This window comes from Schistocerca serialis, chromosome 9, assembly GCF_023864345.2.
Source record: "Schistocerca serialis cubense isolate TAMUIC-IGC-003099 chromosome 9, iqSchSeri2.2, whole genome shotgun sequence".
In the NCBI taxonomy this organism is placed as follows: Eukaryota; Metazoa; Arthropoda; class Insecta; order Orthoptera; family Acrididae; genus Schistocerca; species Schistocerca serialis.
In genome coordinates, this window is record NC_064646.1 from 445,978,836 (window position 1) to 446,050,924 (window position 72,089).

Sequence of the window (72,089 nt, forward strand, 5' to 3'; positions counted from 1 at the left end):
TAAAGGGTTCTAACTAAACTACGATGAATGGAGGACGAGAGCGTAATTGAGGCCGCGAGATCTCAGTATAATAGTTCACTACGCATATTAGACAAAAAGGACCGTGGAATTCGACTGGTGTTAGACTGACGGCAAATAAATACCATTATTGTGCAGGAGACGGATCGCCCTGAAAGGCTTGGGGAGCTGCTTCAAAGATTTCACGGGGTTTCGGTGTTTTCCTCACTTGATGTGCGCTCGAGCTTTTGGCAGATAGAGCTAGATCCTGAATGCCGAAAATACACGGCCTTCATTGCCTTCGGAAGGTGTTTTCAATTCAAAAGGCTCCCTATTGCATTGAATATATCTTCAGATGCATTTATCAGGGGTTTCAGCAAAATATTGATTGAAGAGTTAAAAGAGAAGCTCGCGTGTTATGTAGACGATATATTCATAGCAAAAAAGACCTGGGAGAGACACAACAAACTCTTCGAGGAAGTGTTAAGCAGTGTGAAAAGATATGGGGCGACCGCCGACATTGAGAAGTCTTGTTTTGGGAGCAATAGGGTCAGCTTTCTGCGACACGTGATGACAAGAGAAGGGATTAGTCCCGACCCAGAGAGGATGGTAGCAATTTCAAAGTTTACCACTCCTACAACCAAAAAACAGCTGAATATTAGGAATAATAAATTTGTATAAGACGTTTGTCTATATGGAAACATTAGCAAGTCCTCGACTCTGCCAATTAAAGGGAAAAGGTCCTGGGTGTGGGATGAGTTTGCAGCCCGAGAATTCAATAATTAGAAGGCGGCACTTGTCATTGCTCCTATTTTATCACATCCTGACTTGCCACAGGATTTTCGTATGGCCATTGACGTGGCGAAGACCCGTCTGGGAGTCATGGTGTTTCAGGAATTTGAACAAGATGGCAAATTAGTACACAGAACAATCGTCTTTGGTAGTAGGGTACTATCCAAAAGAGAAAGAAGTTACTATGTTACCGAACTTGAATCCCTTGCAATAGTATGGGGATTTAAGAAGGTCAAATACTTTCTGTTTGGTAGAAAAACAAAAGTCTATACAGACCATAGGGCCCTAGAGTTTCTCCTAACCGCCAAACTTCCGCATGGAAGATTAGCGAGATGGCTAGCGGTGTTTCGGGAGTACCAATTTTCAACGGTCTTTGTACCTGGCCCGACAAACGTCATCGCTGACGCCCTGTCCCGCTCACAGAAGAGACGGCTGAAGCATTAGAGCAAGAGCACTTCTCGTTGCTTTACCTCAAAGGCGTGGCATTTGAAACTTCCGTTAGTGGAATGATGAGGAATATCCAGGGTGGAAGGATCGGACGCAGGCCAGCATAAGACAGCACTACCTCTCGAGAAAAGGATTCTGTTTCATAGGGCAAACGTTAGTGATTCTTTGTGGGTGGTGTGCATACCAAATGAGTTAATAAATAAGCTTATATGGTACACACACCTAAGTTACGCACATTTATGTCCACTAAAATGTTACATGAAAATGAGGAGTGTCTGATACTTTCAAAACATCTAGAAACACATACGTTAAGTACTAGCCATCTGTAAAAACTGCCAAAAGGCGAAATCCATAACTGTAGGAACCCAGGCTGCTGTATACCCAATTATTCCTGAGAAGCTATGACATATGGCAGCGACGGATTTAATGGGACCATTACCCACGACAACGAAAGGACATCAATAAATATCGGTAGTATTGGGGCCGATCCAAATTTGCGACGTTGCCACCACTAAAAAGTGCGACTGGTGCAACTGTAAATAGAGCCTTGTGCAGAGACTTCATAAACCAAGTGGGACCTGTAGACTGTATCATCTCAGACAATGGACATCAATATAGATCTGGCGTATGGAAAAGAACAGTAAGGAGGTATACGATAAAGCCCACGTTTATCAGTAGGTTTCACCCAAGTTTGAACTCCCGCAGCGAGAACGATAAAAGATTTGGTTAATTTATGTAGATTGTACTGTGGAAAGAATCATGCTAGCTGGGATGTATTTCTTACAGATTTTCAGGATGTGATAAACGAGCTTCCTCACAGTACTACACTAATGCTACCTAAGATGGTTCTGAAGAATAGGGACCCTCGAGATAAAATTGGAAAACTGATCGATTTTCCACTAAGGACACGCCGACAACATAAAGTCATAGTGGAGGAGGCTTTGCGCAATATTCGGGTAGCTGTAGAGAGGCACAAGGTACGCGCAGACCAAATGGCGCACGTAAGGGAATTTGTAGTTGAACAAAAGTGTTATAAGTTGTCCAACAAACAAATGAAGCTGTATCAAAAGTTCTTCAAGAGATACAGAGGCCCTGTACATGTAAGAAGACCAGCGCATGCAAATGCGGTTGAAATTGAGTCTGAGAAAACAGGAAAATCCTTGGCACTCCATGATGTGAGCCATCTCAAGCCATTTATAGAATAAGTAGGGAGAATTGAAGGGAGCACACCAGAAGCATGAAATGAAGAAGAGGCCCACCTAATCATTCATTTGCGTATGTTTGTGAGTGCAGACGTGCACTTTATTTTGCACAGATATTCACGACGACATCCAAAATGTAAACCAAAAACTATGAGATCGGACGATCTTGTGATACCCAGAACAGTGTAGTAGTTAGACTAGTACAAACATTCTACTGGCCGGTAGTTAACATAAACAAGTAGTTAACAATACTTTAACAAATAGTTTACCAAGTGGTATTTGCAACTAATAACATTGGGATTTGGTGAGGATTAATTATATTATTGTATGAACAGCTAATGAACAGGTATTTTTATATTTATACAGGTGCCGAAAGATATTTAATAATTCATTCACATAGGTAGAGGCGTATTCCTTTATAAGTAACATTAACTTCGTACATAAAAAATTATCAAAGTGATAATAGTAAATACGTGAGTGTCTTTTCTAATAATACAAATTGAACAATAATAGATGTAAAGGTAAATGACCTCACTAGTGAGTGCATCTTAAAATTATATATTTCATAAATGTCAATAAATTGTGTTATGTGTTGTATAGTATTTGTTGTAAAGCAGAAACTAATTGAGCGCATTTGTGAGCACAGAATGCGCAAAAAACTTTGCGAGACACACTGGAAGCAACAACATGGTGTGCGGGCAGAACAGTGGAGAAGCAAAAAAAATGGTTCAAATGGCTCTGAGCACTGTGGGACTTAACATCTGAGGTCATCAGTCCCCTAGAACTTAGAACTACTTAAACCTAACTAACCTAAGGACATCACACACATCCATGCCCGAAGCAAGATTCGAAACTGCGACCGTAGCGGACGCGCAGTTCCAGACTGTAGCGCCTAGAACCGCTCGGCCACCCCGGCCGGCTGCAGAAGCAAGCAGCGCGGTCAGTCATGTCACGGCAGATATGACGACGTGGGCTATTCATCGGCTGCCTGAAAACCTCACCCGGGCGGCAGACAAAAGGCACCAGGTAACGTGGCCAGCACAGCAGAGGTGATATTTAAACGGCCACTAATGACTTGTCGCCACTGGTGTACTGCACGATGGAGACGAGATAAACCATTTACACACATAATGCAGTCTGTTAAGCCTACAGCGGAACTGCTTATAGCGGTACAGAACTGTGAACTACACTCCTGGAAATTGAAATAAGAACACCGTGAATTCATTGTCCCAGGAAGGGGAAACTTTATTGACACATTCCTGGGGTCAGATACATCACATGATCACACTGACAGAACCACAGGCACATAGACACAGGCAACAGAGCATGCACAATGTTGGCACTAGTACAGTGCATATCCACCTTTCGCAGCAATGCAGGCTGCTATTCTCCCATGGAGACGATCGTAGAGATGCTGGATGTAGTCCTGTGGAACGGCTTGCCATGCCATTTCCACCTGGCGCCTCAGTTGGACCAGCGTTCGTGCTGGACGTGCAGACCGCGTGAAACGACGCTTCATCCAGTCCCAAACATGCTCAATGGGGGACAGATCCGGAGATCTTGCTGGCCAGGGTAGTTGACTTACACCTTCTAGAGCACGTTGGGTGGCACAGGATACATGCGGACGTGCATTGTCCTGTTGGAACAGCAAGATCCCTTGCCGGTCTAGGAATGGTAGAACGATGGGTTCGATGACGGTTTGGATGTACCGTGCACTATTCAGTGTCCCCTCGACAATCACCAGTGGTGTACGGCCAGTGTAGGAAATCGCTCCCCACACCATGATGCCGGGTATTGGCCCTGTGTGCCTCGGTCGTATGCAGTCCCGATTGTGGCGCTCACCTGCACGGCGCCAAACACGCATACGACCATCATTGGCACCAAGGCAGAAGCGACTCTCATCGCTGAAGACGACACGTCTCCATTCGTCCCTCCATTCACGCCTGTCGCGACACCACTGGAGGCGGGCTGCACGATGTTGGGGCGTGAGCGGAAGACGGCCTAACGGTGTGCGGGACCGTAGCCCAGCTTCATGGAGACGGTTGCGAATGGTCCTCGCCGATACCCCAGGAGCAACAGTGTCCCTAATTTGCTGGGAAGTGGCGGTGCGGTCCCCTACGGCACTGCGTAGGATCCTACGGTCTTGGCGTGCATCCGTGCGTCGCTGCGGTCCGGTCCCAGGTCGACGGGCACGTGCACCTTCCGCCGATCACTGGCGACAACATCGATGTACTGTGAAGACCTCACGCCCCACGTGTTGAGCAATTCGGCGGTACGTCCACCCGGCCTCCCGCATGCCCACTATACGCCCTCGCTCAAAGTCCGTCAACTGCACATACGGTTCACGTCCACGCTGTCGCGGCATGCTACCAGTGTTAAAGACTGCGATGGAGCTCCGTATGCCACGGCAAACTGGCTGACACTGACGGCGGCGGTGCACAAATGCTGCGCAGCCAGCGCCATTCTACATCTACATCTACATCTACATTGATACTCCGCAAGCCACCCAACGGTGTGTGGCGGAGGGCACTTTACGTGCCACTGTCATTACCTCCCTTTCCTGTTCCAGTCGCGTATGGTTCGCGGGAAGAACGACTGTCTGAAAGCCTCCGTGCGCGCTCTAATCTCTCTAATTTTACATTCGTGATCTACTCGGGAGGTATAAGTAGGGGGAAGCAATATATTCGATACCTCATCCAGAAACGCACCCTCTCGAAACCTGGCGAGCAAGCTACACCGCGATGCAGAGCGCCTCTCTTGCAGAGTCTGCCACTTGAGTTTATTAAACATCTCCGTAACGCTATCACGGTTACCAAATAACCCGGTGACGAAACGCGCCGCTCTTCTTTGGATCTTCTCTATCTCCTCCGTCAACCCGACCTGGTACGGATCCCACACTGATGAGCAATACTCAAGTATAGGTCGAACGAGTGTTTTTTAAGCCACCTCCTTTGTTGATGGACTACATTTTCTAAGCACTCTCCCAATGAATCTCAACCTGGTAGCCGCCTTACCAACAATTAATTTTATATGATCATTCCACTTCAAATCGTTCCGTACGCACACTCCCAGATATTTTACAGAAGTAACTGCTACCAGTGTTTGTCCCGCTATCATATAATCATACAATAAAGGACCCTTCTTTCTATGTATTCGCAATACATTACATTTGTCTATGTTAAGGGTCAGTTGCCACTCCCTGCACCAAGTGCCTATCCGCTGCAGATCTTCCTGTATTTCGCTACAATTTTCTAATGCAGCAACTTCTCTGTATACTACAGCATCATCCGCGAAAAGCCGCATGGAACTTCCGACACTATCTACTAGGTCATTTATATATACTGTGAAAAGCAATGGTCCCATAACACTCCCCTGTGGCACGCCAGAGGTTACTTTAACGTCTGTAGACGTCTCTCCATTGATAACAACATGCTGTGTTCTGTTTGCTAAAAACTCTTCAATCCAGCCACACAGCTGGTCTGATATTCCGTAGGCTCTTACTTTGTTTATCAGGCGACAGTGCGGAACTGTATCGAACGCCTTCCGGAAGTCAAGAGCAATAGCATCTACCTGGGAGCCTGTATCTAATATTTTCTGGGTCTCATGAACAAATAAGGCGAGTTGGGTCTCACACGATCGCTGTTTCCGGAATCCATGTTGATTCCTACATAGTAGATTCTGGGTTTCCAGAAATGACATGATACGCGAGCAAAAAACATGTTCTAAAATTCTACAAGAGATCGACGTAAGAGATATAGGTCTATAGTTTTGAGCATCTGCTCGACGACCCTTCTTGAAGACTGGGATTATCTGTGCTCTTTTCCAATCATTTGGAACCCTCCGTTCCTCTAGAGACTTGCGGTACACGGCTGTTAGAAGGGGGGCAAGTTCTTTCGCGTACTCTGTGTAGAATCGAATTGGTATCCCGTCAGGTCCAGTGGACTTTCCTCTATTGAGTGATTCCAGTTGCTTTTCTATTCCTTGGACACTTATTTCGATGTCAGCCATTTTTTCGTTTGTGCGAGGATTTAGAGAAGGAACTGCAGTGCGGTCTTCCTCTGTGAAACAGCTTTGGAAAAAGGTGTTTAGTATTTCAGCTTTACGCGTGTCATCCTCTGTTTCAATGCCATCATCATCCCGTAGTGTCTGGATATGCTGTTTCGAGCCACTTACTGATTTAACGTAAGACCAGAACTTCCTAGGATTTTCTGTCAAGTCGGTACATAGAATTTTACTTTCGAATTCAATGAACGCTTCACGCATAGCCCTCCTTACGCTAACTTTGACATCGTTTAGCTTCTGTTTGTCTGAGAGGTTTTGGCTGCGTTTAAACTTGGAGTGGAGCTCTCTTTGCTTTCGCAGTAGTTTCCTAACTTTGTTGTTGTACCACGGTGGATTTTTCCCGTCCCTCACAGTTTTACTCGGCACGTACCTGTCTAAAACGCATTTTACGATTGCCTTGAACTTTTTCCATAAACACTCAACATTGTCAGTGTCGGAACAGAAATTTTCGTTTTGATCTGTTAGGTAGTCTGAAATCTGCCTTCTATTACTCTTGCTAAACAGATAAACGGCCAACACCGCGGTTCCTGGTGTGTCCGCTGTGCCGTGCGTGTGATCATTGCTTGTACAGCCCTCTCGCAGTGTCCGGAGCAAGTATGATGGGTCTGACACACCGGTGTCAATGTGTTCTTTTTTCCATTTCCAGGAGTGTATATTTGCTTTTCTTCTGTGGTCCTCCGACAGACAGAGCCTGATAACATCATGATCTGTTGCAGTCAGCCAACTGGCATTGACTTCTGAGGAATCTAAGTCACACGCAATGACTCAAGTTCCATGTATAGTGTCACCAAAAAGATAACCTACCTGTCTAGAATTACTGATATCTTTATCCAAAATACAATAGTTATATGAAGAGTAAGAAGCGACATGAAGAACAGAAGAGGAGGAACACAGACATAGCAAAAGAAGAAACATGAAGAACTGAAGACTAGATACAATTGCACTTCTCTTAGCCAAAGCAGAAGAATTCTAGGTTACCTAAAGATCCTACTTGACTATACCTTCCCCATACTGTGTGCAAATTCGAGAAAAATCTTGGCTGTTTCAAAACATAAACCCTCTTACCTGGCTCTATATTCCAAGGACCCTTCCACATCATCAACTCTATGAGATGCCGGTAATCTAATGGAATCAAAATTGGGCTGAGGGTCCTAGGACTGACTTGCAAACGCAACATGTCCGATCTCGAACAATTTTCGTGTCCTAAGCTTCACAAAAAACTGTAGCTTCCAAATACAAATGAAGACGAAAGTATGTTGTGAAATCCGAATCAGTGTGTGACTCTTGATAAAAAAAGGTGAATAATGTAGTGAACACTGAACAGTTACACCGACAAACTAGCAGTTTCCGATATCTATCATTTCTGTAAACATTTTGTATTTTTTCAGGGTAGTCTTAAGAAAGTATTTGTGTATATATTCATGTAAAATATTGTTTGACATTGTCTTTAATAATGACACGATGTCCTGTACTGTTTTTATTTACTTGTGTATGTCCAGAATTGTATTTGTTTATGTAAATATGTAAAAACAATTGCTTTTCATTTTTTTGTTAATGATACTACGGGTTTTTAATGTTTTATGTATTGCCTTTTACACACTGTGAACGAACACGGTTAAAATTGGTGGTCAATCAGAACCCTTATTACAAATATTAATTGTCACAGTAAAGTAAAATGGGTTCTTGTAGTCATGTCCTAGTTCATGAACCACGGGCAACGTATGAGTGGCCAAGTAAGTGGTCCCGACAGTCGGGATACCAGTTACTTTGGAATAAGGCTGGGCATCTCGGACATATTCTGAGTCGTGGTCACCTTTGTGCTCATACGGCAAAGACTACCAAATCCACCGGTTAGTCCCTCAGCCGTTAGGGGTAAAACCCAATGGGACTCGGGGCAAGTAAGGCTAGCAACCTGCTTCCCTGGTACTTTAAATATGATGCTGGCAACAATCAGAGCAAAATGCCTCGGACCTTTGGAGGTGATGGAGTCCCACCTCTAACTGACAAACCAGGGACTCCTAAGATACGACTTGGCAAACAAATGGTAATGAGATGGGGAGCTATTAATATCAATGGGGGCTACTCTGGGAAGAAGGTAGAACTGGCTGAGGCTGCAAGTAAGATGGGGCTGGACGTTTTAGCTGTTAGTGACATTCGGGTAAGGGGTGAGAAAGAAGAGGTAGTGGGAGAATACAAGGTCTACCTGTCAGGAGTCAAAGCAGGAATAGCACAACGGGGTGTAGGGCTTTACATCAGGAAAGAAATGGAACCCAGCGTAGTTGCAATAAGGTATGTAAACGAACGACTGATGTGGATAGATTTGACAGTGTCTAGCAAGAAAATTAGGATTGTGTCAGTATATTCGCATTGGGAAGGGACAAATCAAGATAAGATGGATAGTTTTTATGAGGCATTCAGTGATGTAGTTGTTAGAGTAAAGGACAAGGACAGTGTTCTGCTCATGGGTGATTTTAACGCCAGGATTGGAAATCGAACAGAAGGGTATGAAAACGTTATGGGTACATTTGGAGAGGATATGGAGGCCAACAGGAACGGGAAACAACTTTTAGGTTTCTGTGCCAGTATGGGCTTAGTAATCACAAACTCCTTTTTTAAACATAAGAACATTCACCGGTATACTTGGGAAGGCAGGGGAACCAGATCTGTCATTGACTATATAATAACAGATCAGGAATTCAGGAAGGCTGTGAGGGACACACGTGTATTCAGGGGATTCTTTGATGACACTGATCATTATTTAATCTGCAGTGAAATTGGGATTGTGAGGCCGAAAGTGCAGGAGGTCAGGTCCATATGTAGGAGGATAAGAGTGGAGAAACTTCAGGATAAGGAAATCAGGCACAAGTACATAACAGCGATCTCAGAAAGGTACCAGTTAGTTGAATGTAGTCAATTACAGTCATTTGAAATGGAATGGACAAGGTACAGGGACACAGTACTAGAAGTGGCTAAAGAATGTCTTGGAACAGTAGTGTGTAAAAGTAGGATGAAGCAAACAGCTTGGTGGAATGATACAGTCAAGGCAACCTGTAAAAGGAAAAAGAAGGCGTATCAAAAATGGCTACATACCAGAACCCAGGTAGACAGAGAAAGTTTTGTTGAAGAAAGAAACAAAGCCAAACAGATAATTGCAGCATCCAAGAAGAAATCGTGGGAAGACTTTGGAAACAGGTTGGAGACTATGGGTCAAGCTGCTGGAAAACCATTCTGGAGTGTAATTAGCAGTCTTCGAAAGGGAGGTAAGAAGGAAATGACAAGTATTTTGGACAGGTCAGGAAAACTGCTGGTGAATCCTGTGGATGCCTTGGGCAGATGGAGGGAATATTTTGAAGAGTTGCTCAATGTAGGTGAAAATGCGATCAGTAATGTTTCAGATTTCGATGTAGAATGGGATAGGAATGATGATGGAAATAGGATCAAATTTGAGGAAGTGGAAAAATGGTCAATAGATTGCAGTGCAATAAAGCGGCTGGGGCGGATGAAATTAAGTCGGAACTCATCAAATACAGTGGAATGTCAGGTCTTAAATGGCTACAGAGGATAATTGAAATGGCCTGGGAGTCAGGACAGGTTCCATCAGACTGGACAAAAGCAGTAATCACACCAATCTTTAAACATGGAAACAGAAAAGATTGTAACAACTACAGAGGTATCTCTTTAATCAGTGTTGTGGGTAAAATCTTCTCAGGTATTGTTGAAAGGAAAGTGCGAGTATTAGCTGAGGACCAATTGGATGAAAATCAGTGTGGGTTTAGGCCTCTTAGAGGTTGTCAGGACCAGATCTTTAGCTTACGGCAAATAATGGAGAAGTGTTATGAGTGGAACAGGGAATTGTATCTATGCTTTATAGATCTAGAAAAGGCATATGACCGGGTTCCTAGGAGGAAGTTATTGTCTGTTCTACAAGATTATGGAATAGGAGGCAAACTTTTGCAAGCAATTAAAGGTCTTTACATGGATAGTCAGCAGCAGTTAGAGTTGACGGTAAATTGAGTTCATGGTTCAGAGTAGTTTCAGGGGTAAGACAAGGCTGCAACCTGTCTCCCCTCTTGTTCATATTATTTATGGATCATATGTTGAAAACAATAGACTGGCTGGGTGAGATTAAGATATGTGAACACAAAATAAGCAGTCTTGCATATGCAGATGACGTAGTTGTGATGGCAGATTCGATTGAAAGTTTGCAAAGTAATATTTCAGAGCTAGATCAGAAATGTAAGGACTATGGTATGAAGATTAGCATCTCCAAAACGAAAGTAATGTCAGTGAGAAATAAATATAAACGGATTGAGTGCCAAATAAGAGGAACAAAGTTAGAACAGGTGGACGGTTTCAAGTACTTAGGATGCATATTCTCACAGGATGGCAACATAGTGAAAGAACTGGAAGCGAGGTGTAGCAAAGCTAATGCAGTGAGCGCTCAGCTACGGTCTACTCTCTTCTGCAAGAAGGAAGTCAGTACCAAGACTAAGTTATCTGTGCACCGTTCAATCTTTCGACCAACTTTATTGTATGGGAGCGAAAGCTGGGTGGATTCAGGTTACCTTATCAACAAGGTTGAGGTTACGGATATGAAAGTAGCTAGGATGATTGCACGTACTAGTAGATGGGAACAATGGCAGGTGGGTGTCCACAATGAGGAAATCAAAGAAAAACTGGGAATGAACTCCATAGATGTAGCAGTCAGGGCGAACAGGCTTAGATGGTGGGGTCATGTTACTCGCATGGGAGAAGCAAGGTTACCCAAGAGACTCATGGATTCAGCAGTAGAGGGTAGGAGGAGTCGGGGCAGACCGAGGAGAAGGTACCTGGATTCGGTTAAGAATGATTTTGAAATAATAGGTTTAACATCAGAAGAGGCACCAATGTTAGCACTGAATAGAGGATCATGGAGGAACTGTATTAGGGGGGCTATGCTCCAGACTAAACGCTGAAAGGCATAATCAGTCTTAAATGATGATTATGAGTAAAATGTAGTTTGTCAAAGAACACTTCAGAACATAAGATTCTGGAAATGTTTAAAGGATATACACGTTGAGGAAAAAGCATAAATGTGACCAAGTGAAATTACTTAGGATGTTTCACAGAATTTTATATAATTGTATAATGGCGAATAGATAACCTCTTGAATAATTGACGTAATTGCTTGTTTTCTTATCAGTGGCGAAATGAAGAACATGTAATTTATTGGACGACCACTTTGGAAAGATTAGGATACTTTAATATTTCTTGCCTCAACCTATGTCTTAGGGGTGGATGAATGACAGATAGCCTGGGCCTTAAGTTTAAAGAAAGATGGAAACTGCTATTTTTCAAAGAGAATAAAATTTTGTAATGTTAGATAAATGATTTTGATATTGTTATTCCAATTGTCACGTTTCGGAACAATGTTCCTAAAATAAGGGGTTGACAGGATACAATAAACATGTTATAAGTAAATTTATGGCAGTAAACCCATGAATGAATGTAGAATGAATGTAGAAAAACGTATCATAATTCAAGTGTTCCTCTGCCCTCGTATTCTTATTAGTTCGCATCTACTGACAATTGATGGTTATATGATTTTGTACTGGATGAGACAGTACTATAAGAATTACCCCATCCTAGTACAAAATATTCCGTTAGGTGGGGGTATTGTAAGGTGGCTATAATTTCTCACCTTACAAGAACTCATCCGCATACTTTGTCGTGATCTACAAACACAATTAGGTATCATGTGATAGGTTGTACATCATATATGAAGGAGACTGACATTGTCACGTACATCTTGTAAATAATTGTTAACGCTTATTTCATGAAAGGTGACGGAGTGTCTTTGTTATAAACACAGTGCAATGAATGATTGCATATACTAGTAGAGGTCGGAACGCCAATGGAGATGAAAAGGAAGGCAGAACTCAAGCTCTGGGTGGAAGGCCTGCACATGTGTTGGTCCTTCTTGAACACAGGAAGTAGCTTGATGGATGTCGTGGCACCTGAACTCTGGTGCACAATAGGGTGACGGCTGCCCACTATTATAGTAGGGGCCCGAAGGATAACCGGAGAACACGTCCGAACGCTGAAAATCTTAGACACAGGTGAGAGGAACGAAGAAGCTGCACCTCAGAAGCCAAGCAGGCTGGGTTATTACTCAGAATCATACCATTGTACAGGTAGGTTTCTCCTCACAAACATTCCGTGCTGGACGACAAAAGACTAAAATATGGTTGGTGGCATTCGGAAGAATCTGTAGAGAGGGGGAATATTCGGTGATTTCGGGAATATGAGTCGTTTTCGGAATTACGATGGTTGGGTTCAAGATGGTTCAAATGGCTCTGAGCACTATGGGACTCAACATCTTAGGTCATAAGTCCCCTAGAATTTAGAACTACTTAAACCTAACTAACCTAAGGACATCACACACACCCATGCCTGAGGCAGGATTCGAACCTGCGACCGTAGCAGTCCCGCGGTTCCGGACTGCAGCGCCAGAACCGCACGGCCACCGCGGCCGGCACGATGGTTGGGAGGCAAGCCTTGCTGGGAAGCCAGAACTGGAGAGATTGGGTCTTTCCGTTGTGAGCGCCCGTGTGTGATGGTCGCTCGATAGCAGCTTTGTTGATATAGACGGACTTGCTGTCCTTGCTCTCAGTAGAGTTTATAGTAAGAACAGTTAGGCACTGTACTGTTGCGAACCTATACGATTCTGGACTTCACATCCGGGTTGGTAGTCGTCGTTGAGTACGCAGCGTTCAGTAATTGAGAGCACCTCGTCTGCCTATACTTACGTTGAGACGTTATCTGAAATCCGTCCTTGTGGCTGGGAGTTCGAGTTTCTCGTCTGTAGAACACAGAGAGGAGAAGACAGTACTAGAGTATATTAGAGGACAGCCTTCTGCCGTCCTAGTGTTTGAAAGAGTTTATCTGTTGAAAGGTCTCTGTTGGATTCCTTTCATGTTTAATTTCTTAAATCTGTTGTCATTTACGGCATAAATTCCTCTTCTAAATTTACTGTGGCGTTTCTGACTATCTGGGAGGAGACTGAGTAGTGGAACGTGTTACTTTTACACATAAACAAGAACGATCTGTCACACTACTACACTATAAAACACAGTTTATATGTAATTCATGTCACACAGTCTCATACGGAACCTACATCTGCTTTCTTGTATATACTGTATATGATAAGATACTGTCATCCCCCTTCCCTTCTGTGTGAGAGGATGAATGAGCAAATATGTTTCTAGTTGCATGCTTGAGGGTAGCAGACAAGCCTGTCTGCTAGAGAACGGTAGGACCAACGTCGGAACAGGTAGCTACGCTTTCTAAAAGCAGAGAGGTTTCCATTCTTAGCATGGTCCTGGCCGTCCCCTGTCATGTTGGTATAGGAAGCTGCCCCTCTGGCCACTTCCGTTGGTATTTGTGAGCCACCCTCAGGAAGCACGCTCGGTAGGAGTGCAGGTCAGTCGATCGGTGGCGAGCGTCTGAAGTGGTAAGATCTCCGGCTAAGCGCGTGTCTGCTAAGTCCGTAGGACAATGGATTTCTTAAGTTCAGCCTAACTGAAAATTTAATCACCTTTATTTCAGTTTTAGCTCTAAAATATCTAAAGTTATCTTAAATTGCAGTGCAGTGTAATTCTCGTGTGAAGTTCAGATTATTTTCTGGTAGTTGCTTTGTCACTACTTTATGAGTAAAGTGGAACCACGTGTTAATCAGTAACTCTAACTAAGATCAATCTTAAATGCGAATGCTTGTGTGATTATAACGTCTCGTCTTGAAAATATTTTTCAACATAGCAACTTTTCTTTATGTTCAACCCACGTGGGGTGTACTTTGCGAGACCAGTACCACGTGCTTATATAACTGTTTGACCCGTCAGGTTAACAGTAAGACGTTAGTAACCAATTCGAGGTTTTTCTTTTGTAAATTGCTTTTCGATCTAATTTATTTCAATTATCAAAATTATTGTGGAGTTACACTCTTTGTGTAAACCAAGTTGACCACGGGAAGCATGTGGTGTAATCATCAAAGTACCCCTCAGCTATTCTTTTTGCGAAGATTTCACAAAGAGTTAATATGAATTTAGTATACCAGTGTGTGGTAATTACATGACGGACAGGATTGTACTACGAACGTAATTTCTTTGGGTGAAAATTGGAATCTGTTGGTAGTGGTTAATTTTCTGTTGCATATGTTTCAATGTTCTTTGTGTGTTGTTTTATGAATGCAATGTTGTATGCAGTCTCCCGATCTTGCCACCATATTTGATGTGTTCCATATGATTGCAATCTCACATTTTCACAATCCTCAATAAGGCACCAGTTTATTTATGAATCAAATTTAATATGCTGAAATTTCAATGATCAATCTTAAAATAAATTTCCAAATATAAACTGATTTATTTCTTTTTATTTAAATTCTCTTTTATATATATATATATATATATATATATATATATATATATATATATATATATATATATATATATCACCGGTTGTTGTATGACTATTAAAAGATTATAATTAATGTTAGTCTGGTTGGGAATTCGGTAAGCTAGACTGGATCCCTGGTGAAACAGTTGCTCAGTAATGCAAGGTTAACTTCCCCAGACAGCTCACAGCTTTTAACCCGCTTTTATTGTCTAGCAGTACCGCTTACATAGCAAAAATTAAAGTAGCAAACTTACACATGGCGACCCTGTTCTGTGATTCCGCTAGACTCTGGAATCTCTGAAATGTTAGATTGCAAGCGTTGTATAATCTTCATTTTTTTCCCCTACAGCAGTCAAACAACTTCTGCGTTGCTTCTGTAGAGACTTTCAAAAGATTCACTGCGTTGTTGAACGGCGTTGTGTTGTTTGTCTTGTTGTTTTGTTTTCTATATTTGTGTGTTTTATGTGTGTGTGTTTTTTCTCTCGCTTGTAAATTCCACTGTTTCGATCAAGGATAAAAATTTGTTTTGCGTGTGAAAAAGTGCGTACTAGGTTGTGTATCTTTCGTGTGACTGTCGTAATTTTTGGGGGACACATTTATTTTGATTAGTGTGTCGCGTACCAGGTATAAATTGCACTAATGCAGGCACGTTACCAAGCTAAGAGTAAGCGGTCCGACAACTTAAGCAACATGGACCAAGGGGATAATTTGATTTCGAATGTTAATGCGTCGGACAGTTCCGAAAATACAATGGGAAATACTTCAGACGAAATGCAAAACAGGACGAACGGGCTCACAGCAGAGCCAGAAATAAATTTGCCTCCTACTAACCAAATTGATTTGGCAGAACTCATGAAAGCCTTATTGCAACTAAATAAAGAAAACGCACAGAAATCTGAAAAATCGATCCGCGAGCTAGGCGAACAAATGACGCATAAATCATAAAAATCGATCCGAGAGCTAGGCGAACAAATGACGCAGAAATCTGAAAAATCGATCCGCGAGCTAGGCGAACAAATGACGCAGAAATCTGAAAAATCGATCCGAGAGCTAGGCGATCAAATGGCGCAGAAATCAAAAAAATCGTTCTGAGAACAAAAAGAATCATCCGAAAAATTGATCCGAGAGCTAGGCGAAGAAATAGACAAAAAACTAATCCAGCAGACAAATAAAGTCGACAAGTCGATGCAGAGAGTGTCGGATGATATCTCACAAAGAATAAACCATCTGGCAAGGGAAATAAAAAGCGATATTATGAAAGAATTAGGCCGTACATTTGAAGAAATCGATGATCGTCTGCAAGCCTTAGAACAGAGCAAGCGGAGTCGCAATGCGGAATCGAAAGAGAGCGAAGAACAGCTACTTAGGAATTTCCAAGCGCTGAGAGAAGAATGCGAAAGAGAACACCAGCAGGTATTCTCGAGGGTCCAAGAGGCGGAAACGCATTGTCCCACGTCCGTTAGCAACACAATAGCGGACAACAGTTTAGCGATCCACGCGCTGGAACAGCAAGTAGAACAATTGAAGCAGACTGGGGCGGAGGACAAGAGACAAATACATGATAAGATTGCGGAATTAGCGGACATTGTAAGCACGATGAAGCTGACGGAAAGCGAGAACAATACTACACCGGTAGTGGCCGCAGAGACCGAAAAAGTGCGTTCGCTTCTGAGATTTCAGAAGGGACAGTTCGAAGTGAACAGGCAGCACAAAGCTGTAACAGGCGAATTACAAGAACGCGTGGCGCATCTGGAAAACCGCATGGCGTGTGATTCCGAACTCGCCAATAGCACTAAAAATAGCCGTACAAACAGTGCAGAGAGGGACTCCGGCCATGAGGGAGATTTTGACGACAGGGAAGAATGTAATTTGAGGGGCAGACATGAGAAAAATAGAAACATTCAAGGGCCTCGCCAGGAGGAAATGCGGGGATTTGATTTCAAACATTTCCTTACGGTGAGAAAGTTTGAGATATTTCGAAATTCGCAAAAAGGAATACATCCACGAGCATGAATCGAGCAATTTGAGTTTTGTCTTCCCCCCGACTGGGCAAGTTCACATAAGATAGAATATATGTGTGGCTGTTTGGAAGGCGAACCGGCGACTCGCTTGAGGTCAGCAGCGCGTCACTGCAACTCCACTCGGGAGTTTCGACAAGCCTTTCTCTCCGCCTATTGGTCGGAAGCGGCACAAGATAGGGTCAAGCATGACATAATTATGCTGCCAAATTTGAACCAGTCTGGTTTCGGCAGCCAAGCACGCCTATTCGACCACATGCTGCAGGCAAATCAATTTTTATACGACCCATACGGGCCTGTGGAACTAATTAGGATATGCATCACCAAATTGCCGACGCACTTGCGCCACGTCATTCTTGCGGGACGATGCAAAGAGGACGTGGGAACGTTTAAGACGCTTCTCCAAGAGTTGGAATACAATACAGGAAGCTGCCCGCCTAATCAGGCACAAAGTTATTACGGGGCACAGCAGCGCGATCGCAGTCGTGGCCGTAGTACTAATCAACGGCGTGACTGGTAGTCGCGACGCGAACGGAATAATAATCGGGACCGGCCGTATAGAAACTGGGGTAACAGTCGCGAACACAGGTGGAACAATGGAAATGATCGAGGACGTGGACAGAATCGTGAACGCAACAGTTACGGCAACCAGAATCGATACTACGACGAACACGGTGGGAATAGGACTATAGGCGGGGCACCTCATGATGTTGAAATTCGGCCAGCTAACCCTAGACATCATCCAGCAAATGGAAATGAACAAAACCGGCAATGACAAACGATCAGCGCAGAAGGCGCCCAATCGGAACCAATGAACGACATGGAAAAGGAGTGCATACGGTATATAGAGAGGGAAGATATTAGAGAGGATTTGTTGCAAGAAACTACGAGTGCTAAAATTTCGGGAATAAATCCAGTCGTGACAGTTGCAGTAAACGAAATATGTTTTAAGTGTGTCATTGACACTGGAAGCCCTTTCGCGATAGTGAGCGAGGCAGCATTTCAAAAATGCGAAGGGACTGGGACTTGGCCCGTTTTTCAAGTGCTAGGAATAAAGGTGAAGGGCGCAATCTACGGTAAGAGCATAGAAATCCGAAGGCAGACTCGGCTTAATTTTACCTGCCAGGGAAGAGAGTTTGAGTACAACTTCTATGTGCTCCCAATGCTGAATGTGGCAATGATTTTAGGAAATGACTTCATGAATGCCTACCATGCAGTAATTGACATGGGTGGAGGAGTAATGACAGCTCAAGTTGGGGATCAGCCAATTAATTTAGTATTTGATGAATGCATATTACGTGCCGAGTCAGAAATTAGTTGCCTAAAATTTCAAGCTCAAACCGAGTCGCAACCCAGACTGGAGTTACTCATGAACTATGTAAGTGAGTCGCGCTCTACGTCTGGTGAACAGGGGAAAGATGTTGCTTTTGATGATGCACTGAGAAAGAGCATCGCGGGTGTCAGAACCATTGACAGGGAAAAGGAGAAATTGTATGGCCTACTTAGGAATCATGAACGGGTATTTTCTGAGACTCTGGGGGCGATTAAGGGTTTTACTTACCAATTCAGAGTACGTGACCATCAGAAGTTTTCTGTTAGACCATACCCTATTCCCGTGGCGTATAAAGCCCAGGTGGAGAAGGAAATAAACAAGATGTTAGAACAAGGAATAATTGAGCGGGCAGTAAGCTCGTACAACTCACCCTTGCTTGTCGTGCCAAAACGCGACAACTCAGTTCGTTTGGTGCTAGACTCGAGACAGATAAACACAATTATTATGTCGGAAACGGACAGGCCTGAGAGCCTTGAGGAACTCTTACAACGTTTCCACGGGGTAAAGGTACTATCATCTGTCGACCTCCGTTCGAGTTTTTGGCAAATCGTGCTACACCCATCTTGCAGATTATATACAGCGTTCCTGTGTTACGGAAATTGTTTCCAATTCCGGCGTCTCCCGTTCGGACTAAACGTCTCATCAGCTGCTTTTATAAGGGGATTAAATAGCATTTTACCTGATGATTTGAAACAGCGAGTGACAATTTACGTGGATGACATATTAATTGCGGAAAAGTCATAGGAGGACCATAATGACGTTCTGAACAGACTACTGGATGTTTTTGTGAAGGCAGGTGTAACAGTCAACTTAGATAAGTCACAGTTCGGACGAGAGAACATAAAATTCTTAGGCCATATTGTCTCAGCAAATGGAATACAACCTGACCCGGAGAAAATTGCGGCGATAGCGGAGTGTGCAATGCCGACAAATAAAAAACAGTTGCGAGCATTCTTAGGCCTGTGTAATTTTTATAAGCGATTTATAAATTTTAGTGTACTTGGTACACCCCGTCTATGTGGACTAACAGGGAAGAACGCTTTGTGGGTCTGGGATCAAGAGGCACAGGATGAATTTTATAAATTGAAAAAGGCACTGGTAGAGGCTCCCATCCTCGTGCATCCCGACCTGACACAAGAATTCTGTTTAATGACGGACAGTTCCTTGTCAGGATTAGGTGCGGTACTGTTTCAAACGGAAGGAAATAATGATATTACAACTTGGAAAACAATCTCGTTTGGGAGCAGGGTGCGCTCTCGATGTGAAAAAAATTATTCCGTGACGGAACTCGAAGCACTTGCGATAGTTTGGGCATTCTCAAAATTTAGGTATTTTTTATTAGGGAGGACCACCAAGGTGTACACTGACCATCGTGCACTCCAATTTCTTATGAGCACAAAAATCACGCATGAGAGACTAGGACGCTGGGCACTATACCTACAGGAATATAACTTCACTGTAGAATACATTCCTGGACAGAAAAATGTAATTGCTGACGCTTTATCGCGCATTCCTATAGGTTTGGTTCACACAGAAGAAAGGGAACTCGGTGAAAATAATTTTAGCATCCTATACTTACAGAATGTAGCGTTCGAGAATTTTGTTACCACCTCTTTAGGGAGTATAGCGGACGAACAGGATAAGGACGCAGTATTGAAAGATATAAAGAAGAAGTGGGAGGACAAGGAGAATGTAGGAATACGCCAGTACTACCTAGTGCGCAATAGAATATTATTCAAGAAACGAGCCCCGGACGACTCCAGATGGGTGTTAGTGATTCCGGAGGCACTCGTAAACAAAATTATATGGTACATACAATTGAGTTATGGTCATTTCGGAGCACAGAAATGTTGTAAAAAACTGAAAGAGACATGCTATTTTAATAACATGCTACGGCGTATTCGTGGTGTACTTAGAGTGTGCGGACCTTGTCAGCGAGCAAAGGCGGCCACAGTGACTTATGCTGCATCATTGCACCCGATAATACCAAGCAAACTTTGTGACCTCGCGACCGTGGATCTATTTGGGCCACTAATACGATCTAAAGCAGGTTTTGCATATGTTTTCGTAGCGATGGAGCTAACCTCCAAGTTTGTGTGTCTGACTCCGTTGAAGCGAGCCACAGGAAGGGCAGTGGCAACTGCATTTGCAAAGCAGTTTCTGCATGAAGTTGGGAGCGTGAAAAGGGTTATCTCGGATAATGGACCACAATTTAGATCGCAATACTGGCAGCGGATGCTTCGAAGAAGAAGAATTAAACCTATATATCTCTATTTCACGCCAGCTCGAACCCCAGTGAGCGTATTATGCGTGAATTAGGAAAATTATGTAGGTTATACTGCAGTCGTGATCACCGATCGTGGGACATACACCTAAAAGGATTTCAGAACATAATTAATGAGTTGCCTAACACGTCAACAAAGCTTCCGCCAATCACTGTGCTAAAAAACAAGGAGCCCCCGAGCAAAATCAAAGAGGTGGTGCCTTGGCCACAAGAGCCGAGACTACGCCGGAACGCAATTGTTGACTTAGCTTTACGCAACATCAAGCGTGCAGCAGAAGCCAGAGTCAAGGCGTATAAGAAAAACGTGAGAAAAACAGTGTTTCATGTAGGACAAAAAGTTCTTATCAGATCACACAAGCTGTCTAACAAACGGTCAGGTGTCTGCAAGAAATTTTTTAATCTCTTTAACGGGCCGTATCGGATAAGGAAGATTCCCCATGAAAACGCTATAGAAGTGGAAACTCTTCGATCGAAGAAATCAAAAGGGCTACACCATGTGTCACACGTAAACCATACATTGAGTAGAAAGGGCAGTGAGGAGTAGAGAGGACGGTGAAGAGAAACAATTGATTAGTTTACATTTGTGATAAATGCATTTTGAATAATATGTTGGTAAAAATAATGATAAAGATGTTTCTATGTGATTGATTGAAATGATGTTTTTAATTTTTTTTCTTTCCTTGTGCAATTAGGATTTAAGTTGGTTCAAATTTGAATATAAAAGGTTTCTTTGTGAACGAGTGAAATGCTGTTTATATTTTTTTGTGTAAATTGAAAAGAGTCGCTCCTGAGAGAAGCAAGATCTGTGTTGAATTAATGCAAAACTGTGGGTAATATCCGATCTGTGGGTATTATGGGTCTGGCAAACCCAGGTCCCCAGCTGTTAGTAGCCTTGTTTCCGATTTTCTGCTTTCAGTGCTACTATCTATCTATTACTATTCTATATCTGTCAGTATAAATGAGGATCTCTTACTATAGTATGCGTGCTGTATGAATATTTTAAGATAGGAGAACTCTGAGAAAGGAATGAGTAAGTTTGGAATCTTGAAAACAGGATGCGATAATACGATTGTTTAACCATTGGCTTGCCAATATGCGATGATATGTTAATATTGATGATATATGTCTTTTTTGTTCTTTATAGCTGAGTATGTAAAGTGCTGTCTGTGGATTTCGTAAGTATATTGATTCCCTTCAAGGTGAAAGAAGAATTGTGGTTTGTGTAATTTACGTGGCCCTGAAATATTATTGTGGTAGTCAAATACGAGCAGTTTTTCAGCAAATGGAGAATGGTACTATAGCGTCCCCAGTGCCATATTACGAAAAGACTTTAAATTATTTATAAAGAAGACATTCATAATTTGTAAGAGATTTTTTTTTTCATGTAGCCTTAAAATAATAATTTCTCTGTGTAGGTTTAGATTGCAAAGAAATAATTTATGACAGAATGATCTAAAGAGACGCCCAGTTACACTCTTTTGTTAATTTTTTAGTCGACTTCACTTCTTCGCTTGTCTTGAATGTGTCTAGAGGGACATCTTGCGTGTGCTGACGAATGTAAGCATATTTGTATGAGTTAAGCATATAATATACTGATTTAAATTTATTGTGCACTTTTAATTTGTAAGAGGTGATCCCGATTTCATGTCCGCCTTCCTTGAATTAACCTGCATTCAAGTAATTTACAGCTCAACAATCGCAGCGGCCGATGCAGCCAACGACGCCATTACGTGGCGATATTAACTTATGAAAAATTAGCGGAAGCGGAAAACTCGCCCGCTATTAGCATAATATTAATTTTTCTCCACAGCCGCACGAAGTTGCAGAAATACCTAGCTTTAAGATTCTTATTTTCAGTAGCATAGCCGAGACCCAGAGCCAGGACTCTGACTACAATACAATGGTTAACGGAGGTAAGAAAATACTCTCGCGCGTGTGTGGGCCGCAATTGTAATTAATAACTAAAGATCTTTTGCTTTAACGTCAACTGACTAGCCGAGGAAATTTATATGAAAAGTTTATTACATTGTTCAACTTAAATATCATTTTTATGAAGGCCCACCACGTAAGTCGGCAACAATCAAAAAATAATAATAACAATAATAATATATACATTAAATTACGACGGCCGACGGACGCGAGATTGGCGCCGCAACTTTGGGGCCCGATTAATATGATTCTATTGTACTGAATGTAATTATGTATGTGTCTAATTGTTGTAAAATATTAATGCTTGTATGAATTCTTTTACATGTACAACAACAAAACCACACCCTGAGGAGATCTGGAGAGGAAAAAGTGTAGAAAAGAAAAAGGATTGCGAGAAAGAAAAATAAGTAAGGTAAGGCCTATTGTGCAAGCATCCTGTGTAGCTCTGTGCGGAATATTGAACCCATGTGCACATGAGATACCTTCGGTGTTTTGTGTATTTATGTGTTTATTTTTGGAGGGGATAATTATTCGTTTTGTGTATTTATGTGTTTATTTTTGGAGGGGATAATTAATCGTGTGTGTATCAGTGTTAAAGATTCGTCAGTGGCTTAAAGTGAATTTAGTATGGGTAAGATAGGACAACCTAAAGCATCCGTACCAGAAGAACAAAATTCTGTTAATATGGAAAGTGAGGATCATTTGCAATATGTAAACGAGTCCCAAGCCACCGCCTCGGATAACATAATTTCCGGAGCGGGGGGCGAGGATCTGTGGACGGTGAATGACGCTCCACAGCAGAATGGGAATAGAGTAACAACTCCACTGCCTGGGCAGGGGGGCCAATCGAGCGCTAGATTAAGCGGGGCACCAGTATGCTCACCGATTGCAGACCCATTTGCAGAATTTCTGCGCAGGTTAGAAGAAAGAGATAGGGAAAGAGATCAGAAACTGGCTCAGATGCTACGTGAGCAAGAGCAGCGCAATGAAGCAAAACTAGATAGTATCCAAAGCGAACTTGCCGAGATGCGGGACGCTTGCAAAGAAATCCCCCATCTTGTGCAAAGTTTAGCCGGCGAGATGCAAAAATTACAGATGTCGCAGGCTGGGCTTGAAGATAATGTCCAGACTTTAACCAACCGCGTGGATAATGTGGAGATAGATGCACGGAAAAGTATTGACGCATATTTGGAAGTGCAAGCTCAAAAAGTAGAAAAAGAATTAAATGAATGGCTAGAAGTAAAGGAGCGCGAGATATCTGCAAAGATTGAAAGCGACGTAAAAGCAGCTGCAGGACAAGCGACTGCGGCCGCGAGTGTAAATATTGACGCCAGCGCTGCCGCACTACATGCCGAATTAACACAGATTAAGTCTCGTGTGACTGCGGAGTGGCCAAATTGGCAACAGGAGGTCGCGCGGAGACTGTCTGCGTTGGAAAGCAATGTAAACAGTGGCGGACAGATCATGAATCCGACTCCGCGTACTGATTACTATAATAACACTGACGGTAGCCAGGGTGCGAGTGCGCAACCGCAACCTAATGCGAATTATGAGCACGAGCAACACGCGATACCGTGCAGCGCACATCACGAAGTGATGAATGTCCCAGAATGTAGCAATCAGATGTGCAAAAAAGAGGACAATGTAATAAAACACAGGATCTTCCAACCCTTCAATAGCGAAAAACGAAATGTCCACCCTGTTGTATTTATTAAGAGCTTCAGGAATGTGTTTCCCAGGACATGGACGGAAAGACAAAGAATACAGTTCGTGGTCTCCTTTATTCAAGGTGACGCGGCACTGTGGGCCACCGACGTGTCCGAAAAATGTCTAACGATGCAACAGTTTGAAGGTGCATTCTTGCAAAAATTCTGGTCCGATAGCGTCCAAGAAAGACTACGAAAGGAGTTGTACAGTCCAGAAATGTACAATCCTAAGATGGGAACGTTACGCAAATATTTCGAAAAGTATATAAACAAAACCAGGTACTGGGACGAGACAATGTCCGATCGTGACATAATCAGATTAATAAAAATGAAGTTGCCCAGTGAAATTAAAAGATATTTCATCAATGTGCCGGAATACGAAAGGTGGCAAGGGCGAATTGGCGCGATACCTGCAGCAAGCGCGTGAAGTAAGTCACACAGTCTGTACGCAGCAGTGATCGAGGCAACACCTTTGTGGAGGAGGAGAAGCTTTCCCTGTAAATTCGAGCAAAATGCCACGGATGGAGACTGCAATCGGCTTACGGCATAGCTGCGAGTTGTTGCGCTAATGTATGTAGAATTGAACGACGCCAAGGAGAGAAATTAAGCTCATACAACAAGGCCATACTGTGGATAGTGTAGCCGCCATAATTGTTCGCCACACCCAAGCTTACAATCACCAGATAAGACTTCTTTATAGTAAATTTACTTTTGTTCAGCGTGAACCATTAATTTGAACTGTGTTTTAATAATCATTCTTGAACTTTAAAGAAAGTGGTTCACCCTGTTATTTCATTGTAATCATACACCTATATAGGGTTTCCTCTTGGTGTTTGATGAATCCTAGTATTCTATTTTACAGACTTATGAAGTGCCAAGTTAATGCAAAGAGGCATCATTTAAATTGTTATTGTGTTTTCTTAACTACTGCACAGTGTCATAGTAAAAGTTTGCTTACATAAAATTCAGAGTGTAGCCAAGTTACTGGAATCTGGTAAATGACTTCAAAAGTTAGTTCAAAGAATAATAGCTTTTGAAAGTAAATTCCAGTGAGAAAGAGATTTTCTTGAAGTGAAATTATCAGTATAAAAATATGTGCTTTAGTAGCTAAGTATTTTAGTATTTAAGTCGTTTATTATAGAAAATGCTTTTCTGTAGGTCCCTTTTGGCCAATTTTTTTTTTTTGGGTTCCTTAAAGTTATCTACTGGGCTATTTCTCTTTTAAAAACGTAACGTATATTTGTTCAGTAGTCTAAAAGAAATTTCAGTGTCTGCAGCAACATTGTTTACGTGGAGTAATATTAACCTGAGGCAATACTGACCTTACGACTTATCTTAGAAGAAAGATTAAGGAAAGGCAAACCTACGTTTCTAGCATTTGTAGACTTAGAGAAAGCTTTTGACAATGTTGACTGGAATACTCTCTTTCAAATTCTAAAGGTGGCAGGGGTAAAATACAGGGAGCGAAAGGCTATTTACAATTTGTACAGAAACCAGATGGCAGTTATAAGAGTCGAGGGACATGAAAGGGAAGCAGTGGTTGGGAAGGGAGTAAGACAGGGTTGTAGCCTCTCCCCGATGTTGTTCAATCTGTATATTGAGCAAGCAGTAAAGGAAACAAAAGAAAAATTCGGAGTAGGTATTAAAATTCACGGAGAAGAAATAAAAACTTTGAGGTTCGCCGATGACATTGTAATTCTGTCGGAGACAGCAAAGGACTTGGAAGAGCAGTTGAATGGAATGGACAGTGTCTTGAAAGGAGGATATAAGATGAACATCAACAAAAGCAAAACAAGGATAATGGAATGTAGTCTAATTAAGTCGGGTGATGCTGAGGGAATTAGATTAGGAAATGAGGCACTTAAAGTAGTAAAGGAGTTTTGCTATTTGGGGAGCAAAATAACTGATGATGGTCGAAGTAGAGAGGATATAAAATGTAGGCTGGCAATGGCAAGGAAAGCGTTTCTGAAGAAGAGAAATTTGTTAACATCCAGTATAGATTTAAGTGTCAGGAAGTCATTTCTGAAAGTATTCGTATGGAGTGTAGCCATGTATGGAAGTGAAACATGGACGATAAATAGTTTGGACAAGAAGAGAATAGAAGCTTTCGAAATGTGGTGCTACAGAAGAATGCTGAAGATTAGATGGGTAGATCACATAACTAATGAGGAAGTATTGAATAGGATTGGGGAGAAAAGAAGTTTGTGGCACAACTTGACCAGAAGAAGGGATCGGTTGGTAGGACATATTCTGAGGCATCAAGGGATCACCAATTTAGTATTGGAGGGCAGCGTGGAGGGTAAAAATCGTAGAGGGAGACCAAGAGATGAATACACTAAGCAGATTCAGAAGGATGTAGGTTGCAGTAGGTACTGGGAGATGAAAAAGCTTGCACAGGATAGAGTAGCATGGAGAGCTGCATCAAACCAGTCTCAGGACTGAAGACCACAACAACAACAACAACATATTAACCTGAAGAACCAAATTAAACAGTAAGAAGAATGGAAGCAAAATCAATATTTCCGATTTTCCAATACTTCACTGTTTCATTGCCTGGATAGGCTGGCTACCATTAGTACATGTTTTAAACCACTAAATGAAATTGGAACTGTGTTATCCTAGCTTCAGTATAGTATTATTCATACTGCGTTCGTTTCTATTTAACCGCTGGGTAAAATCCTAGGAAAAGAATTGAGTAGTCTGATTTACTTATCCATTAAACACAACACAGGGTCAAATCCTGTAAAAAGGGTAACTCCATTTAATAGCTTCTCCCATTGTTCCAGGACTACCCTCACACGGCGTACTTAAATTTTAGTAAGAGGTTTATATGTGGCTTTTCCCGTAACAGGACTATTTGTTCTGTTGGGGTATAGTGTACGTGACAACATAGAGACAAGTTTTTCTGTTATTTAGGTAAAAGCATAGTAAATTACAATAATAGAGGAAGGGTTATATACTCACGTGCGCCTCCGTGGTCCATGCTTCAGCCAAAGTTTCGTCTGGACCTATCGCATGGCTTAAAAATCTCAGTACCAAATGAGGCGCTCCACCGGGAATTTTTTTATTTTCTCGGCGAGTTTCAGGGCTCAGAAATAGTCTAGACCGATGGCTCAATGGCCGATGGTCACATTGCCTTCGTTTACAGTCACATTGGTCATACATAATAGCGCTCCTTGCCGCATGGCTGCAATGTTCTCACTGCAGGGTTGGTAGCCATCTCTTGCGCTCTTGAGCATATCCACTCCTGTGCAGGTGAGTTGTTCATCATCTTTTGTGACTCCTTAAGCAGCCTACAAACTCTCGACCAGTGCTTATCTCTCCATCCTTCGGTAATGACTACACAGGAGTCATTTTATGCCGTCAGAAACAGTAGGCGTTAAGTGTCCTACATTTGGACCCCAGGTCATGTCTGGATCGCTGACAGTAAACTTGCTGACATGCTGGCCAAACAGGCTACAGGTAAACCAACTCTGGGGATCGGCATGCTGAAGACTGATCTCTGATCGGTCTTCCACCACAAAGTTTTCGCGACCCGTGATACTGAATGGCGCACCCTCAGAACACCAAATCAACTACGTGTTATCAAGGAGACAACGAATGTGTGGCAGCCATCCACGTGAGCCACCCGCAAAACTTTCAACTACCTCCAGTTCTTTCAACTTATGGTGGTCCCATCTCCTTAATTTCCTGCATTTTAGCAATCTTCTCATTTCTAATCTACAGTTCATAAGCACCACGTTGTAGTCAGAGTCTACATCTGCACCTGGAAATGTCTAACAATTTAAAATATGATTCTGAAATCTCTGTCTTGTTGTTATAAATCAGTCTAAAACTTTCTGGTGGTCTCTTCCACGTATACAGCCTTATTTCATTATTCTTAAACGAATCGTTTGCAATGATTAAATTACGATCTTTACAAAATTCTACCTGGCGGTTCCTCTTTCATTCTTTTCCCCCCAGTAAATATTCACCTAGTACTTTTCCCGCTCTTCCTTTCTTCCTTTTCCTACTGTCGAATTCAGCCGTCACTATTAAATTTGCATCTCCAGTAACTACGAGAATAATTTCTTTTAACTCATCAAACATTTATTCAATCTCTTCGCTGCCTGCGGAGTTAGTTGGTATATAAACTGGTCCTGCCGTGGTGGATGGTGGCTTCGTGAATATTTTGACTACGATAATGAGTTCACTGTGCTGTTTACAGCTGTTTACCCGTATTCCGATTATCTTATTCATTATTAAACCTACTCCTGCATTACCACTGTTTGATTTTGTATTTATAACGCTTTATTCACTTGTCCAGAAGTCCTGTTCCTCCTACTACCAAACTTCACTATTTCGCTCTACATTTAACTTTAACCTATCCACTTCCCTTTCTAAATTTCGGAACTTACATATCCTATTAAGGGATCTAACAATCCAAGGCCCGATCAGTCGAATGGCGGTTTGGTTTCTCCTGATGACGACATCATCCTGAGTAGTCCCCTTCCGTAAATCCGAGTGGGGGATCATTTTCCCTGGGGAATATTTTGCCCCAGATGATGTCATCATCATTTAACTATACAGTAGAGCTGCACGCTCTCGATAAAAATTACGGCTATAGTTTCCCCTTGCTTTCAGCCGCTTGCAGTAGCAACACAACAATATCGTTTTGGTTTATGTTAACAAGGCCAGCTCAGTCAATCATACAGACTGTTGTCCCTGCAACTACTGGAGAGCCTGATGCCCCTCTTCAGAAACCATCGTTTGTCTGATTTCCTGATAGATACCCCTACGTTGTGGTTGCGCCTTCAGTACGTGTAAGGTTATCTGTACCACTGAGGCACGCAAGCCACCCCACCGGAGGCAAGGTTCGTGTTCATGTGGGAGGGGGGCGGGTGCCAAATGCAACGCATTAAATTTATAATTATTAATTTTCATCAAAATATTCCCTTATGATTATTTATAGGTTTCTTTATACCAACGGAACATTATGAAGAAAAGGCACAACTGTTTCGAAATAAACTTTGGGGATAAAAAAAAAGTGTGTGAAATCTTATGGGACTTAACTGCTAGGGTCAGCAGTCCCTAAGCCTACACACTACTTAACCTAAATTATCCTAAGGACAAACACACACACCCATGCCCGAGGGAGGACTCGAACCTCCGCCGGGATCAGCCGCACAGTCCATGACTGCAGCGCCTAAGACCGCTCGGCTAATCCCGCGCGGCACTGCGGGGATCCGTCAGGCAACAGTAACCTAATAGACCCGTTATGTTTCCTCAAAACTCCTTTGTAAAAGTGAGATAGTTATTTTTTTAGAAATTTCTGTTTAGGGTGCTAATATAAATACTTCCGAAAGTGGTAGGACGGTATTTGCTTCTTTTTTGTGGCTCACGCTCCTCTTCCTAGTTACACTCAAAGCGACAGATCTCTTCTAACATCACCAAATATTCACATTGTAATATCTTCACGCTACGTCTAGAGGCTGCGTCTTTGTTAGTAATCAAAACTTCTTTCGCCGGCCGGCGTGGCCGAGCGGTTCTAGGCGCTACCGTCTGGAAACGCGCGACCGCTACAGTCGCAGGTTCGAATCGTGCCTGAGGCATGGATGTGGGTGATGTCCTTAGGTTGGTTAGGTTTAAGTAGTTCTAAGTTCTAGGTGACTGATGACCTCAGCAGTTAAGTCCCATAGTGCTCAGAGCAATGTGAACCATTTTTTTTCTTTCGTTCGGGGTTCCAACCCAGGCATTGCTTAAATCTTGAATTAAAATCAGCAGCAATTACGGCTGGAGTCTTCCGCCATAAGAGGTCACCCTCGCTCTCCCAACGGCCTACTCAAAGAGTGTGGAGAAGTGCACAACGGTTCAGGGCGCACTCCTGCTCTTGTTGTGGGAAGTCGCACCTAAAAGGCGACAAAATCAGCAGTGGTCAAAGGAATGAGGATGCAGCAAATAATGTAAACCACTGCATTATAGGTGGGTAATGTACACCCACAGGACATGTGGCCTGTAATTGAAAAAGTATCATGATGATCTCTCAGTAGTCAAAGGTTTTCAGTTTAGCCCCCATTCGTATCTTCTGGATGAGACTGCAAAGGAAGAGGTGACCATGAGAAAAAGATGGAGAAACAAAAGGCAGAATAACATTCGTCGAGTCGGAACATGGAGGTTTTGACGCAGCTTGGATACCTCAGTTCGTGGGAGAAAGTTAACGTATGTATGCGAACATCGCTAGAACAATGGTAGAGAAAGTTAATTCAGTATGTGAACGGAGATGATAATCTAACATAATTTGGGGGCTGGAGCGCGGTTGCAGGAGGATCAACGGAACAGAGGTTTTCGGGAGGGTGTAGTCTCGGCGGTAGGAAGGGGAGAGAAGACACAATGAATGAGCTCTGCAATGAATTACAAGTGGTAATAGTGAATAATCCATTCAAGAATCACAAGAAAAAAGGTGAGCCGTGGTAAAATTTGCTGTTTTGAAGAGCGCGCCGCAGCGCGTAGTGTAAAGCAGTCATCCTCCGTTTCTGGCGGTGGCGCCGCTATGCCAATCGTAGCTTTGGTGTCTCCCTCTGGTGTGAAAGGGGAAAAGTTGCCCACGTGCATTTAAGGGGCGCTATGAGCTCGCCAGTGGGACTCTGTCAGTCTCGGAGTCTGGTCAGTTGGTCAGCCGGGCCAGTGTGGAGCAGTCAGTGTCTGTCGTCCGGAGTTCTAGTATGTGATAGGCCACCAGTCTGTTCGAGTTTGTTCAGGCAGTGGCCATTGGCCGTTGGTAGGTCGCGCACTGAGACACAAGATGACTTTTCCGTCTTGAGCCTCGGCGTACGTGAGGTCGCCACGTCAGTCCAGTGGGCCGCACCGTATAGCGGGGGTTAGTGGCTTCGCGGCCGACACGAGAGCAACAGGAGTCAACCCACGACGTCGGTCTGGCCGGTGCGAGCTGCGGCGCCGTGAGACGAGAAATCGGCGCGCCTTCCTGCGTCCGTTGAAGCGGCTGCCAGCGAACGCTTCGGGAGAGCGTTTTGCGGGTGCTGCGCCAGGTCTTCGCCAGACATCGCAGTTTATTACAAGTTAAGTGATTCGTGATATGTTGTTTTATTTACTTGTTAAGGTCTACTTGTTTTCTTCGTCAGTCTCTCGTGCCCAGCTTGCTCGTCTGTCTCTAGTCCGCATTTGTTAGGCAGTTAGTGTCTGTCTGTCTGTCGGTCTGCCGTAACTTATTAGCTGCCTCTGTCATGTTTGTCGGATTCGGTGTTAACGAGTTTATAGAATTAAGGTGTGAACGCCGAATTCCTGAAATATGTTTTTGTCTTGCCTATCATCTTGCGAGTGTGTAATGTAGAGCATGTTGTACATTTTATGTAAGTCTGAATTTTATGGGTTTTATTTAAACAGTCATCTTTATAAAGTTGCCACCCTTCCACCGTAAGAGTCCTTTTAAAAACAAATTGCGCTTTCGGTGGCAAATAATTTTTTTAGTGTGAATGTTTGTACCATTTACATCCCTCTTACGTGGTGATCTGGTGTGTTGCAGATTGCACCAGTGTAGTCTTTCAGAGGTTGTTGTGAGCGGTCGTGACTACGGCCGTGCTGAAAGGGAGCGGCAAGCTTCTCAGCCCGAAGTCTCATACTGTCAATATTGTTCTTTCTGCCTCTAAATAAAATTTTAACTTGATATTTCGAGGGTGCTTTTCTGCTTATAAATTTAAAATCTGTTTTGAAAAGGGTTTTATGAATAAAATTCCCATTTGTTAAAGGTCATTTCATTTTCATCAGTTACTCCCTGGCAACTACTTCCACGCTCACCTAGTGTGATTAAATGTGTTAATGTTCTTGATGGATCGCTAGTACGTAAAGTAAATTCTGTAAGAAAAAATTTTGAAAGTAAATTCACAGTTCAAAAGGTATACTTGGAAAAGAGCCGGAGACACGGTAAGATTCAAGCTGGATCACATGGACTGGATTGTAAGATGTACGCTGGAGCAGAGATAGAAAGTCAGATCACAATTTAGTAGTGATGAAGAGTAGGGTGAAGAGAATCGTCCAGAACAATCTGCCTGGAAGGAATGGGGATACTGAAATACTGAGGAATGACGAGACACGTATGAAGTTCACTAAGGATTTGAATACTCAGATATGGAATACCAGAGTAAGTAGTTCTATTGACGAGGAGTGAATATCTCTCAAAAGGGGAATCAAAGATGTACAAAACACGAGCACTGGTACAAGAAATGTTACTGCGGAGGAGCCTTGGGTAACAGAAGAAATACTTCAAGTGTTCGACGAAAGAAGGAAGTACGAAAATGCTCAGGGAAATTCAGGAAGATAGAAATACTAATCCCATAGGAATTAAATAAATAGGAAGTTTAGTGAAGCCGAAACAAAATGGTTTGCAGGAAAGACATGAGGAAATCGAAAAATAAATGAAGTCGGAAGAACTTACTCAGCATATAGCAAAGTCAAAGAAAACTTCGGTGAAATTAAAAGCAAGTGTGGTAACATTAAGAGTGCAATAGGAGTTTCACTGTTAAACACAGAGGAGAGAGTGAATGGGCGGAAAGAGTACACTGTAGGTGTGAGGTGATAGAAGAAAAAATGAAAGAGACAGGAAATTCAGTATTATAGTCATAATTTAAAAGAGCTTTGGAAGCTTTGAGTTGAAATAAGACAGAAGAGATGAATATCATTCCATGGTATTTTGTAGTATCATTGGGAGAAGTGGTATCCAAACAACTAATCAAGTTGATGTGTGGAACCTATGAGACTGGCTAGGTACCGTCAGCCCTTCATCAAAATATCATCCACACAATTCTGAAGGTAGCGAGAACAGATAAATGCGAGAATTATCGCGCAATCAGGTTACCAACTCACGCATCCAAGCTGCTGACAAAAGTAATATACAGAGGAATGGAAAAGAAAACTGAGGGTCTGTACAATGAGGATAATTTTTGCTTTGGGAAAGATAAAGGCACCAGAGAGGCAGTTCTGATGTTGTTGCTGATAATGGAAGCAAGTCTGAAGAAATACCATGACGCGCTCAGGGTCTGTCGACCTAGCACCAGCGTGCGAGAATGTAATGTGGTGCAATAAGTTCGAAATACTGAGAGAAATAGGAATAAGCCACAGGTAAAGACGGGTGATATACAATTTGTACAAGAACCAAGAGGGAACAATAAGATTGGGAGACCAAGAACGATGTGCTTAGCCTAAAAAGGCTGTAAGACACCCTGCTGTTCAATTAGTACTTCAAAGAAGTAATAGGGGAATTAAAAGGTTCAAGAGTGGGATTAAAATTCAAGGTGAATGGATGTCAATCCTAAGATTCGCTGATAGCATTGCTTTCCTCAGTAAATGTGAAGAAGAATTACAAGATCTGTTGAATAGAATGAACAATCTGTGGAGCAGAGAATGTTGATTGAGAACAAACCAGAAAAGGACAGAGGTAATGAGAAGTAACGGGAATGAGAAAAACGAGACACTTACCTGTAACATCGCTAATCAATGTTGATGATTTCGAAGTAAATGAAATTAAATAGCTCTGCTACCCCAGTACCAAAAGAATCCATGACAGACGCAATAAGGAGATCATAAAAACCGGACTAGCATAGGAAAAAGGTGATTCTACGCCAAGAGAAATTTACTGGTATAAATCATAGGCTTTCATTTGAAGAAGATATTTCTGAAAATGTACAGTCTTAGACATAAAAACTGACCGCCGGCCGGCCGCCACAGAGACTAGGTCCGAGTCGTTTACTTAAGGTGGCCAATAAAACCGCCCGCCCCTGACAACTCTGCACAATCTGGCAACACCGTTAGATGCGGAAGTGGCAGAAGGAAGTGTTGTCTACTTCTGAGATGTTGTCGGCTTGTGTGAGCCTGTGGTCTAGTGGTAATCGTCGATCGTCGTGCATTCTAAACTTATGGGAGCCTGTTCGCGTCTATATATATATATTATTATTATTATTTATCGCGAATGGACCCAGAAGGATCACGCAAAGCTTTCTGACGTCGTTTCTTCCATACTTCTTTCATTCGTTCTCCATGTTTTCTTTTTCTTTCTTCTGTCCATTTTGTTCCTGGTCTCTTTAGTGCTTCCTTCTCCGACAATACAATCCACTTTTCCACCTTATTTCTAAAAGTTTTTCTATCTTTGACATCTTTAAGTTCAATATTTGCTTTTTGTAAATCTAATTTTACTTGGCTAATCCATGGTGCTGTTGATTTGACTTTTTCTATGTAAGTGAGAATTCTGTTGGTGAGTCGTGTGGGGGGAAGTCTAGTGACATGTCCATAAAATTTTAATCTTCGCCTTCTTATGTCTGCTGCCAGGTTTGATATAGTTTCTGTGGTTCTTCTTGATTGTATTCGGTATCCTTCTTCTGTTAATTTTGGACCTAAAATCTTTCTCATAATTTTGCGTTCTTCTTTTAGTATTTTTTCTAAATCACATTTTGTGTGGAGTGTGAGCGTTTCACTAGCATATAGTGCTGCTGGCTTAATTACTGCGCAGTAGTGACGCCACCCGACGCCTGAAATACGGCGCCGCCCAGGCGAACGCGGCGCGATGCTGTCAGTGTATGTATCAACTGTTATTTTCGAATTCGAAGTTCTAGTTATCATGTAATATTTGCATTCAAGAGGCTAAGTTCAGAAGTCTGATGTAGGAGTACTGCATGCTCTAATTCGAAACAACAAAAATCAATGGAGTGACTATTATTGAACGTCATCAGGTCGCTCATCGAGCATTCCTATGCAGTACTGTTACTGGTGACGAGTTATGATGCCTTTATCGATAACTTCCTAAGAAGAAATGAAAGGCTGAACCCCACCAAAAGACGTAAACTCGAGCAAAGGTTAGTGTGAACATAATATTTTACATCTGATAGTGTTTTGGGCTACGAATTCTGCCCCAAGGGGTGTGTTCTTCACAGCTGGAATTTGTTGCTAAAAACTAAGACACCTTTCGGTCGCAGCGTAAGAAAATCGACCGACAAAACTACATCACCTGTGCTACTGCATTATAACGCACTGTGATGATTTGAGAAAAAAAAACTATCCAGGAGATTGATTGGAAACTCGTCTCTCAGGCGCTTGTATTGATAGGGAAGTCCTCTCACAAGTACTTGTCCCTCTCGTCACATACTCGTAAAACTTTACCTTTCCCGCTCTTGGTCGATCAACCGTTAAAGCAATTCGTTTCTAGGTGAAAATACTCTTCAAACTAGACTGGTTTAATGGCATCGTTAGAACCAGTAGATCTCTACAGGCGTAGGATTTGTAAACTACTTTAGCATTGGCAGATTCTTTTAGATTTCGTGAAAGGAAATTCTGCTGCTGATTAATTTCTCTGTTTTAGATATCGTGAAAGGAAATTCTGCTGCTGATTGATTTCTCTTTGATGATTACTGTTGCGTACAGTAAACTAATGGAAAATGCAATTAAAATATTCATTGTACTAATACAAATTAAATTCAACTTTCTACGGAAACATCACGACGGCAGTCTATCTTAATAAAGCATTAATTATCTGTAAGACTACTGAGCCTATTTTAACACGAATTAGTAGGATATTACCGACTCTTGACTTCGAAAAGGTCTGTATTTACTTCATGTCCTGTATCATTCGCAAGTATTATGAAAATGTGGCAGTTCATAGATAATATTATGTATTCACAACAACAAAAAACATGTCGGCAGAAAACAAAAGTGGCATTATGAGTTTAGCAGTACCGTAAGGTTTTCTCTCTGACACTAAGGGTTACTAAAAGTACCAAGACGAATTATGCTCGAGCGTTGTCTTACGATTCCCTTATTGAGTTTGTATCTGCCTGCTTGTAGCTCTGCTACAAAAGAATCATAAATCTGGCTTTCAGCGAGTCTCGATAGGCGAACAGATGTAGCGTATACCTGACAGGTAAGAACGTTACCTAGGAGCTAGCGAACAGATGGGGCGTGTACGCCTTACTTATTGACTCATTAGCCGCTCCGGCAGATAAGTCGCAACATGAGAGCAGTTGTATTTCCCGTGTGGAACGACTTTCGTTGACTCAAACACATTAACTGATATCATTATGTCAGATTTCAAGAGAAAATCTCATTATTCAGTTGAAATGACATGATAATATCAAGTGAATTTAGCAGGATAGTTCTGCGCTATCAAGAAAGTAACTCGTCGGTCACAGTTGCCAAACATATTGTGCGCTGTTGTCAAGTTTCAGTTATAGTGCTAGGAAGGATATCAGTTGATGTATTCTGTGATTTCGTCTCAAAGTTGTGTGTGGCAAGGGCCGCAATATCCTCATTATATGTCAATGAGTCTTCGCATTTCTGTAACTAGGTTTGGGGGTTAGAGTGTAATACATCGATGCACTGAGTGCAAACTAAATGTCATAAATTAATAACTGCGACAATTATTTTTAGTTTTACTGTCTTAATCGGACCGAAACCTTGAAAGCGTATTCACCAGAGGCGATTCACAATTTTGGAGCTTCTCCAGTGGTTGAGTACAACTGAAACTTGACAACAGCGAACAATATATTTGGCAACTCTGTAACCGACGAGTTACTTTGCTGTACAATACTGTTATTGAGATCACTGTCATTGGCACATCCGCCAGAAAACCGGCATGGCCTGGCTTCTTGTTGTCAACTTTTCTGCCTTTGCTCGAAACGTGAAGACTTAAGGTGAATTCGAATATTCCATACGGCGAAAACTTGATGTTTCTATTCTTCCAGCTCTAACATTCAAAAAACAGTTACAATAAGCGGCAGAAAAGCGCCTTTGAAACAACAATTACTAATGCAGTCATAATTAGTGGAATCTGACAAATTCCATCTGTCATCTGATAATTGTGAAAAACTACTTTTTTCAGAATGAGATTTTCACTCTGCAGCGGAGTGTGAGCTGATATGAAACTTCCTGGCAGATTAAAACTATGTTCCCGACCGAGACTCGAACTCGGGACCTTTGCCTCTCGCGGGCAAGTGCTCTACCATCTGAGCTACCGAAGCGCGACTCACGCCCGGTACTCACACCCCGAGGTACTGGCAGAAGTAAAGCTGTGAGTACCGGGCGTGAGTCGTGCTTAGGTAGTTCAGATGGTAGAGCACTTGCCCGCGAAAGGCAAAGGTCCCGAGTTCGAGTCTCGGTCGGGCACACAGTTTCAATCTGCCAGGAAGTTTCATACTTTTTTCATCTGCACAGCACCGCAATATGAGCTCAAGGGTTTCGTAGGATTCCTGTACTTAATTTCGTTGTGATCGTTTTCCGTGACAGTAGGGGATGAGCAAACCATCTGACTTGAAATATACTTTTCTAGGGGGATTTGAACCTTTGGCTACAGTTTCAGTAGCACGTCCAGTGAGGTATCAAGAATGTGAGCTATCACCCATTGCTGTAGTATAGGCTAGGGCAGAAAGAACAAGTGCCCGACAAAGTAAACGATGAGAGACTGTGGGTGTCACTTATTAAAGAGGAATTGTTCAGAAAATAACGACTATATGTAGTGAAATGAGTAGGTTGATGCTGCTCCAGTCCGGCACTATCACTGAGTTGCCAAACATTTTCCGAATAGCACTTAAGATTAAAATGTGTGTGTGTGTGTGTGTGTGTGTGTGTGTGTGTGTGTCTGTTCTTTTGGTCATTGCCGAAAGAACAAACACTAATAATCGAAATAGACAGCCTTGTTAATCAATTAAATATCGAAGGACAGATGTCCAGGCTGTCATGGGCTTAACGCGTCAGATGAAAATTTGTGCCTGACCAGGTTCGAACCCGGATTCGTAGTGTATTTTTTTTCGGACATGTCCGGAAGAACAACCATCACACATATATCCATATTCAGGGTGTTTCAGGAGGAATAGTAGATATTTTAGCAGGTGGTAGTACAGACGAATTCCATAAAAAATTTCCAAACAATTGTGTTCACTTTTTATTGAGTACAGAGATACAGCTGTTAGTACGTAACCCTAACAAACTCAAAGGAAAGGCAAATGAGGACGTTCAAAGTGGATTTTCAAAAATGTTCCCACCAACTTCAATGCACATTTTTCTTCTTTTGATAACACCACGTGTAATTCTTCTGAGGTCCTCTTAGGTTTTTTTACGAGGGCTGCACTATTCATAATCCTAACGATCAAATCGGCTCTTGGGTTTAATTTTTCTTTGTAGAATTCGCCTTTAACCATCCCTGCAGGCAAAAAGCCACAGAGATAAGGTCCGGCGGCCTTGGTGGCCAAGAAAAGTACCCATATCTATTGATCCATTTTCCGCGAAAAGTTAGACTTGGATGATGTCACCTGACGACTAGAATGTGCAGGAGCCCCGACATGCTGGAGGAATATAAGCATTCTTGTAGCCAATGGAACCCCTTCCAATAACGCTGGAAGCTCATTTTCAAGAAAGTGTAGACAAATGGGTCCTGTAAGGACCAACATACGAAACGAAAATGCATTGAACTCAGCAATATGTACTCAATAAAAGTTGGACACATGTTACATGGCATTTTTTCTACAATTTGTCTATATTACCACCTCCTACAATATTTACTATTCTTCCTGAAACATCATGTATAATTATTCAGGTCTCTACGGGTCATCGAAAGTTTTCATTGCTAGACGCACGTCATCGTTCGAACCCTCGCGAGAATACAGTGTGGCCGCGAGTGAGTGGAATAATGGTTAAGGGGAGAGGGAGGGGGGGTAGGGCAGGAGGTATCGCGCATGTGGAATGCGGCAAAGATGGGAATTAGCGTCTGACGAGGAGCGTGAGTACATAGGTGCTGCAGAGAGGTTGGCTGCTCTGTCCCGATAGTGCCCACCGTCGGAGGTTCGAGTCCTCCCTCCGGCATGGGTGTGTGTGTTGTCCATAGCGTAAGTTAGTTTAAGTTAGATTAAGTAGTGAATAAGCTTAGGTACCGATGACCTAAGCAGCTTGGTCCCATAAGATCTTACCGCAAATTTACAAAATTTTAAATCCAGAATACTGCATCTCGGTTCTTACAATAGTGAAACAGGTGCGCACTGGTTAGATGTAACTGAAGAGAGACTCCATCTCGGATTGTGGTTAAGGGCGAATCCCAAGCGCATGGCTACGAACAATTGGGAACGGAAACTTAATGTCATCGGAGCCTTGTTGAAGGAGCATGACATGAGATCGTTAGAACGACTGCAGAAAGTTCAGTTTATAAATACATACATACTTAACAAAATATATCATGTCGCAGCAGTCTTACCGATACCGCAGGTCACTGCAGTTAAAATACTAGCTGCAGCTTGTTGGTATGTGTGGAAACAAAATATCTTCAAAGTATCCTTCCACAAGGCGACTTTGCAGAGGCAAAACGGAGGACTTGGAATTAAAGACGTTAAATCTAGATTTGACGCACTGTTTCTAACTCGTACTTTTAAACTAATACATACCACTAAGACAGGCATCACGAAACTTCTGTTCCTCTCGTTAGATCCTGGGGATAGGAACGCTCCTGTTAATGTAGCACATATAACTGCCAGCCTAGATTACGTCCGAAAGTACTATGTTGATTGCACCTGTATAAGACTTCCACTAGCACAAACCAACACTAGAACCGTCTATGATTATGTTACCAGACATCGTCTTCACAATCCAATTCAGGTAAATTAACCTACTAAAAACTGGATGAACGTCTGGAAAAATACCAACTAGAGTCAGTGCCGTATGGTACGACGTTGTAAACGAAACCATACCCACAGCGGAAAGTTGATGGAAAATCAAATTGAGACCATCTCCATACTGCGAGAAACGTCGGCTTCTAGAAACTGTAGCGTACATGTTCTTATGTGAAAACAGAATTTGGAAGTGGAATAGGAAGAATTTAGCACTATCATCAGAACCGTTGAAAGTCATACACCGATATCTGATGCTTTACAACCCAACTGGAAATGTTACCCGCCCGCAAAGAATAACAGTTTTCCGTGGCTTCTGGGACAGTTTGTGTTTCAGGTGTTAACAAACAAAACTTTGAACTTAGAAGAGTACATGTTTTATATTGCAGAAGAGCATTTTAAGCTGAAGAAGAATAGCAAGTATAAGGAATGGTTTCAAATATTTTTGTCTATTGCTTTATGTGGGCTACAAAGAAGTTTTATTAATTAGAAGCAGAATACTATTCTTTGACTTTTTTTGTTCCTGTAATCTTCTTTTACATTGGTTCTGAAGCCAGAACTGTTCAGATTTGGCAAAATTATCTTTGCCTCCGCAACCTGGGTGCTAAAAGTCTTCTCAAACTTAAAAAAAATAGCGCAGTGGTCAGCACGTCTATCTAGTAAGCAGGAGGTCCAAGTTCGAAGCCCCGTCGGTCACAAATTTTCAGCTGCCATCGTTGCTGTATTTCAGCGCGCTGTGACAGTGTGGACGTCGGTCCTTCGATATTTACGATGCAATTGCTTTTTGAGGTGATTTGCGAACATTTGTCTTACCATCAATGTAACGGGACTTCAACGGCATGCAGCCCTTAGTCATTGCTTTGTGACGGTGCTAACCCATGTCATATACATGCGAATCAGATTGTAGTGCATATTTAGTGAAATAACGAATGGTCAGTATACAAGTATTTACGAAGAGTAGAAGCAGGATTGCAGCGAACTGATCACTTAACCAAGTGTAAGGTAGAGTACCTGTGTAATGAGTCATCCCAGCTGCATAGCTGAGGGTAATATTTGCTAAGCAATTCACTGCAGAATTAATGTAGTACCCGCACGATGATCTGTGTAGTCATACTGTATCATTAGCAGCTCGCGGATGGAGTACTATGCTCGTTAAATCAGATTACTCAAGCTGATGCCAAATAAAGAGAAGCGACGACGCCACCACACTATCTTCACTTAAGTAGGTAGTCAGCGCTAAATTATGTGCGCCACCATTAACGTTACTGTAAGCAGTTTGATGACAACAACACCACACCTACTGACAACCTGTACCATTATCGTCACACAGTTGTAACTTGCAGTGATTACAAGTTGCTGATGTTTATCAAGAATAGCGGAAAGCGCCTCATGAATGTGAAGTTCCAATTGCATTACGCCTCGGACGGAGAGAATCCTAAATAACAGTAATAGGTCACTCAGCGAAGAGAAGATTCCACGTATTGTTTCAAGTTCTTGCAGTCTGATATTAATGCAGTTCCCGATGGTTTCACACTAACTGGTTCTTTTGGCTACCAGAATACTCACATAGGAATTGCTAGAACGATAAACTACCTTAATAACACCTCGTTCTGGATTGAATATGACTCGGAAAGTGACATAGTTTGACGTTTCCCTTCATCTCCTGACGTCTTACTGAATGAAGTCTAAAGTGCACGCACAGCTGTGTTGCCTGCCGTATGGCTTCTGTGAAGTGTTGTGGCAGCTGGCAGTCATTGCTGAATACAGACATGTGCAAATATCCTCACTGCCCCAGGGGAACTCGTCTTTGCTGCATTTTTCCCATACCGTAATTAGCACTATAACATAAGGCTTATTGATGCCCACAAGCCCTTAAAGAAGAATCTCCGAGCGGCAGTAATGCATGAGAGGAAACAGACTGTTGGACAAAAGAATGGACAGCTCCATGCTTTTTGCATTTCCGATAGCGCCTACGATAAGAATCTGGTGTCATGCTTCAGAAATGCTTCAGAACCCTAAACTGTTCATTTTTTTACTTCATACTAAAACAAAAGCTATGATATGAGAAGAGGAAATGACTTATATGCTTCTCAGAAACTTTAGTTTTTCGTGTTTGTTTTCTCACTTCATACTAAGACAAGGGCGTTGATATGAGAAGAGAAAATGAAATATAAGCTTCCAAGACATGCTTCTTTGTGTGTTACTACCGCGTGAATGAAAGCTCTGCAGATAATTTTTGCGTCTTAGATAAATTTTGGTATCATCTCACATTACTTTGTGAGAAAGTTCCCATTTTTTGGGATTCAAATACAGTGGACATTTCATCATTGGTAAATATTCTGATGACTAATGACATGATACCCGTTGCAATTCCTCCATGACACCTGTGAGTAGAGTCTTATGTTTGTTACTATAAGAACATGCAGGCAGTGATGTCCGCTCACTGCAGTCAGAGCCAAGGTGATTTCTCTCTATTCATGGCGAAGCGTCTGCTGCAGTGTCCACGCTCAGCCACCATAAACAAATCGCGGCGGCATTGAGCACTGTTAATCGCTGCACTTGTCGTGAGCCGCGACAACAAGAGCACACTGTCTCTCCTGACGATATTATGTAGTTAATACATCTTACTTACTTAACGTAATATGCAGGACGTGGGTTGGGTAAAAATTTAGTTTGTAACTTCCCATTGCATTAAAATACATCAATCATATTTGATGCAATATTTATTGTTGGTTGTCTCCAACGAGTATACTTTTAGTAACCAACCCAACCACCATCATTACGTAAGATTTCTCTAAGGCGTAGGGGCATTGATTTCATTAAGTCGTCGATAGTTTAGCGTGATGGTTTACTTCTCTCCATACGTTTCCTATATTCGTCCAAAGGTCGCTTGCATTTGTAGGTCCACATGGCAATGACCTTCTTACCTCTGTCCACATATTCTCTATCTGGTTGATGTTCGGTGATCGTGGAACAAACGGTAACAGCTTTGTCCTCTCTAGGCCCTGAAACCAATCTTGCACTGCTCTGCTATGATGGATGGGGCTATGCTCCTGTAAATAAACTGTTATCCCCTTACTTCATGTACTTAAATTTAAATAATGTTTTTTTTAGTAAGCACATTCTATTAGTATTTTCCACAGTGTTTAAGAATTCAGTCCCTGTCATAGATAAGTGATCTAGATACAACAGTTCGATTAAGAGTGTGGTTTACCCAGTCTATCATATGATGAGAGCCGTAGTCGGATATCCACATTAAGACTGACTGGCTGAATCCGGTTAGAACGATCTGGTATCGAAATGAAATAACAGAAGTGGGACAATTTGAACGCCTGTATTGCAGCAATGCTGCGCACATAATTCCTTTGGAGTAACATTTAGCAACTGTCTAAGAAAGAGTGAGAAATATGTCTACTAGCAGCAATGTAACGTAATTATAACCCATATTTATGTGATAGAAATACTGAATCGAACAACACACATCTATTTTAGTGGTGAGAAGATACACCAAATCGGATTTGCTGATGACATAATGATAATAATAATAATCCCGTGTGGCGGATAGGGGAAAGCCTCCCACATATGTGTGGTACCAAGGAAATCAAATACTTGGGGTGAACCAAATACTAACACAATCCTGAACGGCTACTCAACCCTTTGAACCCAAAATCCAGACACGTCTGACTGAAAATCACCGATACTCTGGTCACCGTCTGTTAGCTCAATGAGCTCGGCTGAAAATATTTGCTTCCAAAGGCATGAACACGCTCTGGTCCTGTCTTGTGCTGGTATGACCCAGACCAAACCAATGAAACACAAGCAAACATGAACTGTGCAAACAAAGGCAACTTTACCCCAGGTGGTACACAGTTGGATTTTCGGATTCTGGGGAATCCAGGCTAGCACGGCAGAGAATATCGGATATCTCTGGCAAATTTCCCTACATGCAGAAAACATGCATTTGAAAATTAAACATCAATACATGGATCCAAGCACGAAAACTAAATAATCTCACATAAGAAATCGACCGACAAAAAATTCTCATCCTTGCTCTTCAAGAATCACGACTAACTGACAATGAAACCTTGCATTACGGAAACCATGCCGGCCGGTGGTGCCGTGCGGTTCTAGCCGCTTCAGTCTGGAACCGCGTGACCGCTACGGTCGCAGGTTCGAATCCTGCCTCGGGCATGGATGTGTGTGATGTCCTTAGGTTAGTTAGATTTAAGTAGTTCTAAGTTCTAGGGGACTGATGACCACAGATGTTAAGTCCCATAGTGCTCAGAGCCATTTGAACAATTTTTTGAACGGAACACAACAAAAGGTAGCGAAATGCGCACCAATCTTCGGCATGGCATTTCTCGATCACAGATCATCAACTCTGTTAAAGAAATCACACCCATCAACAATCGACTTATGTCTAGGCCCATTCAGAGCCCCCAATAAAAAATATACACTCATCAATGCACATGCCTCTACCAACATCGAAAATAAGAAAAACACCAAAAATGTCGAAAAAATCTGGAACACACTCGAAAAAACTTTGAGCAAAATTCACCAATATGACTGAAAATACTAATGGGAGACTTCAACTCTCTATTTGGGGCAGAAAGGACTTATAGAAAAATCATTGGTACAAATCCAACACACCGAAACACTTACAGCAACAGCACACGCCTGACTGACATTTGCCAACAATTCGACCTCAAAATGATGTCTATCCACTTTAGGAAAAAACCGGTTTTCAGTTAACATGCTTGGCTACCAGGTGCAAGCTGTTTTCGTTCACCTTTCGAGACTCGCTGAAAGCCAGATTTTTAATTCTTTTGTAGCAGAGCTACAAGCAGGCAGATACAAACTCAATAAGAGTATCGTAAGACAACGCTTGAGCATAATTCGTCTTCCTACTTTTCGTACCTCTTAGTGTCAGAGCGAAAACCTTACGCCACTACAAAATTCATAATGCCACTTTTGTTTTCTGCCAACATATTTTTTGTTGTTGTGAATACCAAATTTTATATATGAACTTCCACATTTTCATAATACTTGCGAATGATACAGGACATGAAGTAAATATAGACCTTTTCGAAGTCCTACACCAGACTTCTGAACTTCGCCTCTTGAATGCAAATATCACATGATGGTAATCCATCACATATATCAGTAGTCGAGACTTCCTTAATATGGAAAATCATTCATGCCAGAACGATCTTTGTTGAAACAAGAATATCTATTTCTGGCGTATTTTTCCCAAAAGCACTCGCTCAACACACAGTTCAAATGTTTCTAGCTGGCTCCTCTGCATTTACCCCTCTTTACATCAAAAGTAAATATTGTGTTGCAGATTTACTTCTTTTTCTACTTGCGACTCAATTTTACAATGCTTAATCATAGATCACGATTTTCAGGTATGCAAAATCCAGTGCATAACTGTAAGATGGTAACTAGAACTTCGAATTCGAAAATGACAGTTGATACATACACTGACAGCATCGCGCCGCGTTCGCCTGGGCGGCGCCGTATTTCAGGCGTCGGGTGGCGTCTGGCCGACGGCCGATAGCCGCTGCAGCGCGAGGAAACGCTCAAGCGTAAGCTGTTCTGATCGCGATGCAGCCACGAGCTGTCCTGCGGAATTGTTTCTGGAAGTACTTGTTATTGCTGGTAGGTACAACGTGAGGCGAATTATCTTCGATGTTCAATCAGCCTCATAACTTTAGACGAGGGCCGAAACGTGGTAAAAAAAAAAAAAAAAAAAGGTTAGACGCGAACAGGCGACCATAAGTTTAGAATGCACGACGATTACCACTAGACCACGGGCTCACACAAGCCGACAACATCTCGGAAGTAGACAACACTTCCTTCTGACACTTCCGCATCTTAAAGTGTTGCCAGATTATGCAGATGGCCGGACTTAGAGTTGTCAGGGGCGGTCAGTTTTATTGGCCACCTTAAGAGAACGACTCGGACTCAGTCTCTGTGGCGGCCGGCCGGCGGTCAGTTTTTATGTCTAAGACTGTACGTGAGCCGTGAGTGGCTCATGTTCGTGCTATCTATTATGTAACATCTTGTTTGTAAATTTCAATTACTGGTGTCACTAAATTACTGTCTTGCCTGCGCGTGAGTGGTAGCAGCAGCGCGTATTGATATTTGCCCTGCTGTATTATCTTTGCTGGGTGGCTATTACTTCCCTGTCTTGGTGTGTCGTGTGGGGATATCGGACCTGGAGCGGTCGGAGTTGGAACGCGGCAAAAGTGCAGTCGTGACGTAGCAGCAGTCGGGGACGGAGCGCTAGGAAGGCGCGGACAGCCAGTACTCGCCGACCGCTCGCGACGCGGGATGAACTGCCCGACGGACGGAGATGGCAGCGGGATCGACCGTTGGTCGGTGTTTCAGTTGGTCGCCTCTTTGGTTGACGTGTGTTTGGTCTTTTGACCGTATCTAGGCATCGTCACTGGGTCATCTTGCTGGACGTGGCTCGGTCCCTTCTTGTGCAGAGACGTCGTGGTCGATGGACAGGAGTTACCTCTGCGTGATTGGGTCCGAGCCAGTGTGCTCGGATCGCCGTGTCACCCAGTTCCCGACGGACAGCGGACGCACATGGTTTGAGTGCCAACGACCTTGGTTGGTTGTTGGTCGGTGGTCTGGTCAGACGACGTGTGTTTTTTCACTTACCGTCCTTCGGGTTTGTATGTTTGTCTGCCGAAGATTTGTTCTAGTTGTTCATCAGTGATTCGTTTTACGAGTGTTCGAGTTTCTTGTGTTTCGTGCAACACTGCGTATCTTGTGTCAGTTCGACTGAGCAACGCCTTAAATGCTGTAGTGCTGTCTACGTACTGCAGAATCAAGTTGGTCGGCTGCGAGAGAGTACCGAGTGAGTGTTTTCTTATCGTGTTGATGCCGTCCGCCACGGCATGTAGTTTCATGTATATCAGTATATATCAGTAGTTATTGTGCCCTGGCTTAATAACACACCAATGTTTGAAGACGAGTGTAGCTGGTCTCGTCGCCTCGCTGGCATTTTGGTTGTAGTGCTTTTGGTATGGCGACCGAAATCAGATAGCTGGTTAGTTCGTCGGCTATCTGTCACTTAGGTTGCCTTCCGGTTTAGAGATTGTTGGTCAGGCTGCCTGTCTCTCCTAGACGGGCTTTAGTGTCACAATTCCAGGCCGATCCTTCGAAACGTCTGAGACCCGTTCCGTTTCTGTTTCATAGTAACTTCCCTGTATGAGTTTTATTTATTTGCTTGATGTGTAGCTTTCAGCCGAGCTTTTATATATCCTGAATTAATGTTCTTGTCTTGCCCTTTAGACATAAGATTGTTATTCCTTATATGGGATCTTTTACGGCCTTAAGAGTTAAATTATTGTGTTGATGTGTGGCCTTAAGCCGAGTATTAATATATCTTAAATTAATGTCCTACTCTTGCCCTCAAGGCATGTGATTGATCTTCTCTATTTTATAAGAAACGTTTTAACATAAGGCCTTCTGCCTTTTGATTGAAGCTCGTCTTATTGCGTAATGTGCGGCCTCCAGCCAAGTTCCATTAAAATTAACTAAGGCCTTCAGCCTATTTAGATTGAAGAGTTAGAAAGTATTCTTGGGTGAAACCTCCAGAAGAACCTTGTATTTCCATTTCTTGCTTAGGCCTTTTGTCTTGGGTTTGAGTGTGGCCTACAGCCGAGCTAAAGTTAATCAAGGGAGGTCAATTAAAGTTTTAAGTGTTTTGCATTATTGTTTGATATGGTGCGTGGAAAAATAAAGTTTGTATGTTGAGTGCAACTGACAGCAACCTATTTTGGCCCCTTTCGACGGCCTAACCCGCTCTGTCCAGCCTACCAGGCATTTCAGAATGTTTGTAGAACACCAATGTATCGTAATGTATCATGGACAAAGGGAAACCTGAACAGATGAAAATCGAAGTATTTGAAACATGATGCCACAGAAGAACGTTGGAAATTAGGTAGACTGTTAACGTAAGGAATTTGTCCTCAGAATCACAGAAGAAAGGAAGTATAAGAACCATTGACAAGAACAAAGAACGGTGTGATAAGACATGTGTTAAAATATCTTGCATGGTATTAGAGAAAGGCATAAGGGGTAAAAATATTAAGGGGTGGTACAGATTTGGATGCATCCAGCAAATGATTGAGAATGTAGGGTGGATAAAGTACTCATATAACGAGGTTTGCGTAGGAAAGGAATTCGTCTAGGGCCGCATCAAACCAGTCAGAGAAACTTATGACAGAAAATCGGAATCCTTCTGCTAGATTTGTGGTCTGTGAAACCTGATGATCAATGTTTCTCTGACTTCAGGGCAAAATATTTATTTGCTTATGGAAATGCAAATGTCTGTGGCACGTTTTACATTAATTTTCAAGTCAAATTTCTATTCTTCGCGGTATGAATGTTGTGATATCGTCCTTAGTATCCTTCCTGTTAACTCACACAGCCACGATTATATCTTATTAATCAGGGTAATAAGTGAGAGCTTGATTCACGCCTGTCAGTATTTCCCCTGCACCGCCCGTAGCCAAAATTAAATTTCTTTAAATTACTCTTAATCCTTGAGCGATCATTGCCCATTATCGTACAGGAAGTCTTGAAAACTATGTAGGGTGTTGCATAGTTACTTCTGTCCCGAGTAACAAATGAAACAGAGTTATCTTATTAACCATGAATAGCGAATACGGACGTGAAAAGGTTCACAACAAACTTTTCCAGGTTTGAAACAGTACTTGTAGAGTGCAATTCGGTGTGTTATGGCCATGGGTGACAAACAGATTCGTTGCTTGAACGTGATGCGGATAAATGTCACTGCAGACAGGGTAAATATGGAATGTTGATCCCATGAAGTCAAGCACAGGCTTGAGAATCGAAATAAGAGAAATTAGGTAGCCGCGGAAAGAAACGGCTTACAGTAATAAAGTAAAGCCTTCGCTCGGTAGTCGGATTAGTGAACACGATATGTTTATCTGGTATCTGACGGCAGGGTAAATTGAAATGGTATACACTATCAAACCAACGAAAAGAATGCATAAACACAGTCTTCTTCCATATGCAGCAGCGTTTGCTTTCCTCTGAAGGTATGGGCACGAGAATCATCATGCTGTTTAGTACTACATTTTACTATGAAATATTTCTCACATGTTATCCTTGAAGATACGTATCTTGAAAATCAGGTGAATGAAGTATTCTTTTCCCTTAGGAAAATATCCCACACAGCACCACATAAACCGTTATTAATGAAAGTAGTATCATACGAAATATGTGACTGGACTGACTATTTATTAATTGAAAGGACACCGAACGTTATCTTGGATTGACAGTAATCGGTAGATGTGCACGTGACCTCAGGCGCGCACCACGAGAGTGTATTACGGCCCTTGCCATTTATTTAGTATATTAAAGAACTGGCATACAACAGTAATGGTAGCCTCAGTTCATCTTGGATGATGCAGTTATCTGTAATGACATGCCGTTTGAAAAAAACTGTCCGAAAAATCAGTCACATGTTGACAAGATTTAAAAGTGGTGCAAAGATAGATAAGTTGTTTTAAATAACGAAAATGTAGAGTTGGGGACATTATGAAAGGCAGAACACCATGGCTACAATATCAGCTGTAAAAACCGCCGGTTTAAAAAAACTGGAAAATAAATTAGAGCACGTAGAACGATGACGATTTTGATCCGATGACGGCATATGCCATGTGGCGTATGGTATATGTACTGATAAAGGTTTCAGTATCGTCCGCCACAGAAAACGTAGTTGCATAGCTACCAGAACACCATATGTGGCTGCCCTTAAATAGGGAATACCGCAGTCAGAAAGCTCAGTGTGGTGCAAACGTGTGAAGCAAGCAGGCAACCGTGCTTCCTACATCCAACTGAGCGAGTTTAAATGGGGTCAAATCCTGGCCTTCCGAGGGCGGGATGGTCCTCCCGGAGAATTGCCACACAAGATGAATGTGCTGAGTCAGTTATGCAATGATACCCGTATCAGTGGTCACATGGACATTTTTAGGCTCGTAAACGAGGTTCTGGACGTCCACGCAGCACAGATGCCTGCCAAGACCGACGTATTGTAAGGGCAGCAGTGGCAGATCGTACAGCTACCACAGCACAGATAAGAGGGCTTTTAAGCCCTGACAAGTCAACCCGAACTGTTGTGAACCTGTTATTAGCAGTGGGACTACAGGAATGCACAACTCTAGCCTGTCTTCAACTCACGCCATATCATCAACGTGCACGGCTTGACGCCTTCAGTGGACCAGCTGGAAGATATAATAGCGCGCTGTGGTCTTCATCGTGCTCTGCGTGTAGCAACTTCCCTGGCCTGCTCGATCTCCGGACGTGTCCTCTGTCGGGCACGTGTCTAGTGTGATGGGACGAGAGCGACTCATGAGACTCGTTAACTCACAACCCTTACGGACTTACGTGAACAGACCGAAAAGGGTCCCAGGACGGTATTCGTCATCTGTGCAAACGACAAGATGCGAGAATCGCCACCTGCATTGGCGCCTGTGGAGCCCACCCGACGTATTAATAAGGATGTTTCAGCATGGGCGATACCAGGTACCTCAGTACCGCCTATGCTATTGATCTGTAAATGTAATCATTTCATATACTCCATATGCATTGTTGCAACATTAAATCCTTAGTGATTGGGAACCACTAAAAGGGTGTACTAATTTTTTTTCCGGCAGTGTTGTTGTGGGGATATTAAATAGAACAATCACATAGGCAAACTGCCGATAAAGCAGGCGGCAACTTTCAATTAGTTGGTGAGATACTGCAGTCAGCTTACAAAGGAGACTGCTCGATAACATTCCAGCGACCCAGCCTTCAACATTTTATACGTGTGTGTGAGCCCCCATAAACAGCAGGACTAGCAGGGGATATTGAACGCCTGCAAGGCAGCAGGAATGGTCACAGAATTCTCTGACTCATGGAAGAGCATCGTGGAAATGTTGAAGAACCTCATTCGACCAGACAGGCTGCCGATTAAAACTGCACCTAACTCCTGAAAGCTTCCTTATTAAATTTCAAGAGCGTGTGTTAACTGAAGAACTAGGGACACAGGAATATGCAACAGACCCGTACGCATCGCTCCCACAGGGACACACTGACAAGGATTACACTTGTAAGCAGTGCCAGCTGCTGGGTAAGAGCACAAGAGTACGTGAATACCATAAAGTTCAACACCTGGCGGATTTATTGGTTATTTTTCTTTGAATGCTGTTTAAAGTAACAAGCATGCTGCAACCTGCAAGATGTGGCACTTAAATCTACAGCGCTCCTGCTCCTCTAGACCCCGTGAGCCTCAGCACCAGGGTCGGAGCACACTCCCAGTTGTGCACGTCTTAAGGAGCTTTTGCACATGTGCAACTCTTGTGACGTAATTGCCTTACAGGCCAAATACATGGCGATTTGATAAACAACGTGCATGGTTCACGATGTGCACAGCTAGCCCTTGCCGCGCAACTACAAGTTTACTTACATCGGTGCTACCTGGTGGTAGGAAGCTGTGACAGATTCTTATTCCCATTCGCTCGGCAAAAATCCTGCTAGATGGTAGCACACTCCTCAGGTATTCTAATTCACTCTCTATATACTGTAGTAGAATTAGATCGGACGTCAGTATTTGTTAAAGTTGCACTGGCAGTAAACCTCTTTTGTGAGTTATGGTATATTAAGTTATGAGTTTTATCATACAGTATCCCACTTGAGGCGCTGAGAAGCATAAGGGCCTAAAGCACGTCACTGTCGGTTATGGGATTGTAGCATTTATCTATGTTTCTGAAATCTGTTGGTCTTATTGTGAGTCAGGTTTATCTATAGTGTAAGCCGACATTCCATATAAAAAATTCACGAAACTCTGTGTCAGTGGTTTCTCTGATATTTACTTAAATGTGGGATCGACGGCGGTGTGCTTTAGGCCTTTATGAATCTCAGCTCCCGATTTGGATTCTAGTGAAGTGACCATGTTGGTACACATTACTACTTCAGTTTAATCATTTCCACAAAAGGTACTTTGAGTTTGCAGTTGGTTACTGTGCAGGAATCGGCTCTTGTGTGCAGTGTAAATGTGAACTATGTTGAATCTACTTTAAATTCTAACAGAAACGTAAAGCTGTGAGAACAGGTCGCGAGTTGGGGTTGGGTAGCTCTATCGGCAAAGATCTTGCCCGCGGAAAGCAAAGGTCCCGAGTTGGAGTATGGGGCCGGCACACAGTTTTAATCTACCCGGAAGTTTCATATCGGTACACGCTCCACTACAGAGTGAAAATCTCATTCTGGGAACAGAAAAGTAAATTACCAGGAAGAGTTAGCCGAAAAGGAACTAGGGCCTCCGAGAACAGATACTTTGATTGAGAGAGTGCCGAAATCAAATACGCATGACTACATGCGAACATTTAACAAGAAAGTGTACAGTTGTTGTGTGGGTGCAGTGTAAGAATATCTGATTCTCAGCCCGGAAGTAAATTCCTGAATTAATACATCTCTTAGGGATCTTTTACAATTGTCCTAAAAATTTGAATAGCACGAAAACTTTCACTTGCACACAAATGTGAAACGGAGAGTTGCGAAAGCTTACACATTATTTAGTTATTGCCCTAAACTGTACTTAATTATGTACAAAACAACAAAAATCCACAAAACCAATTCTTTCTTTTGTCAGATAATTTACGCATTTATTATTATTGGCACTGGCTGTAGTTGTAAAAATACTATTAATTTCACACTCCCAAATTTATCTGAATCTAAAAATTTGTGAACACGCAGGATGTTTATTCACGAACCACCCCTTCTTGTAATGACTCTAAGCACTATAGGACTGCCCCAGGCAGGATTCGAACCTGCGACAGTAGCAGCAGCATGGTTCCAGACTGAAGAGCCTAGAACCGCTTGACCACCAAGGCCGGCCCTGCTTGTAAGTTCTACACTATGTGTTTTGCTATGAAATTTAGCCCAAATTTACCTTACACTCAATGAAAAGTCTACGTATTACCTAAAGTATTTGCCCACAATCTGTTATCCAACTTAAACTCGTATGGTATTGAACCGCGATTTACTTTCGAAGAATATTCTTAAGAATATATTTTATTTACTAGTGATTCATCAAGAACATTAACACATTTAATCACAGTATGTAAGCATGGAAGTAGTTGCCAGGGAGTAACTGATGAAATCATAACCAAATTCCTTTTAACAAATGGGAATTTTATTCACTTTAATAGTGCCTAAAAGCATTTTCTTTAAAGAAACGGATTTAAAATTATAATCAGAAAGCACCCTCTAAATATCAAAGTTACAAGTTATTCAGAGGCAGAAAGAAACAAGTTTTGACTGTATGAGCTTTCGGGCAGAGAACCTTGGGCTTCCTTTTGACACGGCCGTAGTTACGACCGCTCACAACAGCCTCTAAAAGACTACACTGGTGCAAATCTGCAACACACCAGATAGCTTTAAACTAAGAATTTTAACAATTTACACAAGCACACAAACTATGCACCCCTCGTAGAAGGGATGGAAGTGGTACAAAACACTAACAAATGAAATATTAACCTTGCCACCCAAGGTGAAACTTGATTTTAACTTCTACGAAAAGTCTTACGGTGAAAAGGTGGCAACTTTATATACTAAAATGATAATTTAAATAAAATCCCATGAAATGTAATCATATATAAATTTCTACAAGGTTGGCCGAATAATAGTTAAGATGCTCTACAGTACACAGATTCCGCCTCTCATGATCATAGGGTATAATATCAAAGTTTCCAAAGATCATAACATATTTCAAGTATTAGGACGTTACATTCCAAGCAATAAATTCGTTAACACACCAAACCCGACAGACATGACACAGGCAGCTACTAACGTACGGTAGTTTGATAGAAGATTACCGAACAACCCGAACTGGTGGTTGCTCTAACCCGCCCCTACTCCACATGGGAAAAACGGACCACCCAAATTATAAACAACCACCTTCCCACGGGTGGACAAACGGAGAAGAATAGTGAGACGAAACCAAAGCAAAATGGCTGGTGACTTCACCAAGAAATCATGTAGAATTTAACAAGAGTAAATCAAACAAAATACCACCAATCACTTAACTTCTAACAGACTGCAATTTCTAGAGAAGACCTGGCGCAGCACCCCGAAATCGCTCTTCCGAACCGTCCGCTGCCAGCCGCTTCAACGGACGCAGGAAGGCGCGCCGATCTCCCGTCTCACGGCGTCGCAGCTCGCATCGGCCAGACAGATGTCGTGGGTTGACTCCTGGTGCTCTCGTGTCGACCACGAAGTCACTACCCCTCGTTCACGTGGCGACCTCACATGCGCCGACGCTCAAGACGGACAAGTCATCTTGTGTCTCAGTGTGCGTCCGACCAACCAATCGACCCAACCGCCAATGACCACTGCCTGAACAAACTCGAGCAGACTGGCGGCCTAACGCGCAGACTCAGATGCAAGAACTAAGCCCCGACTGGCGGAGTGTAAAGACTCTCATTTTTTCGGCTTTAAAGGATGATCCGACGACAGACATACTAGCACTCCGAATGACAGACAGACACTAACTGCCTAACAAACGCGGACGAGAGAGACTAGCAAGCTGGGGACGAGAGACTGACCCAGACTGACCGACTGGCGGGCTCATAGTGCCCCTTAAAATCACGTGAACAGGCAACCTTTTCCTTTTCTCGCCAAAGGGCGAAACCAAAGCTGCAATTGCCACAGTGGCTCCACCGCCAGAAACGGAGTGCGACTGCTTCACACTACGCGCTCTTCAAAACAGTAATTTTTACCACGGCTCAGCTATCCTTTGACTAAACAGAACCTAATGTGAATCGAACTAGAATAACTGTGCGAAATACAACTTGTCTGTATACAAAGATTTAAAAAAAGTTTTGCATCACCTCGGTTCCCAGAACTCCAGAAGACAGACGTTGACTGGGGGTATTGTATCACAGACAATATTGTATCACAGACAGTCCCTTTGACTGTTCGGAGATGTCACTAAACCCCCAAAAATGTAAACAAACATGAATGAGCAACGTCTATTAGGTGGAGGGGGTCCGACAGCCGACCAGTTGCAGTCATTCCACCAATAAGGAGGTGCATGGGTGGTGTTGTCTGTAGAACAACCATGCCTGGACGGAAAACACCGCGGTTACTTTGTGCCAGGAAGGTCTCTCAACAAGTGAAGAGTCAAGGTGTTTCGGAGTGAACCAAGGCGAAGTTGTTCGGACATGGAGGAGATTCAGAGAGACAGGAACTGTCGATGACATGCCTCAGTCAGGCCACCCAAGGGCTACTACTGCACTGGGTGACCGCTACCTACGGATTTTGGCTCGGAGGAAACCTGACAGCAACGCCTCCATGTTTAATAATGCTTTTCGTGCAGCCACAGGACGTCGTGTTACGACTCAAACTGTGCACAATAGGCTGCATGACGAGCAACTGAACTTACGATGTCCATGGGGGGGTCCATCATTGCAACACACGAAACCATGATGCGCGGTACAGATTGGCAAACAACATGCCGAATGGACCTCTCAGGATTGGCACCACGTTATCTTCACCGAAGAGTGACGCATATGCCTTCAACCTGACAATCGTCAAAGACTTGTTTGGAGGCAACCCGGTCAGGCTGAACACCTTAGACAAAGTGTCCAGCGAGTGCAGCAAGGTGGAGGTTCCCTGCTGTTTTGGGGTGGCATTATGTGAGGCCGACGTACGCCGCTGGTGGTCATGGAAGGCGCCGTAACGGCTGTACTATACGTGAATGCCATCCCCCGACCGATAGTGCAACCATATCGGCAGCATATTGGCGAGGCATTCGTCTTCATGGACGACAATTCGCGCCCCCATCGTGCACATCTTTTGAACGATTTCCTTCAGGATAACGACATCGCTCGACTAGAATGGCCAGCAAGTTCTCCAGACATGAACCATATCGATCATGCCTGGGATAGATTGAAAAAGGTTGTTTGTGAACGACGTGACCCACCAACCAATTTGAGGGATCTACGGCGAATCGCCGTTGAGCAGTGGGACAATCTGGACCAACAGTGCCTTGATGAACTTGTGGATAGTAGTGTGCTATGACGAATACAGGCATGCATCAATGCAAGAGGACGCGCTACTGGGTATTAGCGGTACCGATGTGTACAGCAATCTGTACCACAACCTCTGAAGGTCTCGCTGTACGGTGGTATAACATGTAATATGTGGTTTTTATGAGCAATAAAAACAGCGGAAATGATGTTTATGTTGATCTCTATTCCAATTTCTGTACAGGTTCCGGAAGTCTGGGAACCAAGGTGATGCAAAACTTTTTTGATATGTGTATTAAACAAGGAACTGAGGTAAAACAAGCCCTGATCAAAATTTCCACTTACCTCGTGCCGTTACAACACTGTTGCACATTTCTCAAAGCAGAACACCAAACAACAAGAAGGCAGAGGCTAAGCAGTGTCTCTGTTTTTTAAATAAAATTTCCAAACAACGTTCAATCTGTTGCTTCCACATGGTGCAGTGTGGTAATGCGTAATGATAAACCTTCGTTAAACAGTGGGGCGGGGAGAGTAACTATTACTATGAAATGATATTCCAGGACAACGAATTCAGAATAAAGTATGCATTGAAAAAGAATAAAACATCGTGTGATCTTCACACATAACACTGGTCTGAACAATTCTACGCTTAACAAAGTGAACAATGATTTAAGAATGATACAATATTAACAGAGAATTTCTATAAAAACTAAGCAGCTTAATCTATTGACTAGTTAATGCATGACTCAGGAAAGAGGGATGGTCTTTCTCTGAGCTCTGAGCAATGAACAAAGGTAGTAAGTTGACATTAATTACTCTGACAAGCTAGCTGCGCAGTGCCGCAATCTCTCCTCAAACTTCTTCTCTTAAAAAAGTAACATTATTCAAAATTTATTTTCTTTCCGCCTTTCTATATATGGATTATATTCATCCTTGCTGTCGTTTATTATAAATCTTTTTTCATCTAACAGATACAATCACAAGTCAACGCAGCACTAATTGATATTTCCATCACCTGCCTAACTTCAACTAAGAATTTATCAGAGTGAGCAGGGGAGAAGACTGTGAAGCAACAAGACCAAAGATTGTTTAATAGTAACATAACTTGCCCTCTCTCACTCTGATGTGCATATCGATAACTTACAAAAATCAAAATGACATGCCCACCTTATAGATTAATTACAGTGCTCACAGAGGCGTTAAGTCGAATTTATAGAAACGCATAAATGCGATAAATGCTCTTCATAGACCGTCTAGAAACAAACATACCTAAACTTATCGAATCAGTTAATGTGGAAGAAGGTATTAGTGTCCAGAAGACTGTGATAGCAACTATGACTACGGGCTTTACAAGGAATGTTAGGAAATGTAGGAAGATGTTCTTTTATTTATTTATTTTGAGCAAGAGCGACAGAATACAAATCGCAGTTTATATGAGTAGTCGGCATGAAATATTCAATCCGAAATCATCTATTCATCGACTCAAAGACCATACTGTTACCGAAACGGAAGATGAGAGAGACAAGGCATAAATAATGATTTCGGTCTTACGAAACTGTTTCACCGCGGACGTACTTAACACATTACCCCCTGTAACGATTGTATGAATGTCGAAATGGCGTATATTGAGATTACAACCGAATACAGAATTGGAAAGCAACAACAATCGCTTAGTAGTGAAAAGCCGTCAGGATCAGATGAGATACCTACACGGAGGTCACAGGAGTCGTGGGGCGTCTCCCAGTATCGTCTCGGACCTCTTTCTGCCCGGCGTATGCAGCAACTCGACGTGGAGTGGGCCTGAGAAACAGTTAGAAGTCCCCTGCAGAAATATTGAGCGATGCGGCCTCTATAACCTTCCAAAAGTGTAGCCGGTGCGGCAGTTTGTGTATGAACTGACCTCTCGATTACGTCCCATCAGAATTATATAGCATTCACGTCGTGTTATGTGGGTGGCCAAACTATTCGCACGAACTGTCCAGAATATTCTTCAAACCAATCGCGAACAACTTTGGCCCGCTGACATGGCGCATCGTTGTTTGGGAACATGAATTTCATAAATGGCTGCGAATGGCCTCTAAATAGCCGAACGTAAATATTTCCAGTCAACCATTTGTTCAGTTGGACCAGAAGAGCCCAGACCGTCCAATGTAAACACATCCCGCATCATTACGGGGCCACAAAAAGCTTGCCCACTGCCTTGTTGACTGCGTGGGTCCATGGCTTGGTTCTGCAACCCTACCATTAGCTCTTACCAACTGAAATCGGGTCTCATATGACGACACCACGCTTTTGCAGTCGACTAGGGTCCTACCGATACGTTCACGAATCCATGAAAGGCGTTGGGAACGATGACGTGCTGTTAGCAAAGCCACTCGCGTCGTTCGTCTGCTGCCATAGACATTAGCGCCAAATTTCGGCCAACTGTCTTAAAGAATACGTTCGTCGTATGTCAAACACTAATTTTTGTCGTTATTTCACGCAGTGTCGCTTTTCTGTTAGCACTGACAACTCTGCGCAAACGCCTCTGCTCTCGGTCGTAAAACAAGACCATTGGCCAATCTGTTGTAACAGGTAATACTTAACATTTGATATTATCGGCATATTTTTGACACTGTGAATCTCGGGATACTGAATTCCCTAACGATTTCCAAAGTGGAATGTGCCATTATGAGGAGTAGCGCCGTATACCGATCTTGCCATGGAAGCGGTTAAGTGGGAGATGTGTCTCAGAGCTGGATAGTGGCAGACGGTGATGCGAGACTGGACGCACACGTAGTTTATGTATCAGCCGATAGAGGACAGTATTGGATAGGGGAACTGTGATTTTAGTTTCGATTGTGCCCACTTGAGTGCACTACAGTAATAGAATGTTTTCCATAAACTGTTCCAGTATTTTCATACAGTGTTATTATGTCTTTTTTTGTATGTAAAATGTTATAAATGTGTTTCATCAGTATGAATGATGCGTGAGTGTGGTTTAAGGTTAATATAATGATAATTGTTTAACAAGTTATGTAGTAGGATTTAGTGTGGGAACATTTCGAAGCATGGATATGGACAAAGGGGATTTTTGTGGAGTAGATTTGTAAAGTGAGTTTATGGTAAAGGGAAAGTCAATTCAAGTATAAATAACAATAGTAAATAACTTTATGCATAAGCAAAACTTCAGCATATTAGATAATTACGTCGGTAAAAAGTGCAGTCGTTAGGTTTACTGTTTTGCGCTTGGTTATGGATGAAAAGCGCGGACAGACGCGGGAGAATGTTGTTTTGGTATTGGCTGAGTACACTGACCAATGGTAAAGCAATATTCTTCGCGCGCCTTTCTCAGCTGGTAGAGAAGACTTATTCTAAAGAAGAGGGGGAGCCTAGTCATGAAACAGTTTGGACGTGTGTAGAAGTAGTTCCGGTGGAAACGGTAAGTTTTCCGATCAAGTAGTGTTTCATACATCAAAAGTGTGGTAAAGTGACGACATAATTATTCCGATGGGCGTGTAGAAATTTCGGAATTTTTAAGTGAATTTTGTGACGAGAAAAGACATAAATTCCGCGTGGCGTGGACTGTGACTGCATTTGGTACGGACAGACTTAAGATTTGGCCAGCATTCTCAATCAAAAACAATCTGTATTTTTGTAGCTTATACGTTTTCGGGAAATGCAACGCAATAAACTTGCTAACGTGAGTGAAAGGGATTGTGAGTGACTGTGTGTGTTAAGACTAGAACGAGCTTGGCAGTGATACTTGTTCACCTAAGTTTCAGAATATATTAATTAAGCACAAAATTTCCAACCTTTGATTTCGTGTGAAAACTTTCTCCCGAAACGTAGATTAGTAACTTAAATTGCAGCCTGGTTCACGTCGAAGTACAGTAGGTTTCAATTGGCTTCCCTACTGATGATATACTGAGACAATGTTCACAGGTAGGTCCAGGGACGTCGTAAAGGGACGGAAGGAACCGCGCCGGCGCAATTCGTCTAGCTACAACTACCATTCCGAGTTCAAAGTGTGTTAATTCCAGTCGTGAGGCCTTAGTCAAGTAGGAAACTGCTCCACGTGAATCACCTGTGTACAAATGGCAGCAACCCCACCGTTCTGCCCTCCACTTATACGCTGTGTGCGCGATGCTGTCGTCACCTGTATGTGTTAATAGCACTATTCCACGGCTTTCGTCACATCAGTGTATAAGATATAACGAAGATTATGCGAAACAACTGGCTCCCGTTGTAGTTCTACTTCATCACAGATCGCTGGAGCAACGAAGGGAACTTAGCGACTGGAAAGAAAGAGCAAGTCATTCCCATTTTCAAGAAGGGCCGTAGGACAGATGCACAAAACCATCGACGTATGTCGTTGACGTCAGGACATGTTTTATGCTCAAGCGATCTCACGTTTTTGCCGAATGAAAATCTCCTTTATAAAAATCAACGTGGATTCCGCAAACAGAGATGCTACGAAACTCAGTTCTCTTCCTCCTTGGGATCCAGAGTGCTATAGACGACGGCCCTCGGGTTGAGGTCCTCTTCCTTGATCTCAGGAAGGCGTCTGACACCGTCCGGCACGGCCGTTTAGGGTAAAAAATTGGATCATGTGGAATATCTCACTTGATCTACGACAGGATTCAAGGCTACCTTTCACATAGAGCGCAGCACGTCACTCTCACTGTCACAAAATCTACAGATGTAAATCTAATTCTCGGAGTATCCCAGGGTGTTACGACCTTTAATGATTTCAATGTATATAAATTATCTACGACGTATGTAAATGATCAATAGCACTTTCCATTTCCGCAATTTTTGCGATGTAAGTTTTAGGTGACTAATTGGTCCACTAGAAAGTGCCGCAATCTATAAGACTGTTCGCATGTGATGTGTTGTCTTTAAGAAAAGCAACATCGTCAGAAGACAGCACTAAATGGCAGAACGACCTGCAAAGGACTGATGAATGGTGCAGGCTCTGGCAGTTGACTCTGAACGTAAATACGTGTAACATGTTTCGCAAACATAGAAAAAGAATGCCACTACTGTTCGGTTACACTATTGATGAGAAACTGCTGGAAACAGCCTCTGCCGTGAAATGTTTAGAATTAACTATAGAGAACGACCTTAAGTGGAACACACATAAAACAATTAGTAGAAAAAGTAGATCCCAGACTGAGATTCATAGGAAGGATCTTGAGGAAACTTTACTAATCCACTAAGTAAGTGGTACATAATGCACTCCTTCGACCGATTCTTGAGTATTATTTATCAGTATGGATACCTCATCATATAGGACTGATAGAAGAGATAGAGATGATTCAATGAAGAGCGGTGCGTTTCGTCACGAGATTGTTTAGTTAGCGGGAGAGCGGTGTTGATTTGACCAACAAACTCCTTTGGCTGGTGTGGGAAGACAGGCGTTGTGCATTACGACGGACACCCACGTCGCCAGCTAACCGACAGGACCACCCCCCCCCCCCCCCCAACCATGTCAAAAGCTAGAGCCCTTCAGAAGAACAGTATAGATCTTACGATAACACTAAAAGGGCCACACAAGCCGCAAGTTCTATCGTGAGACTTTTTCGCATCCCTGTTACGTTGCAAACGATAAAAAGCATTGCCCCACCACGAAAAGTAACCAACAGGACCACCCCCAGCCCATGTTAAAAGATAGAGCCCTCCAGAAGAACAGTATAGATCTTACGATAACACTAAAAGGGCCACACCAGCTGCAAGTTTTAGCGTGAGACTTTTTCGCGTCTCTGTTACGTTGCAAACTTTAAAAACATTGCCCCACCACGAAAAGTATAACGTTTCTCATTGGATAGACAGAATTTTTGTAGGCAGAGCTTAAGGTTAACATTGAGACCCTGATTGGTCAGATGAAAACACAGCCAGATAGTTTTTTTTTTAAACGAACTTCGGTAAATGGTAGTAAGAAGAAGTCAGGAAAAAGAGTTGCTTCCGAGACGGCGAGCGAGCTGTATGGAGCTGTGCTGCCCGGCGCCCCCTGACGAACACCGACAAGGTAATGAACGCACGCGATGCCGCATTTTTGAGCGCATAAGGCTTCACTCAGAACTGCAGAAGTTTCATCTGTTACATCCCCTTTTTACGTAATACTAGTGTCGATCGTCAATTGAAGCTCATGGGATTCACATTTGCTACGTAAATAATAATCTGAAACGTGATGATTTTCCTGTTATATAATTATTGAGAAGCCACATCAGCCACTGTAATTTACGACAAGTTAGATAAGTAATTAAAGATAATTGAGGGTCACTGTAGACTATTTTGATAGTTTTTTCTTTTGTGAAACTTATTTTAAACCTAGATTATAGATGTGATATGGCATAGGTCATCCTTCGATCCATCCTTGGAAACCCATTCAGGGAATAGTCGTTCACATTTTTGTTGAACGCAGTTGGTTTTTATCATCCTGTACTAAAACATTTCCTTTTATCAATAGTGCAATTTATAAACAATGTTTTGTGAGTAGAATAAAATTTCCGATGGTAAACTTAACTGCTTTTTCGACGTTATTTTACCAGCTAACTAAAAATAGGAAAGCCTTGAACCCTTTCCACTAAATTTAGTTAGTATTAAGATTCTTTTACAGGGAGTGCGGTGGAGCTGATGCTGAAATCATTAAGTATTTGGTTATATCGTCACTAGTCTCACTGAACTCTTCTGAACTCTACATGTCATGTGTGGTCTGGCGTCTCCCTAACAGCAACAGGTCCCAGGTTCAAACTAGTCAATTCCCTAAAAAACACTCTCAGAGCGTCGTTGCGCGAAAGTGGTAGGGAGACACGACTTAGAACAAACAGACACCACGCAGAATGTTAGAAAATTTCCAGAGAGCACTTTCTGGGAATAGTCGGACAACATATTAGTTCCTGCCATATAGATCTCGCGTAATAACCATGACGAGAAAATTGGTGAAATTAAAACCAGTACAGAAGCTTACCGACAATCATTATTCTCACCTGCCATTCGCGAGTGGAACAGCGTAGCGAAGATCAGTGAACGGTATCACAGGAATCCTCAGCCACGCACCTTAGCTGGCTTGCGGAATGTAATGTAGGTGTAGACGTACATGGTGGTTTTCAGTGTGTACATGCAGACGTGGATAACCATTGTGTAATAGTTACCAGTAAACTTTTGCCTTTCAACTTAAAAACAAACAAAATTCTACAAATAGTATTCCGTCGTATCTCTTCATTGTTACCTGTTTTGTCGATGGATTCACTTAAGTGAAAATCCTCAGCACTAAGTCCCTAGCTAGCACCGTCGACAGAGCACCTGTTTCATTAGTTCAGGCACTTGAAGTTTATTCGGGAGGAACGGCGCTCAAACCCACGTCGGACCACCCAGAATTCGGTTTCCCATGCTTCCCTGTACAGCATCACGGGAATGCCGCGGTGAAGTGTCGAGGAGAGGGGGGTAGGGGGAGGTGGTGGTGCGTTCACTACATTGCCGCCGGCGAGCTTAGTTTCCCTCACCTTCTTCTTTGCGGCCGTAAGTCTCGTCTCTACTGATGTTTTCGTCGATTCGAATGGCAGTCATTTACGGGTACTACGAAGTACGATAAAACCAATGAAAAGGAGCACAAAATGGATCAAAATTAATGGCACAAAAATCCACTATATTCGATTAACTGATTATGTAGTGGTCTTAGCACGTTCAGAAAAGGACGCTAATTATATGTGGAAGACGCACTTAGTGTGTATGCCTAGGAGCCTCAGTCAGCATTTGGAAGAGGTTATTCCGACAGCCATTGAGGGAACAGGGTACAACCAACTGCGGACTGTGACACACACAGGAACAAACTATACCTGTCTCTGGCCTCCGAGGTAATACTTGGATCATTGCAGAGACTAGCAGTGAAGGTTGCGGATACCATCATTGGTCAGGCACCAGCTGCAGCATTATCCCCAGAATAGATTGTGTTCCTCCAACTACAAGTCGAGTGGAAGGCTTGAACCAGAGACTGCGAAAGTTCTATAACAAGCTAGTCAGCGACTTTCTAGACCTGTGCTCAAGGGTTTAGAGCTGTTACGTCCCCTTAAATGGGTTACGTGTGCACTATACATCAGTGGCAGCTACCAAGATAGCTGATTGCGTGTGGGAGGCACACAAGGTTTCTTTTTTAGATTAGGTTACTATCCATCCAAACCAGATAACGATAGCTGTAGGAAACCCTGAAGTATAGGTGTCAGATCCAAAGAGAGAAACCCAACAGGTGTGAGGATTAAAATCCTAGTGGTTAACGGCCGAGCATTTGCAACAAAGTTCCAGAGATGAAAGTACTCCTAAAAAGCAATGAATCTCTCATAACAGTGGGTACAGAAAGCTATTTAAAACCTGAAGATGACAGTAGTGACATCTTTGACAAAAATTAAAACGCATGGTGAAAGCATAGGCCAATGGGAAATGGAGGTTCGAGTCCTCCCTCGAGCATGGGTGTGTGTATTTGTGCTTAGGATAATTTAGATTGGGAATGGGTGTAAGCTTAGGGACTGATGACCTTAGCAGTTAAGTCCCATAAGATTTCACACACATGTGAACTTTTTTTTTTTTTTGGGGGGAGATGGAGGAGGTGTGTATGTCACGACAGACAAAAATTCAAATCCACCGAGATAGAAATCGAATCTGCAAGCGAGATTGTTTGGGCAAGGCTCTGTATCAAGGGATGCTATACCCCATTACAACTGGATCTTTCTATCGATCACCAGACTCACCGCCTGGTGTGAGCAAAAACTTTAGAGAAAACCTCGGTCCGTCTGTACGTAAGTGCCCCAATCGTACTGTAATAATCAGAGCAATCGTCCAACAATCTATTGGCACACTTGTAGTTTAGTTAGTGGTGGGAATGATAACACATGCTACGATACGTTACTACATCTGACCCCCCTGAGGATGACAACATCGGAACTCGTATCAGTGAATATGAGCCAGTTATAGCAACACTGAATACCGAAGTACAAAGGACAGCTAAAGCAAGTGGAATGATTTTTATGTTCAGACAAAGAAGCACTAGAGCAATATCTCAATGAGGACTTGAAACATTTAGCTCAAGACAGGCACGTGTAGATAAACTATGGCTCAAGTTCAAAAGAATAGTTGACAATGTCTTGGATATATATGTAACCAGTACAACAGTTCATGATAAGAGGGACTCTCCGTAATACAAAGTCACTGTGCTGATACCTATAAAGAAAGAGAGACTGCTGTATAAGAGATATAAAACAAAGTATATGGCTGTAGACAGGCAGAAGCTGAATGAAATGCGTCTGGTTGTGAACAGAGCAAGGTGCAAAGCCTTTAATGACTACTGTGGCAGAATATTGTTAAAACATCTTTCATAAAACCCAGAGGAATTCAGACTGTATGTAATAGTTGTTACTGGCACCAAAGCCGGCCGCGGTGGTCTAGAGGTTCTAGGCGCCCAGTCCGGAGCCGCGCGACTGCTACGGTCGCAGGTTCGAATCCTGCCTCGGGCATGGATGTGTGTGATGTCCTTAGGTTAGTTAGGTTTAAGTAGTCCTAAGTTCTAGGGGACTGATGACCACAGATGTTAAGTCCCATAGTGCTCAGAGCCATTTGAACCATTTTTTGAACTAGCACCAAAGTTAATTTCCACTGAGGATCTGAAATTGAGAGTAACAAAGTGAAATAATCAATGCTTAATATTGTTTTCAAATGCTTGTTTACAAAGGAGACCCCATGAGTATTGCCCAAATGTAATTATTGTACCACTGAAAATATGAGTGAAGTACATATAAGTGTCAGTGCCATTGAGACACAGCTGAAATCTAGGGAAATCTAGGGAAATGAAAGGAGATTGCTTACAAATCACTCGTGCTACCCATCGTAGAATACTGCTCAAGTGTATGGGACCCGTACAAAATAGGAGTACCAGAAAACGTTGAAAGTATGCGGATAAGGACAGCGCAATCGGTCACAGGTCTGCATGACCCGCGGGGTAGTGTCACAGAGGTGTTACAGGAACTGAACTGGAAGATACTTGAAGACACACGTAAAATATACCGAGAAAGCCTGCTTACCACATTTCAAGAAACGGCTTTAAATGATGACACCTGGAATATATCACAACCCCCTGCGAGTCGCTCCCATATGGATCGGAGGGCAAGATTAGTTTAATTACGGCATGCACAGAGATATTTAAACGGTAATTCTTCACGAGCTCAAAACGTGAATGGAACAATGGGACATACCCACTGTCATGCACTTCGCAGTGGTTTGCAGTGTATAGATGTAGGAAAAGAGGTATTTATTAACATCAGATATAAATTTAAGTGTCAGTAAGTCTTTTATGAAGGGAAGGAAACTGTGTGGAGTGCAACCTTGTATGGAAGTGAAACGTGGATAGTAATCAGTTCAGACAAGAAGACAATAGAAAGTTTTCAGATATAATGCTAAGGAATAACGCTGAAGATTAGATGGGTAGATGTAATAACTAGTGGAGAGGTACTGAATTGAATTGGGGTGGGGGGAGAGGGCGAAATTTACGGCATAATTTAACTTAAAGAAGGGATTCGTTGGTACGATACATCCTGAAGCATCAAAGGAAGGGACGCCAGTGTGTACTCCGTGTGCATTCCGGGGAGAGTCATTCCGGATGTGGAAAGGATGCTTCCGGATGCCATGAAGAGCACAGGGAGCAGCCAACTGCAGGTGGTGGCTCATGTCGGTACCAATGACGTGTGTCGCTTTGGATCGGAGCAGATTCTGTCTCGTTTCGGGCGGCTATCGGAAATGGTGAAGACTGCCAGTCTTGCTTCCGAGATTAACCGTCTGTGGTCCTCTGGTGCAGAGCCGAGTGGACGGTCTGAGTAAGAGGCTCAGGCGGTTCTGTGACCGTGTAGGCTGCAGATTCCTTGACTTGCGCCATCGGGTGGTGGGTTTCCGGGTTCCGCTTAATAGATCAGGAGTGCACTACACACATGAGGCGGCTACACGGGTAGCGGGGGCTGTGTGGAAGGGACTGGGCTGTTTCTTAGGTTGGAGGGTCTCAGGGAACCACAGAAGTGACGTCCGTCTAAAAGTGGGCAGGTAAAACACAGTAAGGTATTTGTAGAAACGATCGGTATTGTAGTTGTAAATTGTCGTAGCTGTGTTGGGAAAGAACCAGAGCTCCAAGCCCTAATAGTAATCACTGAAGCTCAAATAGTTGTAGATACAGAGATCTGGCTAAAGCCAGAAATAAGTTCCGCCGAAATTTTTTCATACGATCTAACGGTGTTCAGAAAGGATAGATTAAATACAACTAGTGGTGGAGTATTTATTGCTGTCAGAGATAGGTTTGTCTTGTAGCGAAATTGTAGTAGATAGCTCGTGTGAAATAATATGGGTAGAAGTTATACCTGACAATCGGACTAAACTATTAATTCGACCGTTTTACCGATCGCCCGACTCAAAAGATATAGTTGCTGAACAGTTCAAAGAAAACTCGATATGCTGGAAAAATTATACGTTTAAAGCCAGCGGCAGACATAAAACGTCATCAGAAATTGTACTGAATGCTTTCTCAGAAAATTATTTTGAACAATTACTTCATGAGCCCACTCGAAGCGTAAATTTTTGCGAAAGCACACTTACCCTTTTAGCAACAAATAATCATGGACAAATAGTGAGTACTGTGACGAATATAGGGATTAGTGACCGCAAGGCAGTTGCTGCTAGGCTGAATACCGTAACACCTACAATCATCAAAAAGAAACGCAAAGTATATCAATTTAAAAAAGCTGATATAAATGCTCTTAACGCCTTTTTAAGAGACAGTCTTTACTCCTTCCGATCTTATCATAGAAGTGTAGAAAAATTGTGAAATGCTTTCAAAGAGATAGTATCGACAGCAATAGAGTGATATATACTACATAAATTGTGATGGTACTGATCCCCATGGTACACAAAAAGTGTCAGATCGTTGTTGCAGAGACAATGGAAAACGCACGCCAAATTTAAAAGAACGCAAAATCCACAAGATTGGCAAAGTTTTACAGAAGTTTGAAATATGGCACGTACTTCAATGCGAGATGCTTTTAATAATTTACACAATGAAATTCTGTCTCGAAATCTGGCAGAAAAAGCAAAGAGATTCTGCTCATACATAACGCACATCAGTGGCAAGACGCAATCAATACCTTCACTGCCCCCCCTGCAGGTTCGGGGGTGAGAATAGGCCCGCGGTATTCCTGCCTGTCGTAAGAGGCGACTAAAACGAGTCTCAAAAGTTTCGGCCTTATGTGATGGTACTCTCTCGGGTTTTACCTCCATCTTTCGAAATTCTTCCGAAGAGCGAGCCAATTGGGGAAGGGCGCCTTATATGGTGCATTGTATCCGTCTGCACTGAGAACTTTAGCTGGCTTTCTCGTCGTCGGAATGCTGTCCCGCTCGTTTTCCATCTCTTGGGCGAAGATACGTTCCTGGGTGCGATTACCGCTATGCACTGTGCAGTGTTGCTTTTTGCAGAGACGACGACCTTGGACACCTTTACACCTAATATTCAGCACGGTAGCCAGTCTGTTGCGGTGGGGCCTCCATATTCCCTGTTGGTTGTAGCCCCCTGACACAGAGATCGCTGTACTGATGCCTGTGCCGTTAACTCCCTACGTATGCCAAGGTGCCTATGTTCCTGTGGCATCAGGCCTCCCAGCAATGGCCATCCTGCCAGGTAGCCCTTGCTGAGGCTGGGTGGCGCCTGTTGGGAGGGCCCTTGGTCGGAGTGGGTGGCATCAGGGCGGATGACACGCAGTGAAGCGTGGTACATCATCTCTCACTGGTGGCCAGCCACCAGCAGTCTCTAAGCGTTCTCGGGCTCAATTTAACACTCAGAAATATGATCCCAAAACGTTCCCCTCCCTGGCCACACCGTGAGAGGAGTGTAAGTCTCAGTATGGCAGTGACAGTTATTCGCCCCGATTCCTAGTTTGTATGAGAGCTGATGGGGAGTCTTTCATGTCCACAAAGCCTGAGTTCTTCGTAGAGCATTTAGAGGATAAGTTTGAGGAGGTGGAGGGCTTGTCCAAAATGTGCTCTGGGTCAGTATTGATAAAAATGGCATCCTCTGCCCAGTCACGAAGGTTACTTGCTTGTGACAAGTTGGGGGATGTTTCCGTTATGATCACATCCCATCAGTGTTTAAATGTGGCCCAGGGTATTATTTTCCATAGGGACCTTCTTTTACAGTCTGATAACGAGGTGCACGCCAATTTAGAGAGTCGAGGTGTTCATTTCGTCCAGCGCGTTCATCGGGGTCCGAAGGATAATCAGATTGCTACCAATGCCTTCATCTTGGCCTTTGAGGGTGATACATTACCGGAGAAGGTCAAGGTGATGGTGTGCCGCTGTGATGTCAAGCCCTATATCCCTCCCCCGATGCAGTGTTTTAAGTGTTGGAAGTTTGGCCATATGTCTTCCCACTGTACTTCCAGCCTCACATGTCGATATTGCAGACATCCATCACATCCCAGTACTTCATGTGCCCCGCCTCCCATCTGTGTCAACTGTGTAGAGCATCATTCACCTTGCTCGCCAGACTGCAGTATCTTGTAGAAAGCGAAAAAACATGGAATATAAGAACCTGGACTGACTGACCTATACTGAGGCTAAGAGGAAATATGACCACCTTCATCATGTGAGAATGACATCTTCATATGCTGCCGCTACAACTTTGCTAGCCCCATCAGTTCAGCCAGATCACTGAGCCATACAACTCCACATGCTCCCTTGCTCGCCAGACTGCAGTGTCTTGTAGAAAGCGAAAAAACATGGAATATAAGAACCTGGACTGACTGACCTATACTGAGGCTAAGAGGAAATATGACCACCTTCATCATGTGAGAATGACATCTTCATATGCTGCCGCTACAACTTTGCTAGCCCCATCAGTTCCGCCAGATCACTGAGCCATACAACTCCACATGCTCCCTTGCCCATGGGGGGTACTACCCACCCTGTTCCTCCTGCGCCACCTACTTCAGGAGCAACACCTCCCCCCCCCCCCCCCCCCACCCATCAGTGATGACTGTCCCCGCTTCTAAGCTGGAGAAGCGTCCAACTTCTTTGACTCCTCTCGCTCGCAAGGGGTCCCTTGGGTCCCTCCCTTCCCAGGTTTCCACAAGCAGGAAGAATGACACCCAATATTCGCGTAAGTGCCCACAATCAGCTGGTAGTCGGGCTTCGCGAATTGGTAAAGCCCTCCCAGCCAGTGAAACCCAAGGAGCAGCGTGAGAAATCCAAGAAGAAGACCTCTAAGACCAAGGAACTGGCGGTGGCACCCAGCCGACCACAACCTTCAAGCTCTGCGTCTGAGGATGAGGTGGAGATTCTGGCGTCCACTGAGGACTTGGATCTCGCCAGTCCCTCAAACACTATGGACAGAACTTGCACAGGTACTCAGTCAGTGGCAGCAGGTGACCAGGAGGCATAATCTGCCTCCCCGGTCACTTCACGACTTTCTCGGCCATGGGCAATGTCATCCTCCAGTGGAACTGCAGCGGTTTTTTCCACCATCTTGCTGAGCTCCAACAACTTCTCAGCCTTCACCCTTTCCTCTGCATTGCTCTTCAAGAAACTTGTTCTGGCGATGCAAACTCCCACACTCCATGGCTATCGGGGTTATTATAGGAACCAGACAGCTTACAAAAGGGTCTCTGGTGGCGTCTGCATCCATGTCCTTCTCTCCCTTGAAAGCGAGTCTGTCCCTCTCCAAACACCTTTAGAAGCTGTCGCTGTTTGGGTGTGGACGCCTCAGCCTGTTACTGTCTGCAGTCTGTACCTTCCACCGGATGGTGATGTCCCACAGCATGTCCTGGCTGCGCTGATAGCCCAATTGCCGCCACCTTTTCTGTTACTGGGCGACTTCAATGCCCATAACCCTCTGTGGGGTGGATCAGGGGCAACAGGCCGAGGCAGCGCCGTTGAGTACGTATTGGCCCAGCTCCCTTTTAAATGATGGTGCCTTCACACATTTCAGTGTGGCACATGGCATGTACTCAGCCATCGACCTTTCGATCTGCAGCCCTAGCCTCTCACATTCTGTCCAATGGAGTGTGCACGACGACTTGTGCAGTAGTGACCACTTTCAGATCTTTCTGTCACTGCCACAGCGTCACTCTTATGGGCGCCCCTGCGGATGGGCTGTGAATAAGGCTGACTGGGACTTGTTCTCCTCCATTGCCACTATTGCGCCTCTTTCCAATGACGCCATTGATGTGGTGATTCACTCAGTCACCAACGGCATCGTTAGTGCCACAGAATCTGCCATTCCCTGTTATTCTGGGTCCGCTTTGAGGACTGTGCCTTGGTGGTCGCCTGAGATCGCTGAGGTGATTAAATATCGCAGGCGGGCGCTCCAGTGTCACAAGCAGCACCCTCATTAGAACACCTCGTCGCCTTTAAACGGCTCTGTGCGCGGGCCCGCCACATCACTTGCCAACACAAGCAGGATTGCTGGGAAAGGTTGGCCTCCATACCTCTCCATCGCATGTTTGGACCAAGATTATGCGACTCTATGGCTATCGGACCCCTGTCAGCGTTCCTGCACTTTTACTGAATGGAGCAGTCTGTACTAAATCCGACACCATTGCAAACTGCTTAGCAGAGCATTTGGCTCAGAGTTCTGCTTCTGCGAATTACCCGCTGGCCTTCCGCTCCCTGAAACAGCGGTTGAGTCTCAGAACCTCCTGGCTCCGTCCCAGGGTGGTTTTCGCCAAGAACGCTCAACCATCGACAACCTGGTGTACCTGGAGTCTGTCATTCGGTCAGCCTTCTCCCAGTGACAACACCTCATCGCCGTCTTTTCAGATCTCACGAAGGCCTAGGATACGACTTCGCGACACCACATCACTACTCTGTATGAGTGGTGTCTTCGGGGACCACTCCCGATTTTTATACAGAACTTTTTATCCTACCACTCTTTCCAAGTTCGCGTTGGTGCTTTCCCTAGCGCTCCCCGTACACAAGACAATGGGGCTCCACAAGGCTCAGTCCTGAGCGTCCCACTCTTTCTAATTGCCATCAATGGTCTTGCGCTCTCAGTAGGATCGTGAGTCTCTCCCCTCCTCTATGCTGATGATTTTTGTATTTCTTTCTGACCCTTTCCTACTGTTGTAGGTGAACACCATCTGCAGGGAGCTAAACAGAAGGCGCGGTCATGGGCCCTCAACAATGGCTTCCGGTTTTCGGCCGCC